We start from the raw sequence: 72,089 nt of genomic DNA, 5'->3' as shown, positions 1-72,089 counted from the left end.
ATACATGTCTGAATTTTCTGGAACAAACCATCTCGCAAACATGGCCATCTCCGGAGATCCAGAGAATTCCATTCTTTTCTATTAATAATTTTGTTGACATTTAGGCTTTTCAGATCAGAATATATAATTAAATTAGTAACTAACACTCTAATTTAATAAAATACACATTTCAAACAATATATTATATAACCCCACTTTATATTCCCTTATGATTAATTTCTATCTGTCAAATTACTCCGAGAGTATTTTTGGTTGCCTATGCACATGGCTCACTTATATATATTTACAATATTAAAATACAACTTTTTACAATTATTATATGCTAATTTCTTAAAATGCCCTCACATAAATATATTTTTATAAAATTCTCTAGTATATAACTTATTTAAAATAATCAAATACTTTTTTATATCTAATATTATGTAGTATATAACTTATAAATTATTTTCTATAAACCCTAATCGTATCAATACCCCAAAATAATATTTAAAATAAATAATTTACTTATTATTTTTTTAAATATTAATTTTCTCATACCTTATTAAATTTAATAAATCAATTTTTTTTTTTTAAATGTGTTAAATACATCCCTGTTCGCTGTCTATGTCAAAACAGAGAACAACGGAGCACAGTTCGGCTATTCTATGGTTAAACTGTCATGTCAAATGGAGCAATGGATGCGATATCAGAGAATAAAATATAACCTTAATTAAAAATATAATAGATATGGTGTTCTGTTTATTTATAGACAAAATCTAGGAATTATTTCCATTCAAAATAACTTTCATCAATATAAATTGGTAAGTTTTTTCACTTTATTATATTAGAAAGACATTTTTATAGCAATTATAGTATCAATTTTGTGTCTAACCCCAAATTATGATTTTTAGGGTACAAATTAATTTCCATATATACAAAATTCAACAAGTATGATGTCAAATTGATTCAAAATAATGAAATCTACCATCTACCATTTAACAAATCAAGTCTATTGAATAAAATGGATATATCAGTAAGTTATTAGTGTTATTATATTTGTGTTAAAGGTATAGAAATCATTATTCAATCTCTTCATGATATTGAAAAATGTCGTTGATATGAAATATGCCTCTTAGTCTGTTCTCTGCATCTATTAACACATAACTATTTAGTCCATTCTGATTTTCAATTGTATATGGACCTTCAAACATTGGTTGTAATTTCTTACAACGGTTTTCTTTAACATTACTTTTTCTAAGTGAACGAATTAACACTAGGTCTCCTTTTTGAAATGTGATTGGTTTTTTTATATTTCGATTTTGTCTTCTGATATATTTTTCAGCTTTCCTCCTAATTCGGTTATTCACTTTCTGCATTACTTGTTCTAACATATCCTGATTATATTCACTAATCCACTTTCTGTTTCCTATATGGCCAAACATTAAATATTCTGGTACTTCCTCTGTATTCAAATTATGTGTATTATTTAAAAAATACTCTACTTGTGGTATATGTTGCTGCCAAGTTTCGTGTTGATTTTGGCACAGTATCCTTAAATATTTTATAACTTCTTTAATATATCTTTCTGCAGGATTTGCCTGAGAATGTCTGATACTTGTAAAATGAATGTTGATTCCCTTTTTCTCACAAAATGTCCGAAATTTTTGGTTGTTAAAATATGTAGCATTATCTATTATGCAATTTCTAAATGGTCCTATTTCTTCGAAAAATTGATTAATATATAATTTTAATGTTTTAACATTTGTTCTAGAGCAGGGATATAGTTTAATAAATTTTGTATATAAATCAACTATCACTAGTATATGCTTTTTTCCTGTTGGACTGAGAACTAAATTTGAAATAAAATCCATGGAAACTGTATTTAGTTTTTCATATACAACATTAGATTTATATGTGTTCTGGTTTTTGAAATTCTTTTCTTTGTTTAGTTGACATATTGGGCATTGGGTAGTAATTTCTTTTGCTATACTTATGTCATTCTTTGCAAAATAATTGTCCCTAAATAGCATCCATAGCTTTCTTGAACCAATATGCATATAATTGTTATGTAAATTTTTCAATATTTTCTTTGCTAAAGTTCTAGTTATTACATATACTTCTATGCCATTTATTATTTTATAATATACTCCATCTTTCCTAAGGACTTTTTGTTTTTCACTCAAATTGATCTGATCTCTTATAATTTCTTCTTTAGAATATAATCCAGTACTTTCTACTAATTGATTTAATCCAATTTTTATTGTTCGCTGCCCTTTTTGTGATGTATTTTCTAACCTTGATAAAGCATCTGCCACTATATTGGATTTTCCAGAAATGTATTTGATTTCAAAGCAGTATTCACTAAGTATTAGACTCCACCGATGTATTCTACTGTTTCCATATTTGTTATTTAATATAGACGTTAAAGCTTGGTGATCTGTTTCTATTGTAAATTCATTACCCAACAAATAAAATCTTAATTTTGTGACACAGTGTATTATACTTGCTAGTTCTAATTCTGAAACTGAGTAACCCTTTTCATGTGGCTTTGTAATTCTTGAAATGAATTGTATTGGGTATTCGACCCCATCATGTATTTGTAATAATACCCCTGATAATCTCTCTATTGATGCATCTGTTCTTAATATGAATGGCTGTGTGTAGTCAGGATAGTATATTTTCAAATTTGACAGAAAAATGTTTTTAATTTCTTGGAATGCTAGTTCTCTTCTCTGATCCCATCTCCATTTTACACCTTTTCTCAGTAGTTCAAGTAATGGAATTTCTTTTATACTTAGATCTGGTATCATCCTTTTATAATAATTAATTATTCCAATAAATCCTCTTAAAGTTCTTAAATTGTGTGGTGTTTTATATTCCTGAATGACTTGTGTCCGTTCTGGATCCATTTCGATTCCCTTAGTGTTAAGTTTATAACCTAGATATATGACTTCTTTTTGAAAAAATGTACATTTTTCTTGATTTATTTTTAGTCCAACTTTGTCTAATCTATTTATTATAATTTTTAGGTGTTTCTCATGATCTTCAGCCGTTTTAGAAAAAATTAATATATCATCAATGTAGTGAATTACAAAATGTTCATATTGATCCAAAATATCATGAAGACATCTACATAGAGCACTGCAAGATGATTGAAGTCCAAATGGTACTACTTTGAATTGATATACTACTCCATCTATCTGAAATCCTGTATACTGTCTACTTTTTCTTTCTAGAGGTATTAACCAAAAGCTATGCTGTAAATCAATTTTAGTGAAAAATGACATTCCTGTAATTCTTCCTAATATTCCATCTATACTCATTGGTGCTTCAAATTGCTTTTCAGTAATCTTGTTAATATTCCTTGCATCCAAACATAACCTGATTTCACCTGATCTTTTTCGTACTACTACTATGGGGTTAATAAAACGTGTGTCTGCCTTCTCAATGATCCCATCTTCTAACATATTATTAATTGTTTTGTTTACTTCTTCTTTGTATTTATATGGTATTGGGTATGATTTTGTTTTAAAATCTTTTTCTTCTTTAACTTTTATACTATGGATATAATTTTGTGCAATTCTATTTTCTTTATTGACAAGTCCCTTGTGTTGCTGCAATATGGAAATGACTATTGATTTATATTCTTCAGGGCAATTTAAAACTTTTATCATATCTTCTTCTTTACAAATAAAATTATTCTTCATTATGTACTCATTATTCCTTGCTTCCAATTTTACGCACTCCGCCTCGTAGGCATCCATCTGCTTAAAATTTCCATTCCTTAAATATTCACTACAATAATTATTCTTTACATTCTTTTGGGACATCTCCCTATCATCAAAATACATTTCTTCTTCATAAACATCATTATTTTCTTTTAATAATATCCTATCAACTCTTATTCCTTCTTCTACCTCATCTTTCTGCATAAATTTAATTATTTGCCCTTCCAAAGTTACCATTTTTTCTTCAAAATCTATCTTTACTTTCTTCTTTTCCAATTCATCATTTCCCATTAATATATCAACACATAAATCCTTGACAATAAATCCTTGCATATTAATTTCTTTATTAAGAATATTAATTTTAAAATTGGCTAGTTTATCAATTTCACCCAACTTCTTATTATTTGCACCAATAATTTTAATTTTTGAAATCTTTATTATATCTGATAGTTTTAATGTATTAAAAATAAAATTCTCCGAGACTAATGTACTTTCTGAACCAGTATCTATCATAATTTTAATCATTTTATTTTTGGCCAAAGCATTTATATAAATTAAATTAATAGATTCAATAATTTTCTCTTCATCTAAAGAAATAAATTCAGAAGGTTTTTCATAATAGCAATGGCCTAACTTGTAATTCAGAAAGTTTACTGCACAAAATTTTGATTATTAGAATTGTCAGATTGTATCTGACCACTTGGATCTGATGTCCTATGTCTTTCCCTACTATGACTTCTACTCACATTTTCCTGCCTTGTACTATTTTGTTCCCTGTCTTCGCAGCTTCTATTCCTTCGAACACAATTTACCTGTCTGTTATAGTTAGGTCGCTCTGTATTTCTTCTATTATTAAAATCTTGTCTATTATTATTAGTACTGTCATTAAAATGTTGTCTATTATAATTAGTATTATTATTAAAATTTTGTCTATTATAACTAGTATTATTATTAAAGTTCTGTCTATTTGGATTACTGTTATTATTATTAAAATTTTGTAAATTATTACCATACCTAGTATTAATGTTATATGATTGTCTATATTGTTGAATATCATTTTTATTATATTGAAAGTTATTATTGTTTTTTCTGTTGTTAGTATTACTTGTCATATTGCCTCTTTGTATTCTTTGAATAAAATTAATAAAACTATCTATTGTTTGAATATTTTGTACAGTTACGGTTTGCACAACATCAGCATCAAAATGTCTAGATACATTTAAGACTGTTTCATCCTCTCTAAGTGGTGGTTCTAAATATTTTGCAACTGTTATCAATTTCAATGCATAATCTACCATATTTGATTTTAAATTTTGATTATACTTTCCAAAATATAGAATTTCTCTAAACTTTGCTTGCTCTAATTCACCCCAATAATAATTTAAAAATTTATTTTCAAATGTTTGAAAGTTATCTAAATCATTTTCAATACTAGCAAACCAAGTTGCTGCATTGTCATTTAATGTCATTCTAATATAATCTTTAATATCATTAATATTATTCACAAATCTTAATTTATGTTTTAAACTATTTATGTATACTCTAGGATGCAAATTTTTTATATTACCAGAGAATTTAATCCCAGTCTCATTTGTTAAATTTAAGTAAGGTCTCCCTATGTCTCTCATTTGTGAAATATCATCTATTCTCTGTTCCACATTTCTTATTTGATTACTATTTATTTGGATATTTTGTTGTATATCGTCTAATTTTTCTTCTGTGTTTCTCCTGTCTTCATTAATTTTTACTTCTAAGTTACATTTCTCCAACTCTATTTTCTGTTCTATATCTATTTTATTATCTTGAATATTCCTCTTTACTTCTGTCCTTTCATTGTCTATCCTTTTCTTGTAGTCATTCCGTATACTTTTTATTTCATTTGCTACTTTTTTCTCTGCAGTTTGAAGTTTTTTATCCATTTGTTTTTCTATTTGCTTTACAATTTTATTATTATTATCTTCTATTTTCTTTTCTAATTTTCTATAATTCTCTTCCAATTTCTGTTCCATTTTTTTCATGTCCTCTTTGACTTCTTTTGAATTCTCTTCCATTTTTTTTGTATTCTCTTCCATTTTTTGTTCTATTTTTTTTATGTCTTCTTTGACTTCTTTTGAATTCTCTTCCATTTTTTTCGTATTCTCTTCCATTGTCTTGTTCATCTGCATCATTAATGACATCAAAGCTGCCATATTGACATTTTCCTCTCTTTCTGGATTCATTTCTGCAGTATCTTGTGGAACTTGAACTAAACTCTCCTCTTGTATAGGTTGTGTTTCTACTTCCACATCTTCTTCATTCTTTTTGCTTCTTGTACCTTTCTTTCCTTGAGACATTTTGAGACTTTACTTGTTCAAATATAATTAAAAATAAATTCTATACTTTTTTCTTTCTACTGATAATTAATTTAATTATATGAGAGCACTTATCTTCCCAAACTAATTCTTTTAAATAGAGAGCCACCGCGTTGGGTGCCAAATTGTTATGATGTGTTTTTTGTTTGAATGATGAGCAATGAGTATTTTTAATAATATATAGGGTTTTTATCGCGGTTCTCAAAGAATTAGCTTGTAAGTACTTTTTAAAATTATCTTTATTATAACTATTATGAAACACACATATATATCTAACCTAGCCAATGTAAATTTAAAATAAACTATCTTTAAATTGATGTTCTTATAAAACTAATTAAATTCTATAGACAATGTTAAATTTAAACAAACTATCTTCAAAATTGAAATTGTTATAACACTAACTAAATTATATTAACAAAATTTTGTACCTTTCTTTCACTGAGATGCCTAAATGAACTGTTTTCCACTATATATATTCTAATCACCACTGAATGTCTTCGTACTTCTGTTATCCTTGTTTTTGTGAAATTTCTTTTTCCAATTATCAGCTTCTACCAATTTAAGATATAGTTTTCTTCACCAGCATTTATACACCACCAACCAAACCAGCAAACAGCATTTATATTTATTCTTCTTTTCAATATACCAATATCCACTTATTATAAGTTGATTTATACTAATCTCCAACCATAATATAATTTAATTTCTTCCAATATACCTTTTTTTATCTTCAATAATTATTTGTGTATAATTATAAATGTGCATTAAATTATATGCATAATTTTTAATCTTCATTTAACTCACTATATTAAACTATTGGACTATTTGTACTTGATTCACTGACTCTAACTAACTTTCATAATAAACTGCTTGACTTCTGACTAAAAACTTAAAAACTGCCAAAAACTGCCATCTTGAATCCAAATCACGGGTATTTATATGTTTTTTAATTTCTAGAACCATCTGGTAAGAGATCATGTTCCAATTTGTTCTATTATATACATGTCTGAATTTTCTGGAACAAACCATCTCGCAAACATGGCCATCTCCGGAGATCCAGAGAATTCCATTCTTTTCTATTAATAATTTTGTTGACATTTAGGCTTTTCAGATCAGAATATATAATTAAATTAGTAACTAACACTCTAATTTAATAAAATACACATTTCAAACAATATATTATATAACCCCACTTTATATTCCCTTATGATTAATTTCTATCTGTCAAATTACTCCGAGAGTATTTTTGGTTGCCTATGCACATGGCTCACTTATATATATTTACAATATTAAAATACAACTTTTTACAATTATTATATGCTAATTTCTTAAAATGCCCTCACATAAATATATTTTTATAAAATTCTCTAGTATATAACTTATTTAAAATAATCAAATACTTTTTTATATCTAATATTATGTAGTATATAACTTATAAATTATTTTCTATAAACCCTAATCGTATCAATATATATATATATATATATATATATATATATATATATATATATATATATATATATATATATATATATATATATCTATATATTGTTATGATGTATTGTTTGTGAATGATGAGCAATGAGTGTTTTTAATAATATAGGGTTTTCATCGCGGTTCTCAAAGAATTAGTTTGTAAGTACTTTTTTAAATTATCTTTATTATAACTATTATGAAACACACATATATATCTAACCTAGCCAATGTAAATTTAAAATAAACTATCTTTAAATAGAAATTCTTATGAAACTAATTAAATTCTATAGACAATGTAAAATTTAAACAAACTATCTTCAAAATTGAAATTGTTATGACACTAACTAAATTATATTAACAAAATTTTGTACCTTTCTGTCACTGAATGCCTAAATGAACTGTTTTCCACTGTATAGATTCTAATCACCACTCAATGTCTTCGTGCTTCGGTTATCCTTGTTTTTGTGAAATTACTTTTTCCAATTATTAGCTTTCACCAATTTAAAATATATTTCTTCTTAAGCATTTATAAACCACCAAGCAAACCAGCAAACAGCATTTATATTTATTCTTCTTTTCAGTATACCAATATCCAATCACCAAATATATTATATAATTTTAATTTTCAATTAATACTTCTTGCATTATCCAATCACCATTTATACATTACATAATTTTTATTCTTCAATAATATTTTCTTTATACTGTTTCTTAATCTTCATTTAACTCACTATATTGAACAATTGGACCTTCTGTCTGACTATAATTGATCTGACTTCTATTTCATGCTAACTCTAATTAACTTTCATACTAAACTGGACTCATAGTAACTGTAACTCATAACTGATTGACTAACTGAATGGCCTCTTGAATCCAAATCACCGGGTATTTATATCTTTTTCCATGTTCCAGAATCATCTGGTAAGAAATCCTATTCGATTTTGTTCTATTTCTTCTATATGGATGTTCTCGAAAAAAGTATATGTTCGATCCACAGACATAACCATTATTCCAGAATGTTCCACCGTAAACAAAGGTCAAATTCTGCATTCTGGAGAATTCCTTAATTTTCTATTGATAATTTTGTTGACATTTAGGCTTTTCAGATCAGAATATACAATTAAATTAGTAACTAACACTCTAATTTAATAAACTACACATTTTAAACAACATATTATTATAACCCCACTTTATATTCGCAACCATTCCTTAAATGTCACTTGGAGAGTATGTATATCTGGTTGCCTAATCACATGGCTCACTTAAATATATTTACAACATTATAATTATAAAAATACAACTTTTAACAATTATTATATGCTAATTTCATAAAAATGCCCTCACATAAATATATTTTTATAAAATTCTCTAGTATATAACTTGTAACTTAACCTTTTAAACACTATTTTTCTTTCTTCTATATTCTATTCATTTCAATATATATATATATATATAAATATATATATATATATATATATATATATATATATATATATATATATATATAAATATATATATATATAAATATATATATATATATATATATATATATATATATATATATATATATATATATATATATATAGATCCTACAGACATTGATGCGTCCGTACATTTATGTTTTTGCATGTAATGCTGCATCCACCGCATTGTTGCGTCAATATACGGACGCAGGATTACAATCGCTTATATTTCAAAAATGGTCGTTACCAATTTCTCCTAACTGACATCAGGGGACACTCGTAATCCAAACAAGGGATGTGGCGAATTTGCATATAGTTCTGAGTTATAGCAACAAATTTATTAAGGATTTTAAGTGACGCAACAATGGTGTTAGCATGAAATTTTTGTGTATATATTAGTTCACGTTATCTCCTGCAGGAGGCGTATGAAACAATGGAGTATAATTCATTGGTGTATATTATTTTCATTCTCTCGATTATTCTGCGTCATTTCAATTTGGCAACATTGCTAACCGTCTGAAATACCATTAAATATATAGATGTTTTGTAGTAACATGTAGGTAATAGAGTTTAAGTTGTAAATATATTATTTTTACGATATTACTTTGATGACATTTCATATTTAAGCTTTTTACTAAAATCGCATCCTTTGAAAATGTTTACAGCAACCTTCATCTAGAAGCTGTGGTACTTTACTCTTGTACTTTTGTTTTTTGTGATTTTTTAAGAATGTATATTTCCGATATATGCAAAGCTGGTCTTGCGAACAACTTTTATTTGAAAAGCCTTTCGATATTGTAAAAGAACAAATTCAGATTCGGGGTGGTTAATTAGTCTGATAACGAAAGTCGCATAACCCACCCACCTTGAAACGATGTCAGGTACGTGACGGGTCAACATCAGATTTTTTAACATTTTAATAGATAGGTGTTAGAAGTTAGCCTTTATTTTATGAGTAGAAAATTGAAAAAGGTACGATAGTTAAACAATCCCTTCGGAACAAAATTAAATACTTCCAAAATGTGTATTTTTATACAATTATTTATATTTAATTTAAACACGAATGCACAAGTTTAAATGGATGTACTTACGTTACTTAATTTAACACAAAGATTGTTTTATTGAGTTTGCTTTATACAGTATCAATTAATCTATAGGCTAAAAACTGAACCTGTCAAGAAGTCAGAGAATTTTCAATCTGCTAAAAGATGAATGGTCCATACCAAATCATGAAATCACTAAAGGGACATATCTGAAGAACAAAATGTTAGATTGGTGTAAACTCAGGATTACTACTGATGCAGTAATAATAGCACAGCCACACAAAATAAAAAGAAAAGTATCTACTACGCACTACGCTAGTGTAGGTATTCCGATGTATTTTTGTGCATATTTGTTAAATATTTACAAGTAGATCCTCAGTTACGGAAAATTTCTTTAGTGGCAAAGAAAGATTTATTGATTTGTAGCAACTGATCTAAAAATTTTCAAAAATTATTTATTGAAGAAAGCAGATGAATCTATTCAACATTTAAAGAATAATAAAAATAGTAAAATAAGCTACAAGTTATTAATGGAAATAATTTTCTGCCGTTTGATTTTATTGAATCGTGAAAGAGTTGGCGAAACGGAGCGCATGCCAATTCACGTTTATTCTGAAACAAGTACTCATCAAACATGAAGAGTTTTGAGAAGCCATAACACCTACTAAAAAAATATTGCTAACTAAATTCAAAAGAGTTGTAATTCGTGACAAAGGAAGGGGTATTCCGGTGCTCTTCAGAATTGACCTACAAGAACACACAGGTGTTTTGACAAATTGAAGAAAAAACTTTGTTGAGGATTCAAATATATATTTGTTCCCGAAAATCGGTACAAATAATCCGACGACCGGTTATAAAGTTAAGGAAAAACATGTCAAAATGAGTGGAGTAAAAAATCCTGGTGCCATTACATCAACGAGATTATACAAATATTTAGCCAGCCAAATCTTCAACATGTAGCCGAATGATATCGAACAACTAACAACTTTTATGGGTCACATTAATGACGTACATAAACAGGTGTATAGATTGCCTGATGACTTATGATACATGTGATGTAGTATAAGCAAATGATGCAGAATTAGATGGTAGTGAGTTAGTTTGTCGTTTCACGTTCGAAATGTTTCACTTCATTCCTATAGTCAACTTTGTATCTCTTTGGAGATAATACTCTTTTTAATCTAAGAGGGGATGAGAAAAGAGAAAATTTTCACGTTTATTAAAAAAAGTTTTTGAACAAAAATTGTTAACCATCTTTAGTTTCAGAGCTTACTCTTTTATTAATAATATGTAGTCTTTAGTTTAGTTTAGTTTTTTAAATTTTTGGTCTTATCAAAAATTGTTAAAAAAAAATAATCAACACAGTTAGAACTGTTTGTTACTTATAATATTTTTTGAGATATTCACCTACTTTGAAGTAATCCTTAAAACGAAAAAACTTTCAACTGCATTTTTCTCAAAAATTATCTTGTGTGATTTATATTTAACATTAGTCTGGGTATATAAATAATACGCTTTTTCGAATTTTGTTACAAAAAATGGAATTTGTTGATGTCGATACCGTTATAAGCACCATTTTCTATCATCCAAAAAAAGGAAATTAAATGTTTTTTCGTATTATACGATTTTTTCATTTCTAAAAAATTTCAAATGTAATAAATATTTATATATAATAAAAGTTATAACATTAATTATGCCTGATACATTATATTTAAGATATTTTTTAAAGTTACAAATAGTTAAAAAATATGTTTTTGAAACAGTACGATTACTTCAAAACTAATTAATATTAAAAAAAATGTTATTTATAAACAATTCAGTTCTGAATGTAGCTCATAACTTTTGTCCGCAACTTTTCTGGGTAAACACGAACGTTTCTATTCTCTCACTTTTTATTTTTGATACTTTACTGGTATTTCAAAAGTGTTTGAAATGCCAGTAAAGTATCAAAAGTGTTCAAATACACTGATAATTGTTAATAACTTTTATTAAAAAGGTTTTCCGATGCAACATAATTTACATTATATCTTTTTTGAGAAATATGAGTATTTTGGAATTTCTATAATAAAGTTATTAGTTTTGACATTATTATTAAAATATTCGTATATCATGTAATACTGAAATGTGCTTAGAAAATTATGAACATTCTGTATAGTGCCTTAGTATTTGCGACATATTTTGATTAACTTTTTGACTTTTTCTTTAATTCTTACTTTAATATCTTTAATTCTCATTTTATATTAGTGATATTCCCGTGAGTCAATAATTTTCATTAATAACACTATATCAGTTTTTCCTGATTTACAATTTCTTTTCGTTTTGTCATTATGGCTTCATTTATAAAATGATGCTACTCATTATCTAGCAGACAACCTTGAGAATATAAGATGGCATTTTCTACGCAGACATATTTTCTAACAGAGTACAGATAGTATTTAGGATGACATCAAAATGAATGATAAACTGAACCGAGGTATTTGATAATGGCAACGTTGCGGATGCAGAAACAGCTTTAGTATGAACAAAAATACCCGTTGCGGACACAGAAATGTCGGCTTGCTGTAATATGGTATATTGGGACGTTCCAACGATGGCAAAATATGTGGATGCAAAATTGCTATCGTAGTGAAAGTAAAAATCATCTTCTTTATTCTTAAAGTATATAGAAAACTGAGTTGACACTGAAGTAGCCATGGTTGCGGGATAGTCAACAACAGTCTAAAATTTAGATATATTTCAATTTTTCGAGTGGACGCACAAACATACCTATAATAAAATGATGCAGCAATGATGGTAGGATTTATATATATATATATATATATATATATATATATATATATATATATATATATATATATATATATATATATATCTTGCCCAATCCAAAAGAAATGTCCTGTGTCGGGTTTTGTTGCTGAGGCATATATTATTATTGGTCTTACACTTGCTTTATAATTTATTGACTTCATCCCAGTGTTAATGTGTGTTAATGAGTCTGTTTCGCCATATAGTAGTATTAAGGCATCCTGTCAGTCTATTTGCTTTTTGTGCTTGATCTCTCACTTCTTTTTCCATGTTTCCATAGCTGGACAGTGTAATTCCAAGGTATTTTATTTCCATTACTTGTTCAATACTAATGCCACCAATTCTACGGGTGCCATCAATTTTCATTTTACATACTCTAATGACTTCTCAGTAAGTTGTTTTATATTATACTCCAGTCACTGTGGAGGAAAAGAGGTCAATACCTCTAAATTTTTTATAACTAAATCAATTTTGCTAATAATTTGGAATTAGGCTTATCTTACCTCCTTCTTCAAAAGTTATATATGCGATAGGTAAGCTTTTTATTTTTAAGGGATGAAATCACCCCTTATAAAAAATAATGAAAAAAATTTATATTAAAACATTTTATGGATTTAAATCGTGTTAAATTAGGTAATTGAAATATTGTCAATTATATTAATGGATATTGTGTACATTTTCAACCCTTAAATAATCTTAAAAACCACCCCTTTTATTAAAAATTATTGTAAAAAATCGTTTAACAGGTTCAAACGCTTTTGTAGTGCATTTATATCATCTACAATGTAATTTTCTGCTTATATAAAATAATTTTGGTTGATTGCAACACTTCAACCCTTAAAAACTACCCCCTATGTCAAAATATATAAAAAATATCTTTTTCAATAACTTCAAAAGTTTTTAATGTACATTTATATTCAAAAATTCCTTTCTTATCAATAAAATATTTTTTGATTGGTTGCTTATTTTCAACCCTTAAAAACCACCTATATACTCACGAAACAAATTCCCCTTTGGTAAATGTCTAAATAAAAAAATCAAGTATACTCATGATGTTTTTATTGTAAAAAATTATGCATGAAAATACTTTACATTAGAAAGTATACAAAATATATTTACAAACATAAAAATTATTTACAATATATCAAATTATTCATTGTCTGAAGCGTCATTCTCGTCGTGTTCCAACTCCACCTCTTCGTCTATTGCAGGACAGTTTTGACAATTGTCGCCAGAGCATGTTCAACACGTAGCATTGCAAAATAGACCTAGTCTACGACAGCCACACGCTGAGCCGCAACCCTTTTTGCAATTGCAAAAAATCAGTTTCAATAGTTCTTCTGGTGCAGGTGAACTTTTCATTTTTATTGGTTGTAAAATATCATCACTCTTGAACCATCCCCAATCCGTTATATCAATCTCTTTGTTTCCAAGCCATATCTGAGTTTGTAAATAAACTCTTTTGATATGCTCATTCAGGGCACTTACAGTTGGTACAAGAGATGATAATTTAACTGCACTATTTTTAGTTTGGCTTTAATAAACGATTCGTATCGCATTTGTTCAATGAATGATGAATAATCTTCTACCTTATTCATTTTGTTTATGTGGTTGTCTTTGGCAAGGCCATACAGCAAAATTGTACAGTATCTTTCAGCTTCTAAAATGTCTTCGAGATCTGAAGTACTCCTGTCATTGGCACTCATTGGCGGCTTGCCCACGCAACTTCAAAGGAGTGTCGCTTCTGTGTTCGTTAGTTCTCTGAAGCAAATGTTCAGTTTAGAGGTGCCTATATTATATACATAACATATATATATATATATATATATATATATATATATATATATATATATATATATATATATATATATATATATATATATATATATATATATATATATATATATTATTTGTGTGAGTGTTAGTGTGTCTGTTACCAGTTTTTCGAATATACTTGAATAAAACATTTATATATACAGAAAATAAGTTGATACTCCAAAATATAAATAACATGCTCCAAAATTTTTTTAGAATAACTCCGTTAATTTTTAAGCTACAGTGTCCATTAAAAAAAAATATTTTAAAGGTAATTTCAAAAGCTACAAGACAAAGTAGATTCAAATATGTTAATATTCTTTCTTTTTAAATAGTAAAGGGCCAAAGTGCTGTTTACAGGTGTGTCAGCCGCTGTATCTCAAACTTTAATTGGCTATATCTCTATTATTTTTCGAGCTACAACAAAAATAAAAAAATCAAAACTTTTGTTAAGAAAAAAACTACATTTTGGTATAAAACCATTTTTCACGTATCTCTTATAGTTTTAGATTTATTTTGAAAAAATGTAAACTTTTAGATAATTAAAAAAAAGATTTTTTAATTTAAACATGATTTTTTCAAAAAATACGCATTTTAAACAGGCTAAACTTTTAAAACTTATAAATAACACTAAAATAAAATGAATTATAGAAGATATACGTTTAACTTCAATTCTGATTGAAATAGTGTTACTTATACTGCTCGTTTTTTTTTTAAACGCTAGAGTAATTCAAATCCTTTCCTTCGTATTTCGCTTTGTTTTAATCCAAATGGCTTTTAACATAGCTCATTTATATGTTTTTTCTAGCTCTTTAAAAAGTGTTGTATGAGTTTTTATAAAAAGAGATGTCCATTTTCCGATATTTGATGTTAAATGCATCGAGTATAGTATTCCAAAAATAAAAAGTCATCTTCAAACAATTATAAATCGCTTAGTATTGTACATATAAAACTTAATAAAAAAATCAATCTCTTTGTTTTTTATAAGCTTTATTTTTGTTCATTATAGATTTTTCAATAAAACGCTTTGTTTTTGAGTTATTCGTACAAAATCATTGAAAAACATGTTCTTTTTTGCGAAAAGTTTACTTTTTCAAGTGCGTATAACTCAAAAAGTATTAATTTAGCGAAAAAAATTTATGACATTTTTTGTTTAAAATTTGATTCTATATCAATTCCCAAGGTTATTTTCAGTGTACAAAGTTCAACCTCCTAGATGGGGTGCCAACCACCCCAGGGGTAGAAGCACACATCGGCACCATATAACTTATGTTTTTTGAGTAATTTACTACCCACTGTAAAAATTTCAGATAAATCGGGGCAGTTATAAAAAATTTAAAGGGAAGATGCCACAGTAACTGGACTATTATACCTGTACACGATGTTTCACTACGAAAAGCCTGTTGTTAATCTGCTAAAGTTATTTTCTGATTAATTAATTTTTGTAAAATTTTAGTTGTAAGTTATAGGGTTGTATTTAAGAAGTTTATACTTCTGTAGTTTTCTGGCTTTTTGTCCCTTTATTTGAATAGTAAAGTTAGTTTGCTCGTTTTATATTCTTCTGGTATTTTATTTTGTTTTATAATTTTATTAAATAATGTTTTTAATCGCTTTGTCATTGCTGCTCCACAATATTTCAGTAATTCGTTTGGTATTGAGAAAAACGATAAAGTCAGAAAAAGTTGCGTTCTAAGAAAAAGATCTAGTTGTGGCCACCAGTTGTGTCAAGTATATATCGTTCTTATTAAATAATGTACGATTATTCCCCTTATGGAAATTATTAAATAGTATTACAATATTTACTATTGAATACTTGAACTATACACGTTGAACACAATTTAAAGTTTAAATAAACAATACAGTGGTAACTGTAATCTTTTAACTTCTAGAGAAGATATTATCAAGTATTTTATCACTTCCAAGTTTGAAACAAGTGATGTCTAGATCCGAGAATATCGAAAGTCAGGATGATTATTTGGATCCTATTCTAAACAAGAAACATAATAGTGTTTTTAGGCGAAGATAGAAAAACTGCGGATAAAACCTTTACGTAAACAAAATATCTGCGCTTTGAATCGCCAGCACTTTGTGTCCATCCATTTTTTAGGGAATGACATTTTAGTAATGAGAATATTTTGTATCTGTTACTAACTTGGTTTTTACTGTCATCACCTTTTATAGTAAAAGTGTAACTTTTATTTTATTGTCTATCTTATGGTGCTAACAAATGAATACATGCTAAAGTTTCACCTCACTCAATGTACGAAAAAATGATTCAACTAAATTAAATTTCATAAAAGTGGCAATATTTAACAAAACAATAAAAAATATACATTATAGTGGAGCGAAAAACTTTTTTTCCTAAATTAGTCATGCCTGGTCTACCGAAAGTTGTGCATGTACAAATCAAATATTTTCAGAAAATTACAAAAATATATGTCGAGTCCTTCCACAGCCCCCACAACTTTCATTATATTTTCACTTTGAAACTGACGTGGCGGTTGAAGAACAGGCTAGATTGATTTTTTTATTAAAAGTTATTGCATTATTTATTATAATTAATATTTTCAATGGTCAGCAGTTCCTTTTTTTCTAAATAAATTTTTTTTTTCTTGAAATGTTATAAGTGATTAAGGGCCAGTATGGTAGTAGGCGTTTAATACGAGGCCGGGCCTTTATCACTGAAACTTGTTGTGAATTGCACGACAAAGTTGAACTACTAGACGCTACACAGAACACCGTTAGTCATTGCCTAGATACAGCGAAGAGTGTTACACGTTAATCAATTTTTTACTTACTTCTTTTTACTAACTTAACTTTAACTTAAAATGTCTAAAAATACAAGAAGTGCAATAGAGTGCCCCCTTTTTGGTGTACCAAAAGAGTTACAATGTTCTATTTTACCCACGTTTTGTGATGTAATAAAATACTTTTGATGAGTTTGATATAATTTGGAAAATAATGGTACTAATCGAAATCTTCTTGTGTCATAGGCTTCAGAAATTGTTGCTCAGAAGGTTGAAGATATTTGGAAATCTGCTTCAATTCCAATTGTAAGAATTGTAGCATTAACTAAAGAATACCAGAAAGGGAGAAAAGATCTGAAGCCCTATTTAAAAAGAAAAGACGTCGCTTCTTACAAATCAAAATTAGATGTGTTTAAGAAAGAGAGTTTGCGATTGTTTGACATTGCTGCATGTAAATGTGACAATTTTAATTCATGTTTGTGTTTAAAGCAAAACAAGGTAAGAAAATAAGTTTATTGTTTAGTATACATAATTGGTATTTAAACCAGTAGTTACAGGAATGTATAAACTTCAATATTGTTTTAGGTTCCAATAAAGAAACGGCCATTTCTCCAAGACCAGAGGTCCTGTCGGCAAATGAGGATTGGCTCTGTAGATTTTGAAGCTGTTTGGCAACAACAAAAACGGGAAATGAGAAGTAAGTGTGACAAAGGAAACAACATAATCGATGACGCAAAAGCTATCACATCCTCTTATAACAGACAAGTAGATGGTTTGGAAGTAGAAATTGAACCGGGATTTAACAACATCGATGGAAATAAGGTAACCCAACATAAAAAGAAAAGAAGAAATCTGCCGTTATTTCTGATGAACAAACTATATTACAACCGACCAAACGTAACACAAGGAATCTCTCTGAGTTAGCTAAAACGCTTGATAGATATGCAGTGTCAGACAGAGCAGGTGCTGCAATAGCTTTGGCAGTGTTACAAGATTACGGAATTGTCAACAATGAAGACACTCAAAATATTATTGACCGTCACAAAGTGAGACGCGCAAGAGAAAAAAATAGGACAGATCTTCAAAGATTCTCAAAATCAACAGTTTTGCTTGGTTTGTACTTCGATGGTCGTAAAGATAAAACATTGACTTTTGACGATAATAGGAAAAGAATAGTAGTAGAAGAAGACATTAGTTTAATACAAGAACCAGATTCAAAATATCTGGGCCATGTATCTCCTATCTTTAGAACGGCAGCAAATATCTTAGACGCATTTAATATTATTTTTGAAATTTCTTCGATTTCATTAGACAGTTTAGAGGTAATTGGATGTGACGAAACAAATACCAATGTAGGAAGTAAGGGCGGAATTATTTCGTTGTTGAAAAAAACAATTGGGCGGCCCTTGCAATGGTTTATTTGTTAATTGCATGCGAACGAACTTCCTTTGCGACATTTGCTGCAGCATCTTGATGGTGAATTAACTGGCCCTCAAGCATTTCGTGGACATATTGGAACGCCTTTACATAATTGCGAAAAACTTCCTATTGTGGTGTTTTCTAGGATAGAATCAGAACTATCTGATATAACATGTGATTTTGAGTTGAATTGAAAACAATTTACATCAAATATGTTGATTAATAATAACGGCAGTTGCTCCGAAGCTCTTTCCAAACGTGACCCTGGAAAACTAGTTTATTCCCGTTGGTTAACTACTGCTAACCGAATCCTTCGCTTGTATATTAGTACCGAAAATCCGACTCAGAATTTGGTTTCATTGGCAACATTTATAATTAAAGTTTACGCTTCAATGTGGTTTCGCAGTTCCAGACTTCAACTTTAAGGCTAAAAACTACTATGAACTAGTAGATTGCCAAACAATCCTATGGACTTAGCCACCCATAACTGCTCGATTGACAGATGCCCAGTTGAAAGAAATAGTACGGGACCCAGAGAAATAGGTATAGAAATAAGTATAGGACCGTAAGGGATGGTAAATTAAATATTCGTAGTTTCACAGTTCCAGACTTCAACTATAAGGCTAAAAACTACTATGAACTAGTAGATTGCCAAACATTCCTATGGACTGAGCCACCCATAACTGCTCGATTGACAGATGCCCAGTTGAAAGAAATGGTAGAGGACTCAGAGAAATCTGAAATTTCTTATATAAAAAAGTATCCTTGTCACACACAGGCCGTGGAAAGAGCTGTCAAATTGGTAACTGAAGCATCTGTTACAGTTTGTGGATATGAAAGACGAGATGGACTAATTAGAAACTAACTAGCTTCAAGAAATATTTTATTTCAAACCTGTAAATATTGTACACATACGTTAGTTTAAATTTCTTGTAGTAAAAAATAAAAAAATAATAAATACTTTGGTCTAGTTTAGTATTATAATTTATTGAGGACTGGAATTGTTGTGAGTAGTAGTGGAGGGTATCAAAAATCACTATAAAAGGGAAATTGTTGGATACAAAGGAAATGTCTTTAAAAAAATTTAACATCACTTCAAAATAAAGTATGTTCCCAATTACTAGGGTCCATGAATCATTTTTCAAAAAAGAAAACTATTAAAATAATTTTGTGGCGATGGAGGGGATACTGCCAAAACAAAATAAAAAACCTAAAAAAAAATTCTATATTCGAAATTACAACTTTCCGGAAGTCAGACGTCCTGATTTTCCTATTAAAAATTTTACATATATACCGACGCCTAGTGGCGGTGGAGGGGATGCCGAAAAAAAAACAAAAAACATGAAAAAATTCTATATTCTAAATTACACCTTTCCGTAGTCAAGCGTCCTCATTTTTCTAAAAAAAAAAATTTTTACGTATATACCGACGCACCATCCTACATGGGTTACTGGTGAAGTTCACAAAATCGTAGTCCCAAGCAAACACGTTAAACGGCAATCATTTTAAAGATATTTGAAATAATACCGACATTACTGAGGACGGTAGACGACACACTATTTTTGCATAGGGTGACTTACGTTAAATTGATTTTAGTTTATCTTGAGATAAGATTTGCATTGGTTTATTATAGTTTTGCAAATATCAATATAATTTCATTCTAATATTAATAAACGTGATACTCTTTATTTTTCTATTAAATGTTATCTTATTACTCTGACAAAAGTATTTGCAAAGTTTTTTATACGTTCTGTATCACTTAAATCTAAAAATTAGAAAGTATTAATAAAAGAATCCTTTTGTTAAGCCGCTCCTGCATTTATCTTCTTAACCATCATAAATTTTTAACAGAATATGACGGGTACATTCTATTTCTCGCCTAATACATAATCAATGAAATTAGTCCTCACAGGAGATAGTGAAAAGTATCTCTGTCCTTGTCACCTCTCAACTGACCAATGGACTATTGCAACAAAACTGTATAATACCATTTTTTTTGTAAACTTTTGTTGAAAGTGGAAGTAAAATGTTAACTCAAAGAGATACCGGAAATGTTGGATCCGATATAAAAGACTCTCTCCCCTATCACCTCTGCAGTTACTTCCTAACTATCTAGTGTATCAAATATCATGAATGCCTTAGTAAGTAAAAGTCAGAAAATTTATACAATAATACTAATAACTATAATAATTATTATCATAAAATAAATGATCATTACATAAATTGCATTACAATTAAAAATATTGACACTGAAACAGCCTTCCATTAATTAATATTTTCTAGATTTTTAATTTTCACTGATATATTTTTTTATTTTTTTTTAAACTTGTTTACATTTATTACTAAACGTATTATATTTAAATTTAAAGTAGATTTTTTTAGCATTTTTTGTCCATTTTACATTTTTGGTGTACATAGTTTTTTTATTAAAAAGCTGCCACTACAATTTATTAGTTTTAGAAATATTTATCAGTAATTATTTATAATCAATTATTTGAAATATTTGTCATTTTTTCTCCACCTTTTGAAATGCTACTATTTTCAATTGTGTTTTTATATTTACACAAATATTAATACATATACTATGGAGTCGACTGATTTGGTATTTTATTTTTCTATTATCTATTTGTCGTCAAATGTTCTATATTTTGCTCGATTATCCACCGATTTGTTAATGTTTTTATTCAATTGACGTATCTATGATACTTTTCTCTTATTTAAAATGTGTTCTAACCAACTTTTTTCAGTTATGATTTAGTGGTCACATTATGTTTCGGGAGTCGTTCCTAGCAATTCTAATAGAATTTATGGTTGGTGTGTGTATGTGTGTATATACAAGAAATCAAAAGACTTTTCTCGATGGAGAATTAGATGAATTGAGAATCTTAGCCTACCGAAAGCTATTGGACGAGGTTAGGAATAACCTTTAATTCCAACAATACACTTACAATTTACTCTTACAAAACACCAACCTTTGAATTCGTTATGTAGAGAAAATACATTAAAATAAAAGTAGAGTATTAAATTTCTTGTTAATTTGAGCTCCACCATTTTCCTACACACGTTTTGAGATTTCATCTATCGTCAAGACGAATGTTATGTTGAATTGGAAAAAAATGTGTTTTTGTTTATATTTTTATTTATGGGCCCAGAATAGCCACTAATTTCTTTTTCTAATCTCATCTCTTTTTATCTGGTATCTCTTTTGTTCCCACGGGTTAGGACCAAATGATATTAGGCAGAGTGCGCCCATACTATTCCAAAGCTACACTCCTCCACAGCTCATCAGTTCTCTGGGGAATTGCTTAGGCGACACTTTTTTCCTTGTACCATGCATTTTATAGTAATGTTAGTGTTAAACTCAATTAAGGAGCGCTGTATTTACAGATCGAGTCTTAATAAATAACCAATCTCATTAATCAGTTTCAGTCCAGATGTCAGACGATTTGCCGATTAAGCATACTGTAGGTGTTCATGACGTTTCATGACGCAGTGAGGACGTTTAAGTTGGAATAAAGTTAATATTTTTGGGTCTAACAGGATTTTAACAAAATGCTTTCACACTTTAATTTTTATTTTTAAATGCGCATCTTACGCTATGATTGAATATACTAATGAGGTCACCACTTTCCTGTAAATGACGTCATCGGTTTTTTGAAATGGAACAACATATTTTTCTCTACATTTTTTACATTTCACAACAATAGACGATTACAAAAATGTATAATACTTATATTTTAAAATAATTGGTTTGTGAATTAGAAATTTTAAATCTAAAATTTTATTGAAATATCTGGACTACTAAACATTATAGGTTTTTTTAGAGGGCTATGGTTTTTATTGATATCGTTTTTTCACATATATTTGCATGTTCACAAGACTAATGTCAAACAATAAATACTAAACTTTTATAAATAATGGTACGATTAAATGAAAAAGAAGAATTGAAATGTTGATGATATGTCGGTATGGTAACAAGTGCCGAACCCAACAAGAAGTTTGTGATTTATGGAATGATAGGGATCAAATCAATAAACTGTATCGAAAATAGAAAACACATTTAGAGAATTCGTTCACGTAAAAGATAATTATAAATTCCAATTGGTGATGACAAACAATTGAATTTGTTACTAACTGTGCAAGAAAATCCATGCATATACAGTGGACAAATCACAACTGAAAATTTACTGAGTCAGTCTATATAATGATTTTGATCGAAGGATTGAATTTATTAAAGTCATAATCGAGCAATAAAATATTGACCCACAATTTGTAGATCATGTAGTATTTTCAGATGAAGCATCATTTTATTTAAATGGAACTGTAAATAGACAAAACTGTAGGTACTGGTCAGATACCAATCCTCATTGGATGACGGAAACCCTTACTAGGTATCCTGAAAAAGGTAATGTTGGGACAGGAATTGCTAGCAAAAACATTGTGGGTTTTTTTTATTAAAGGAACTTTACAGCGTTGACAGCTCAAAAATATTTAGATATGGTACAAAATGACATTATTGCAGCTATTGTCGCGCTATATCCCGATAAACACAATCCACAAGTGCCATTGTTTCAGTAATAAGGTACGCCATCTCAGTATGCGAGGGAAGTGCGTGATGTTTTAGATAATAGTTTCCCCAACAGATGTATATGTGGGAGAGGATTTATAGAGTGGCTAGCAAGATCTCCTGATGTTATGAGTCTTGATTTTTTACTTTTGGAGGTATATTAAATCTAAAGTATCCATTAATATGCCTAAGAACATCGCACATAAGGATTAATTGGAGTATTGGAAGAATTCATAAACTGCCTTGGTTATTGCCAGGAAATCAATGGCATGCACTTTGAACATTTAATTTAATTTTTAAATATATTGTCTTAATTATTCCAGCTAATAGAAATTTATAATTGGATTATTCCAGTCCTTTCAATAAAATAAACAATAAAATAGATTCAAAATTTCTGATATAAAATTTGTCTGTAATTCACAAACCAATTATTTTGGACTATAAGTATTACATATTTTTGTAATCTTCTATTGTTGCGAAAAGTAAAAATAAAGAAAAAAATATGTTGTTCTATTTACAAAAAACCGGTGTCGCCATTTACACGAAAGTGGTGACGTCATTAGTATATTTAATTGTAACGTATAATGCGCATTTGAACATAAAAATTTATGTGTAAAAGCAGTTTGTTAAAATACTGTTAGATCCAAAAACAATAAATTTGGTTCAGACCTAAACGTCCTCACGTATGCTTCATAAACCGAAATTGTTAATTCATTGATTTGCTATTAACTAAATCCACACTAAATCACTATTAAATTTAGTCCCACCAACTAATAGATAAAAAATATTTGATTTTGTAATACAGAAATTAATTAAACATTTTTGCAAGATCACCATAGTCGAAAATAACTCGTATTATTTTTTTGCGAATATAACGAAAGTCAAGGCTCAAATTGTTGTGAAAATAAATCTTTAATACATCAATATTACCATTCACTTTGATTTTATAATTCTTGTAATTAGATGCAAGTTTTTATAAGATCCTTTTTTGTTGCTGTGAAAGTTTATTTCTGCACTTGATACGTTTAAGTTCATGGACCTAATAAATAGATTAGCTAATTTTTTATAAACGTATGTGTAGGTTTATAACAGTTTCGAATTAATTAAAGGGTCATGAGAATACGTAAATCGAAAAATACTTTAGTAATTATAATTAAAAATTCTTTTGCGTGTAAATTTTGTTAAAATTAAATTTAAAAACAATTAATCTATTATTTTCTTTTGTTTTATTAAAAATTCTATAACTTACTGTTAAACAGCTATTTGTACGTTATTTTTTAACAAATTCTATCATTATTAATTTTAGAGAGTTGTATGATATTATGTTTTTGTTTCTACAGAAAAGTATATTGTCTATTTTATATGAAATACTTCTTCTTACCTCTTCAATAAGTTTGTGTTTAAAATAAATATAGGGGAAAAGTATATTTCCCCTAAAATTAGAATCAGAATTCCTATTCTCCTAAAATCTGTTCAAAGAATTTTATAACTAATCAATAATTTTTCCATCCAGATTTTTCCAGGATTTACCAAAATTGTGAGATTGTCTAATCCTAGCCAACAATTATATTATGGTGTGTTAGGATATTATTTTTCCCTTAAAACATTTACCGTCTTCTATTTTGTAAGGATATTTTTGATTAATAAAGAGTGAGCGTTTTCCTTCAAGTAAAGTCTATTGTATCATGATAATAATAGTTTTCCAGTTCCTGTAATTTTCCACTGTTAACATCTTAATTTCGTTCGTCCACTTCTCTCAAATTATCATCTAGTAAGCCCAGTTTTATTAATCTTACCCGAAAAACGATATTCTCGAGTAAAGAGACCCTAGATTAGACTTACCTTTGGGTTATCACAAATTTTTTCATGTTGAGTTCATTATTTTCTGAGAAACTTGCGGACAAGCTTCATTAGAAATCTTTAAACGTCAATTTTTAATTCTGTAATTCTGTTTTACTTAAATTTTTAGATATATGCTTATTTTCCCTTATTGTAGATGTACCACAATTTACGTCAGATATTTTTTTGTTTGTTTTTTTTTTTTATAAAATATCCCCTACGTAGTGTATTTTATTATAATTGCAATGTGATCTTTAAATATCAATAAGTACTATTTGTTTAACTTACATTACGAACAAGAAAACTTAAAATAAAGACCTACTCACTAGCAATTCTTAGACTCTAATAACGTAATTACATACATTTTGATGTGTGTCACTACCCCAGTTATCTTTGCTTTATACTATCACTTCACCAGCTAGAAAGGCTTCTTCGGATTGAGTCTTCGTACCAAATTCACATTGTCGAGGAACTGGATGGCCTCGGGATTACTGTAATTGAGAAGTTGTTTTTCGTGACTTCCCGCAAATTTCTCGATGGTTTGATTAACAGTGTCTATCTCTAAGTCCCTATTGAGGTCACTATTTCTGTAATGCCAAGGGGTATTAACGATGTTCATCAGCACTATTCTAATAACGTTGGATTATGTCTCTATTGGTTTTGCTGGCACAACTCCACAGCTGGATGTTATATGTCCATACGGGTTTAAGAATTTGTGTGTACAGAAGAATTTTATCGCAGATTGATATAGTGAAATATCTTCCCAATAACCAATAACTTTTCTTGTACCTTATAAAGGGCAATTCTTGTTTCTTCTTTACGTGGGGCTGTCTTTTCTCTTGTCAAATACATTTGTACACTATCTATGGTACTACTGTATTGTAATATTTGGATTTTTTTATGTAATTGTTGACCGGTGTGTAAGTTTTCCTCAGCAAATTCTTCTAAAAACACTCTTATATATTTTCGTGACTTTTGTCTAACTTCGTTAGTTGTATGTTAAGACTACACCGTATTATTCTTATGCACTTCCCTATTTATTTAAAAATTCGTAAAATTCATTTAAATATTTTTCTTTGGGATTTATCTTTTTCTTTGGTAGTATTCTACCTTTTTCCCTTATGTATTGATTTGTTAGTCTGTCGGTCATGTTACTCAAGTAATACGTTTTTGTTATTTTCTATTAAGTGCGTGAGTCGTATGTTAAAGTTAAAGTTTTATGTAGGCTTAGCCCTTTGTACTCCTTGATATATTTGAGAATTTATAACATAGAACTACTAGTTTCTCTATCGACAAGTGCTACCAGGTGCACAAATTCGTTAACTAATTTGATGAGACGCCATATGATTTATCGTTGATGCTTATATATTTTGTTTTATTAGTATTGTTCTAAAGCTATTATGGCATCTTAATGAAATTACTATATTAATTGGGAAAAAGCCACAATTTAAGTTTATTTTTGACGTTTCGATTTCTACTTCGGAAATTGTTCTCAAAATACGAAACATTTATAAATTAAAATCCACAAGGAAACTAATTTCCTGTAGCTGGCTGTATACCATGTATCACAAAAAAATTATTTAAAAATTCCTTTTATAAAGGTATAATATTTAAAACCCTATCGGGCTAGATAACAGAACGTTTTCGGAATTAATATTCCATCATCAGTGCTATCTAGATGTACATGTTAAAAGCCACAAAACACATGGGGAAAAACCTTTTAAATGTTGTTAAATTAACTTTGAATTACATTATTTAACTTTATAACTATGATGTTTAAGTTACAACAGGAATAGATAACCATTGTTTTTGTTACTTGGTGAAAAATTCATCGAATAAATTAATTTTGTCTGACTCATTCATATCGACAATTCAGACATATATTAAAAATCTTAAAGTAGATGGCTTTAAAATAATATTGCAAATATTTTGTTAATCAATTCATCGACCATGTGACTTCAATAGTGACAACTGCATGATGTCAAATTATCTCTAATGAAATTATAATTTTAAATTGTCACTTTAGATATATACACTTAGATTATCTGGGTGGTGTATAATTGTGAAAAAAGTTTTACACAGGATTTTTGCCCATTTTTTTTCCTATTCACTACAATGAACATATTGAGACTTTTTTACAACGTTTTGCTGCAACCTCACACAACGAAACATATAACGAAATCGTTAAAAAGAGTACACTGTGGCTTTTAATATTCAGGTGCTAACTCAATGAACCACCTTTTCGACATAATAGATATATTTCTCTATGACGTTTTGACGTGCAAGAATAAGTATGTGCAGTTGTTCTGTTTCTTATAAATATACAGATATATTTTGTTTGTATTTATATATTTCAATACTACTTTACAACTCTCATAAACTTCGTTTAAGTAAAATTTTAATGTGCGTTCGTATCCTAATGTATGAAATTAACAAATATCGATAATAAAACGAACCAAAAATATAGTCACATTTAGTCACAAATTAATAATAAAATATAATTTTGCCATGTTTTTGATAGTTTCATAATGTTTTATGATCAGTATAATCGTTTATTTAAGGAGACAACTATATACCGACTATTAATATAAGTGGGGAAATTGTATAAGTTCGATTTGTATTACATTTATATAAAAGTTTTTCCTCTTTGTGCATGGTTTATAAAGAAACTTTACAGCAAAAAATGTTTATAAAATAAATGATAACCATCACTTAAACAAGAAACAAAAAACCTAAAACGAAAGAGCTTACAACATTTCATTTCCTGCTCTACTTCCTAGTTGTCACAAGTTTTTCGAGAATGTAATTATATAATTTAAAAAGATCCTTAATATAAATAATTGTATAACTGTTGTTGCATAATATTGATAAATTGAAGATTTAAATTCATTCAACCGCGAACATACATACATTGAATTATAACCAGTTTTGTGCAAATGGAGTATAGTTATATATATATTTATATATATATATATATATATATATATATATATATATATATATATATATTTGTATATAAATATATTTTTTATGGGTTGGAGTCAATAAAATGGATATTGATAAACTATTCTTTATGTCAAGCTTTCAATTGTGTTTACAATCTTTATCAAGAGCTTATAAAAAATACAAAAAATCTTACAAAGTGAAACTAGAAAAATAAAAATTTTAACTCACCAAATAAAATTAGCTTTGTTAGTAAATCTAAACTGCTAAACATCTTAAAAAGTATTTAAAAAAATATCTAATGAATGTTTCTCTAAATTTAGTAATTTTGAAAGCATACGAAAATGGTTGCGTTTCGATTTAATTTGAGTGTCTTACCTCTCCCTAACATGTGTTTCTGGGTCTACCCTTCATCAGAGAGAGTTTGTAAGAAGACTCAAACCAAATCAAAACGCACCGAATACTCTGGCAAATATAGAAAAAATTCACATTTAACTTAATTTTGAAAACTTTTTAACAAAAATAATTGAATTTATAAATAAGTTAGAATAGCGACCAATTACAAATAAGCTTCAATGTCATGAATGCCAACTTACAACTTTCATTTTTGACAATTATATTGCCAAAAATAAAGTTTTGTGTACAAAATTCTCTTTTATTTAGTAATAAAAAAGAAGATTTATTCATCATTGATAGATGTCTAAACAATGTGACAAGTATATGGAATAATAAATTAAAATGTGATATTTTAATGAATAAACTATGGAGAAATAATATAATTATAAATTTTGCTTAGATTTTAAATTTCTGATCTTTTATTTAAATTATTATCACTTCTGCTAATACAAACCATTTCTAAAAAAGTACTTTTGAATTTATTACTTTCATTACATAAAATTTTAATGTTATCAAAATCTAGAATATGGTCTTTGTCGATTACATGCTCTGCTAAAGCACAAGATGGTTTTTTAAATGTACAGTCACTTTTGTGAGAAATATTACGTTTTGACATATTCCTTCCGGTCTCACTAACATGCACAGCTTCACACTGAGTACAACTAACGCTGTATACTACATTTGTTTGATCTAATTTATCTATAGGATACTTAGTTTTGGAATATAAAGATGAAATAGTTTTGATGTTTTTTGTTGCTATTTTTATATTGTCGATAACCTTTAGTGTTTGTATTAATTTAGGTGTTAATTATTATTAATTATTATTAGGTGTTGTAAATATACATGTAAATGGTGTTAAAAAAGTTATTTATATTAAATAATTTAAAAAAAGCATCCTATGTAGCATATCTGGAGGATAAGAGTTCTCAATTAAAATATTTTTTAACAACTGCAGATCTACTTGTAGATAATCTGGATAGGAAAACCTTAAAACACGTTCTTTTAATCCTGTTATAAGGTTCATTTTCATCTTATTTGGATGATGTGAGTAATAGCTTATAAATCTATTACTACATATGGGCTTTCTGAACCATCTAGTTTTCAACACATTGTCTGTAGTTCTTATAATTCTCATATCAAGGAATGGTAGAGAATTATCTACCTCTTCCTCATCTGTAAACTGTATATGTTAATTATGATTGTTGAAAATGTTAACTGTTTCATGAATTTTGTGTTTAGGAAGTGCCAAAACTAAATCATCTACATATCTTTTAATAAAAGGAATGAAAAAGTGCAATTGTTGATACAATCACTAATAACATCATCCATGACATAGCTACTTAGAATGGGTGAAAGACTAGAGGAATAGGACTACTAAAAATTTGTTTATAAAAGACACTATTAAATAAAAAATTATTAGAATCAAAAACAAAGTTGATAAGTGTTTTGAAATGTGATAAGTCAATATTAGTATGTTGCGAAATCTCATTCCAATATTTTTCAACACTACTTATGATTAAATCTAAAGGTAAATTGGTAAAAAGAGATGTTACATCAAAACTAACCAAAACATAATTTAGTGGTCATTGGAAATTATTAATAAAAGAACTAAAATGAAATGAATCTTTAATATAAATATTGTTGTTTAAATTATAGGCATTAGTTAAGATGTCTGTGAGGAGTTGGGTTATTGGTCCATTAGGAGGGCATAAAGATGAAACTATTGGTCTCATAGATAAAGTTGGTTTATGTATTTTAGTTAGAGCATAAAATCGTGGAGCAATATAATTATATTTTGAGTTCTTTGGCTTTTTTAATTTTATTTTTATTATTTTATTATTTTCTTACTTTTATGTATTTATATATATATATATATATATATATATATATATATATATATATATATAAATATGTATATATATATATATATATGTATATAAATATATATATATATATATATATATATATATATATAGATTTTTAAGAAAATACTATAACAGCGGTTATAATACCATCATTTCATGGGTTTAAACAATTTATTAACGTTCTATGCAGTACTGTCTTTAAATTATTTAATTTTCTGGAATATAATGTATAAAATAGTTGGTAACTGGGTGAAATTTAATATATGAAAATATTAACTTTTACTTTTACGGTGGTATTACTGCAGAAAAAAAAAATACTAAAATATTGTTTCTTTTCAGACCACTTTTATTGCAATTTGCTGTTTATCAGTAACAGCAAAGGCAAGACCAGGTATTGGGCAAACAAAGTTAGAAGGAATTCCGGATCTGCAAACTTTTGGTGGAATCACCTACCCCAAATATGACATACTTCATCTTGGTGAATATTCCAAAGGATTTATACCCGGAGACACCATTCATGAAAGCAAACATGAAACAATTACTGTACCAAAACCTTACCCCGTAAAAATTCCAGTCCCTCAACCCTATCCAGTTCACATTTCCAAACCTTATCCTGTTGTAGAGACCAAGTACGTCAAAGTACCATATGCAGTGCCCCACGAAATTGTCAAACATGTTCCCGTTCCCGTAGAAGTGCCAAAACCATACCCGGTGTCGGTGCATGAACATGGTGACTCTTATGGAGCAGGATCGTCACACAACTATGGAGTACAAAATGTTGGAGAAAATTATGGTATGTTTGTTTAATCTTAAATAAAATATTCGTGTGATGATATGTATCTTTAATATAAAAAAGAATTTATTCTGTTGAATATTTAATTAATGTTATGACTATATTATGTGATGACGTCATCACGACGTCGTGAGGATGCCATCCATTTATTTTTTATATAGAAAATAGACATAATATTCCTGTTAGGTAGCATTTAAGACAAAACACCAAGACGTCGTGATACTTTATACATCAGTTTTTTAAAAGAAAATCTATATTTATTCTGTCAAAAAATTACTTGGACAGTATCAAGAAAATATATATCATTTTTAAGAGCATGCGCAAAGTGTTGGTTATGTAAATAAAAACAGTTTTAATAAGATGCTTAAATTAAGGTCCCGTCACTACTTAGCAATAAGTCAAGCTTTGTTTAAATTCACGCAGCTAGTATTCTTCAAGATTTTCAGGTCGAATGTCATATACCTCTGCACGAATTCTTTTCTTCAGTTCGTCGATATTTTCGAATCGAGTGACATATACTTTTGATTTTATATATCCCCACAAAAAATCCAGCGAAGCAAGGTCTGGCGACCTAGCTGGTCAATCTATGAAGCCCATACTCCAAATCAATTTTAAAAATATGTCGTTCAAATAATCTACATATATATATATATATATATATATATATATATATATATATATATATATATATATATATATATATATATATATATATATAATACAATAATATATAAATTGACTCAATATTTGCTTAAACTGTCTTTTTACTCATTTAAGGAACTTCCGAACAAGTCTCAAACTATGAAACACAGGAACCCAATCACGAGGAAGGTGGTTTAAACGGGCATCAAGAAAACAGTTTAACAGAAGGTAATCCAGGATGGGTACCAGTTAATCAACACGAAGAGTAATAGTAACGTAATTATTATTTGTTTTATTTTCTAGACTGATCAAACGTATTTTTTTGTTGAATAAAATTGTTGTTTATAATATGCTGTTTTCTTTAATTTCAATTTACATGTTTTTCTCTTTTACCAGATGGGTCAATAAAAATGTTTTATATTTAAAATAAAAAATTATTTTTATTAAATATTTCATTGAGACTAAATCAATAACGAATTAGGTTTTATAATTTGTGTGATACAGATGACGCTAAAAGTAACAGTTGTCTTAGAGAAATACGGTAAGTAAATTAATCCACGTACATTTTTTATTTTTTATAATAACTAAATATTCTTTTATGTTTTCCAATAAACTGAACTTTTTCCTATAAATTCAATACGTGTATATATTTATACATATATTTAGATGAATTTGTTACAACTTGACTCAGATAATGAGATATGAGACTTAACCATTTATTCACCGTCGACTTACCCAGTTATTCACCTTAATTGTATTAATGAAAATAAGCCAATCTATGTATTTTATTTTTTGGTTTAATGACTTAAAACATAAAAAAAAGGATATTTCTTCATTTAAAATTCAACAAAAACAGTTGTACAGTTTAAAAAACATTTCTTATTCTGAATTATTTTGTGTATCTTGGTCAGGATCCAATTCTTCCAGGTCAGGATCATTGGCGACATCGTTTTCGTTTTCGACAGGTCTTAATAAAATGAATGGAATGAAGGATTTAATAAAGGCAATAAAGACAATAAGTCTTTTTTCTTTTCTGTTGCTATCAGCAGTGATTCCTTGTTAATGTTGGGTAAACTAAATAATATATTTGAAAGTCCTCTACGAGCAAAACTTATTGTTTTGAAGCAATCTTCTTTTAATGAGCACTTAACTGAAATTTGACCACCGCTCTGAGCATATTGAAGCCATTGGACAGGTTTCCACAGAAACCGTTCGCCATCATTATCAATTTTTTTAACGAAAAGCCCATGTCTCGTCACAAGGTACCTCTTTCAACACCATTACAATTTCAAAGGGATTTTTCTGTTTAGCAATTCTGTTTCGTTTCTTCGCCCTTTCAATAACGGAGTGGTCAGTATCACACTCCATATGCGTGTGGCTACTAACCAAAAATTTGTGGTTGATCTTTAGGTTTGCTTTTTGATTAACAAAATTAAGAAACATTATTGCAACGACGTTATTTTTATTCTGACCACCAGACGTATGGGAATGAAATGTTACTTCCGTTTTTTCAGAAGACAAGTGTGTTAAGAAATGATTAAGATATGAGGCGATTTGATTGGCTCCCTTGCCAGATATGGTTTCATCCCACAAGTAGCAAGTTGCTTTGTCTGTTACCATGTCATGCACCGTAGAGTTAAAGCTCCACAGCTGCCTCTTGTAAATAGAAACTGAGGTTGTAAGGTAAGGGGTAGGCAGACACTGTTGCAAGTCAAATGCATAAACTCCTTTCGATTGATTTTCTTTCGCAATTGATATATCTCGACTTTTCTGTTCATAAGCAAATTGAGCCATGTTATGATGTTCGTTTCTTTCCGCTATTAATTGGGTTTTAGATTCTCCTGAAGACAATTTAATTTGTACATTAAAATTGTCACATTTGTGACATGTGTCTTGTTTTAGTTTTTAGAAGCTAAACCCAAATCACGAAAGATTTTAGTGTAAACGGTTAGGCAAACAGAAGAAGCTCGTCCTTCCTTATACAAATCAATCATTTTTGAAATAGTCAAATTGGACGGTGAAAATTTTTTATTAGTTGGATTTCGGCAATAGTGGCTATCGTAAGTTGGGAATGACAAAATATGGGACTTGACATCCTGCAAATCTTTTAAGCTCCATTTACTTGGAGGCGAGGCCATACCTCGTTGATCTCTTTGTATTATACCACTTGCCTAATTGGTCTTTTTTTTTATTACTAATTGGACAAAACCTTTTGTTTCGCCCAATATTTTTTTAGAAACAACCTCTACATACTTTTACTTTTTGTTTATCAATTATAAAATAACACGAGCAACTGCATGCCCTGTCTTTTTTTTTGGATTAATAATATTTTTTTAGTCTTTTTATCATTTATTTCTATAGAACCAAAGTAACTGGCCCTCTTGTTTCTACTTCCTAAATTCCAATAGTTTTCGAAGCAATTTTTTTTATCATTTTCTATTATCCTGTCATTTAATGTTATTTTACATGATTTTAAAGTACCCATTTTTTTTCAGAAATTATTTTTCCTTTTTCGGTTACATATGATTTTCCTAAATTTTTTAATTTTTTGCATTCAGCTCTCTGACGTCTGGATCTCCCTTTTTTATTAATATTAGTTCTTACCTCAACAACTTTAGTATTACATGAATTGCTTCCATTGTTGTCTTCGTGGGACAGATTTGTTTTTTTTTGCCGCTTAGTGTTGAAGGTTCCTTCATCGGACGAGCTTGAATATCCAGGCTGTGGTAAATAAATCGGATCAGCAATGCTGTCATCTGAACTAAATTCTTCCGCACATCAACTGCAAAGATATTATTAGCTGATGTTGTAATTACGACATCCACATCTGGAACAAAGAACTGTACTAAAAAGGTTTTGCACAAATCTAAATAAGTACCTTACCTTAGGTTAAATCGCTACTGGTATTGTCCTTTAGTTTGTTTGAATCAAAAACAGGCAGCACAATCTTTTTTGGCAAAGCTGTTTCTTTTAATTCTCTTAAAACTATTGACTGGAAATGCACCTTTTAAACACAATGCAGAAATACTATGAAGAACTAATGTTGTCAGTCACAGACTGAAAATAAAATGAATGTAAATTTTGAACTTAACCTCGATAATAATATCGTTATATGCGCGTGTACTTCCCCGAATAGTGTCTTTTAATAATTAAATAAATGTACATGAAACGCATGTATAACGACTAGTGTATAAACTACGCTGTACCTCATCCAAAAGTATCTGCATTATATCCTACATTAGTCAGAAAATGTCGTGATGTAATAACTGATGTGCTGTATAGTTAACCAGTCATGCACAGTGGACCAAAAAAGGTCAACTCGAGTTAACTTGTTAAGCACAGAAATCGATTATTGGTCATAACTGGTCAGGTCAATTTAACCATTTATTTCCCAAGACATTATTTTATATTTGGTAAGTCGACTTAATCTAAATAGTACATAAATTTCAAAGATGGCGAAAAACACACATACGTATAACTTTGGCTAGAGTCAGCTCACAACTTACCTACTTATTTACAACATCGGAGAAGTCATTCTGTCCTCATTTGTGTACTTAACCGATTTTGGCTAAAAATCGACTTAACCACTTATTCACTTTACCAATAGATTTATTAATCACAATTTACAAAGGACGTATCATCATCATCAACTAGCCTCTAACGTCCACTGCTGGACATAGGCCTCTCGCATGCTTTTCCACTTATTCCGATTTTGGGCCATCTGAATCCAATTTGTAGTCACTCTTTTTATGTCATCTGTTCATCTCGTTGGGGGTCAACCTCTATTTCTGTTAGCTTGTATTCGGGGTCTCCATTCCAAAATTCTTTTTGTCCACCGGTCATCAACTGATCTTGCTACATGAACTGCCCAGTTCCACTTTAGTGTTGTTATCCTTTCAATAACGTCTGCTACTCCTGATCTCTCTATTGTCCATTCCGCAACTTGTAGTTTACTTACTGTTGTTCTTGTGAGTGTTAGGGTTTCTGCGCCGTAGGTCATCACTGGCAAAATACACTGAATACACTTTTTTTTTAGACACATTGGAATGTTAGACCTAAAAATATCCTTCATCTTTATAAATGCAGCTCAAGCAAGGTTTATTCTTCTTTTCAGCTCGATTGTTTGGTTGTCTCGACTTATTCTGATCTCATGACCCAAGTATTTATAGGAGTCAACTGGCTCAATATCTTTGTCTTCTACTGAGATGTTTTTGTTGTGGACGTATGGTACCTTGATTAATGTACAAAAATAAGTATCAATCATGTCTTGATTTTTTAACATAGTAACAGATTTATTTAATTTTACGTTCTGGTTTTCCAACTCAGTTGGCTTGTGTAATTTTAGCTTGATCCAGATGTAGTCGCCATTTAGAGTAAGGGCTTAGTATATTTCTTTCTGCATAATTCCATAATAATCGACACTATGTCGGTTAAGTTCGTCTATTGAAGTAGTGAATTTTTTAAGCCTTAGCTTGCATTTTTCAGAAGACGCAGTTATATGTTTTTGATATGTTGGGAGGGTGTAATATAAGCTTAAGTTCAAGCAGTGGCGGATCTAGACACTTGCCTTGGAAGGAAAACTTAACCACTTTCAATGAAACGCCAACCAAAAGATATAATAAAAAAATAAACCCAAACTTCACAAAAGACATAAATAATAGGTTTTCTTTAATTTTGGACCTTCTGGAAGGGAAAATTCCCCTATTCCCGCTCCGTGTATCTGCCCTGAGTTCAATTTTGTGGGGTTGCCACCCTTGTCAGCCGGCCGCCAACAGAAAAAGCAGTGCAAAGGGTGTTCGTGCTGCGTCTTGTAAACTAGCAACTCTACAGAACATTTTATACGATATTATTTGTAAAAAAATTAATTGTCTATAAATTTATTTTTATTTATCGTAACTATTTATCGTAAAATGGAAAATAAAAAAGTTATAAATAAAAATAAATAAATATGTTTGAACAAAAAAAAATATTCTTTTGGGTCTTATAATTTTTTTCTGTTTTTTTTTCTGGTCAATTTACAATAAAATTACATTAGAGCAATATTAGAGAAAGTTTTTCAACGAATAATTTTTCATTAGAAATTAACCCTACAATGCGCAATTTTTTTCGAGTAGAAAAATTTTTTCCTTACTAAATTCATCTATAGAGAATCTATAATTAATAAAAAAATAACAAAAAAAACTATGTCAGATGAAAATCTTTATACAGAGAAAAGTTCACATGTATCAGACTTGCTACATGATGTAAATATGAAAAAAAAAAATCAATACTTCAGAAAATAAATGACGTGTCTTATCATAAACAGTCAAATGATCAAATACGTCTAGACGAACATCTTTAGGCGGTATAAAAGAAGTATAGATTTTCGCTTCTTTTCTTGAATACTTTTTTTAAGATCGCTTGGTCGTCTAACATCTACCCGAAATTTTGCGAAAGATAAATGGTTGCCTCCGGTACTTTTTGTGACTTTCCTGTATAACAGCCAGGCATTCATTTTGGTCATATTAATCAAATGAAAAACAGTTCGTAAATACTATTTTTTACAGCGCATTTTGATTTTATATCTCCCTATCAATCCATTTAGTAATTCGGCGCCTGCATGTGTCTATTACACCCTTTTACTAAATTAGGACATTCTATTTCAGTTAATTTCTTTTCTTTTCTGTAAAAGCGTTTTAACTGCGATAAAGGTAATTTTTCTATGAAATAAGACACATGCGTCACTATTTTATTGTCTCTCCACACTACTCATGAAATTTCTACCCCATCAATCAACATCGGTCACATATTCTTGAGAAACGCCTCGATCGTTCTTCACCAACTCTTTATCACTAGGAAATTTATGTTTGGGAATTCGCCCTCTTCGAATTGTTCCTAAAGGAAGAATTTTATTTTATGCGAGATAAGTAACTAGAGATGTTGAGGTGTAGTAATTATCAAAATATATTCTATAATTCAAACTTTCTCGTAGCGATTGAGACTTTATTATGTAAAGTCTGTAGTGATCTTTTGATATTTTACACTGTTCTGTGATATGATTTTTGGGATGTTCTAAATTATAAATCTCAAGTTCTAATTGGAAATAGAATTTCAGTATTTTTGAAGAGCTAAAATTTTGTTATTCCTTATCAGCCAATGCATTTATGATTCTGAAAGAAGCTTATATTATAATCTTCCGAAAAACGAATATATAGAATAGAATAGCATTATCAGGTATACATTTATTATTTAAGTTGTTTACGAACCATCGAAAAAATCGCTAGTTTTTGTTTTCTTTATAATCAGCAAAGGGGCGGACACACGGGAGGGAGAAACGGGAAAACTTCTCCCCAACAAGATCCAAAACTAAACAAACAAAATTGTTGAAGTTGAAATATAAAATTATATTAGCTGAACTAAATCCCCCGGATTTTTATGTTAAAAAACTTTAATATCACATTTGGAATTCTTCCGTATTTCTATTTCTCCATATTTTATTATTTAAGTTATTTTAAGGCTGAAGGAGTTAATAAACTAAACAGTACAATATAATGTATCTTTTCTTGGTTTATTTTCAATTCTGCTTTATAGTAAAAAGAGTCCTAGATATGTCACTTGAGATGTTTTAAAGTTTCATGTTTTTGTTTGGCTATATTATTATTGAATGCTCAACAAAAGTTAAACAGTAATGTTCATTTTGAAAAATTATTTCTTTTATCTTTATCTTTCGTTTTCTAATTATTGCTTCTAATATTATAATTTGAATTATTTTCCATGTTGCTCTCGTGTCTGACATTATTTTTTAATAATCATCATCATCATCATGCAATCTCTTCTGTCCACTACTGGACGTAGGTGTCTCCCATTTTTCGCCATTCTTCACGGTTCTGTGCTTTTTGTTGCCATTTCTTGGATATTCGTCTAATGTCGTCCATCCAGCGTGTTGGTAGTCGTCCTCTGCTGCGTTTGTCTTCTCGTGGGCGCCAGTCAATTAGTTTTCTGGTCCATCTTGTGTCTTTCAGTCTCGCTATGTGACCTGCCCAATTCCATTTCAGCTTGGCTATACGTTCGACAACATCACTGATACCTGTTCTTTTCCTTGAGTCTTGATTCCTTATTTTGTCTTTTTTTGTCAAGCCGAGAATTGATTTTTTCATGCGCCTTTGTGCCACTCGCATTTATAGTGCTGTAATTTTTGTGAGCGTGAGAGTTTCTGCTCCGTATGTCATAATTTTTTAATAATATAATTGTTTTAATCTTTTTTATTATTCTTAGTTTTTGCAGTACTTGGCATATTTGATGACAAACATTGCTTATAAAGGCCTATCTTCGTATTAGGTCCTTTGATATTATTTTATTGCGAATAGGTATTTGGTTCGTAACCCTTTATTCCTGAAACCCGATTGTCATTTTTATATTTTTTTCTTTACGTTTTTGTTTAGTTTTTTTTCTAATTTACTAAAATATTTTTCATGCTTTTAAGAATGTTCAAGTTCTTTAATACAAAAATAGCTTTGTTTATTAAACAGTAGTAGAAAATTCATCAAACGAACCAGAATAAACACGAGAAACCACCAGGAATGTCTAGGAGCACAAGTAAAGACAACAGTACCTAAACAATACATTATAGAATCATTTTAAATTCTTATAAGAGGTATTATGAAATTCAAGTTATATGAATATGGATATAAATATGTTAGATCAAGAAATATCTAGATTTATTTTAGGTAAATTTAAATATTTAGATTGTTTATTTATTTTAATAATGACTTTATTTGAATTTGAAAATTTAAGAAAAAAATATTTTCTGGTTATTTATAACACAATTTCCATAAAAATGTAAAACTTTTGACTTAACAGTATTTTATATCAAACAAATTTTTATTTTTTAAAACGGTTAAATTAGTTTATTTCAATTACTACCAAGATGTACCCCTTTGTTTATCTTATATAAATAAATATATACAGTACCTCAGGCAAACCTAAGTTAGTTCGCATATTGCGATATAACAATTTTAGAAATCAATAAATGCTATTCTTATTGCAAATTAGCAGTCAATAATAGACTTTAAAACTACCGATCGGAGAAATAAATAACTAATAAAGAATCAAAGGTGCGCCTTTCCAGGTAGTAACCTTTATCTTCTGGTTTATGGTTTCACTACGCCCACCTGTTGGCAAATGAAAACACTAATAATAACGAGGACTATAACGAATTGCATAATTTTGCAAATTATATAGAGCAAGGAGTTTGTCTTGGATAATGATTATGGTATGGAAATGAAATTAACTATTAAAAGGAAGTTAAGCAATCATTTAAATGCTTGTATTGAGATTTTCTTTGGTATTTGTGCCACGGAATCATAAATAACTAATATAAAACAAATTATTTACAAATACTCCGTTTAAATGTACTACTTTTATTGGAGAAAAATATTGCTTAGTAAGATAGTAAAACTTATTGATAGCCATTAATATAGAATAACCGATTCTTGTCAATCTTAGTTAGTCCGTCCACGCTCAATAATTCTACAGAAGAATTACTTCTACTTAACACTCACGCATATTACGCGGTTAGATTCATTTAGGATTATTAAGTGGACTAAAATGGATATAGAAAATCTTAAGCAAAAAGTACAAATATATCTCACAAGACACAAAAACATGATCCTCGTACTGTAGTAACAAGAACAATATTACCGGGATATTTAAGAAAAAAAGGACTTATGAATATTGGTCAGCAATTAGAAAAATAGTTTGCTAATTTAAGAACTTATTTTTTTTCCTTAGGCAATACAACGTCCTTTTTGCTCTATATTTCTGAGTATCATGTATTTTAACTTATCTGTTTTATTTATATACTCTTGATTATAACACCTCTAAATTATTTTCTTGTTATTGTTAGTATTACGCAAGTATTAGTATTAGTGTTAGTATTTAGCGAGTGCAGCAAAAGTCAACCATTCATATTTATTATTGTAGATTCATCTGATAGTTTTTTTTCTGATTTTTCTGACAGTGCTTTTCATGATAAAACTAAAAAGCACCATGGATAAATGCTCTCCTTCTCTGAGACTTGTCTTGATTTCGTGTATTGTTTAGTGTCATTCTCATTAATTTAACTAGCTCAGTGTTTCGTACATTTTATTTCTCTTAATAGCATCATCTGTCTTAAAATTTATGCATATTGTGTAAAGGATTGTCTTATGCTTATAACAGTTCGTGGGGATCACTTGATATTCGCCTAGATTAATACTAGGCTAGCTTGTTTTTTGAAAATTTTTTAGTCTCTTTCTTAACATAATAGATAATATCTTACAACAGGTATCCAACACATCGATACTTCTTTAATAATCACATACAATCAATTCCGCTTTATGTATATAGATCATAATAAAGCTTTGTTTAATTTCTTGGACATATTTTTCTCTATCCATATCCTCTTGATAAGGTTACACAATTCTCAACCTCTTCTTTACTTTTATTATTGGTACTTTTATATTAAGTATATATTAAGAACTTAATATAGATATACAGGAGGTTCGGAAAATACTTGAAAACGTGAATAACAGAAAATCAGCAGGTAAAGACGGGATACCAAACGAATTACTGAAATATTGTGGAGCAACAATGACAGAAAAATTACCAACAATAATTAATAAAATTATAAAACACACTAAAATACGAGAAGAATGGAGAACGAGCGAACAATACAATTAGTATTATTTAAAAAGGAGATAAAAAACAGCCAGAAAACTACAGAGGTATAAACTTTTTAAATACTACACACCAGTGAACAAGCACAATTGCTTATAAAGCGAAATCAGAAGAAGAAGATTATTGGTACTTATATTATTAGATAATATTCTTCTCTAAGGGAATTTTCATTATCTTGTGTATTTTGTCCTTTGTCCATTTAAGAGTTCCCTAAAATGTTTTTCCTTTATAGCTATTACTATTTTTTTACTCTTTAGTCTTCTTTTTATATGTATATAATTTTTTCTTCTTTATTCTTTGTATCGTTTTTTCAGGATACCATTGTTAATTACTGTTATTGTAAATTAAGTTTCCCTTTTCTTTAGCTATTTTAAGGGACTTCCTATCAAAACGTTTCTTCTATCTTTTATTTTGGTGCCCTCATGCTCCTTACGTTTCTTACACGTGCATCGTTTATGCATTTTTTTTTTCACCAATACGTGATCAATCTGGTTGATCGTCCTTTCATCCGGAAACAGCAACCTTTATATACGAGTATATATTTTCGTTCTAGATAAACACTCCTTACCACCATACCATCACTGACTAATCGCTGGGCATTATCATTTCTTATTTTATGCGGACAGATTTAAAGGACATATATTTCCCTTTTTAGCAACTACAAAACCTGTTTTTAGCATTATATACTTCCCTTGACTTAAATAAAGCAAATCCTTCGATTACCGTTATTTAATTTTGCGTTTGTTTTGTTTCTTGTAGGTACAATTTATCTATTTCGGATTTCTTTAACTCATGAATTAGTTCTCTTATGGCATTTTCATGAAATGTTTCTTTAACCTTCCAGTGTACTTACTTGTACGTTTTCTCGTATTGACCACTTTCGGCACTTTTTTTATCTTTATTTTTATTACTTGCCTTGTATAGATTTTCCAGCTCATTATAACCAATATTAATTAATTTGTTCATAGCTTGGTTCGTTTTCTTATTTTTATCAGTTTTTTATTGTTTTTTTTTTCTAATTTTCCTCTCGTCCGCTCTTTGTCTTATGATTTGAAATATCCTTTTTTTTGGTTTAAATTATTGTGGTTTATATAAACTTAAGGTTCGTCAATTTTAAAAGTTTGTGTTTGTTCTGCATTATTATAATTTTTTTATCAACGATTTCTATTACCGACAGACATGTGTAAACTCTGCTACTTTCGGAACCGCGTTAATTTTATTTGAATGCCGAGCTCTCGTTTTATGGCAGACGGGTAGCTATCAATGGCAGCCGAATTTTTTAATTTCCTTTTTTAATTCTTAACGATCCTTTATGCCCATCCTTAACAACAATATTTTTCTTCACTTTTTTCCATTTTGGCCAATAATCGGTTTTCTGTATTTCTCGTAATTTTATCCGCATATGTCCATTTTCTTTAGCAACTCTCTCATAGCTCATCTTTTATTTTTAATTATATTGTTTAAGTGTTCTGATGTCTTCTCTAAACGTTTCAGCTCTTTCCAGAGTTCCAGTGTTTCGTGTCTCATATATTTTATTTCATTTTTTATGCCAGTCCTTATGTACTGCATAAGGTTCATCAATTTATTTAATTTTGTATCGTATCTTTTTTTTGTGCTGGTAATCGTATCGTTTCAGTCACATCTCATTTTCGTTATTACTATTTAGCCTTTTGTGCCATTCATCGAAACAGACCTGAGTCAACTTCTTACAGGACTAATTTATATCAGTGATTATATAGTATCAGTGAATACTTAGAATTACTTAGTGACTTAAAATTGTAATTTGCTTTATCCTCATTAACCTCGAGTTTAATTCTCCCATCAAATTTTCCCTAGCATATGTGAGGGAAATGAGAAGCGACGGGAAGTCCTATATCTTACTGTATCTTCCTACTATCTGTATTTGTAGTTTACTGTAAAAAAGTAACTTGTAGTGAGATAGCATTTTTTTGCTAGATTTTTAGGTAACTAGTATTGTAACTGTTCTTTGATGTGTTTTAGTACGTAGCAGTTAGGATAGCAATACCTTTTTAATGTGTTATGCCGTTTAAACAGCAGCGGCATTAATTTTAGTAAATAACTAGATAAATATTAGTTTTAATTAACAGTTAATAATGTTTACTCAAACACTTATTAATTATCCTTGTATCAACGTGTAAGTAATATTATTTAATTACAATTAATTTGAATTTCATATGTAATATTGCACACATATAATATTGGCATAATTGCTATATATTTTGTACCAGGCAGCACCCTAATACGGGTTATTATATTTTCAGCATTTAGTTTACCATGTACGGTTGACCTGAAGATGCATAGCAAATTATAGTATGTGAAACCGGTCATTGGTGGTAGAATAAATTGATTGTCTTATTCTTATTTCTTCTATCTATTTTGAAATAGACTTACACAGGCAACATATTTAATATTTAGTTAATAATATAGTAAATAAGTAGAGTAATAAAGTACAGTAAATAAAACAAAAAATAAAGAAACGAATTGTTTAACTTATATGAATGATCATATAAAAAAGGCTATAAAAGAGGAAACAGTAGAAGCTGAAGTGTTTTGTATAAAACTTAATGAGGTCGCTGGTTAATATTTACTTTAAAATAACGAAAATTACAATATGTGTAAATGCATATGTAAAATAAAAAATATTGTAACAATTGGCAGATTTAATAACTTATTGTCAATTCTATATGAGCTTTATTTACCTTTTATGAATGCGGCGTCTGTCGCTAGTGCTTAAGCTCGTGGTGATATCTGTTCGCGACGACAAGTTTTTGCAGAGTCGCGATCATACTAAACAAAATACGTATGTCAAGTCGACTAGGGTGGTTCCTTTGTTATTAGAACATCTGTACATAGAAATAAATTAAGCTTAAAATGTCATTTTAAACTTTCTACTCAAAGAACGGGTACATTTCCTTGAGGAGTCTGAAGTGTTTTGGGTTGATAAATAGTTTCCCAAAAACATGTTGCTTTTCAGACAAGTGAATTCTCAGAACTTGACAATATGAATCAGCCAATTTGAGTTCGAGAATTTAAAAGATGTGGAACTAAAGCCATATTATAATTAGCTAATATAGTATAATTCAATAAAAGATTTAAAACTAAATAAGGTCATATTCTGAATAATAAAAATAAAATATTTAAATAAGTCTTGTTTCCAAACATTGCAAATTATTGTATGCGAAACCGGTCGTTGGTGGTAGAATAAAAGGATTGTCTTATTCTTATTTCTTTTATCTATTTTGAAATGGACTCACACAGGCAACATACTTAAGATTTAGTTAATAATATAGTAAATAAGAGTAAAATAGAGTAAAAGAGTACAGTAAATAAAGCAGAAAATTAAAAAACACATTGTTGAACTTAGATAAATGATCATGTAAAAAATATATACAAAAAGAGGAAACAGTAGAAGCTTAAGAAAACAATATCCAAAAACAAACAAACCTTATTGGTGGGACCAGAAAATTGTAGAAAAGATCAAGAAAAAGAAGAAACTGTATAATTGTAAAAGTAAGACAAACAAACAAAAATACGATATAAAGAGTAAAATAAAGACGTAAAAGAAGAAGTAATCACAAAAAATAAGTCTGGGAAAAAGTGCGAATATAAGACAACCATCTAGGAGGCACAAAGAATTTAGAAGCATGAAGAGTTATACAAACTGTTAGAACAACAAATAAAAACAACGTTAGATTAAATATGATACTTATGCGACGAAACATGAATAAAGCACTTAGAAGATCTGCTGACTGAAAAAAGAGAACAAATAGAAATAACAGAAAAACTAGAACAGGCGAGAGATGCAGTTAAAGATATTAAATATGAAAAAATCTCCATTCTTAGGTAAAATATACCCAGAGCTAATAAAATCTGGTTCACAAAGACTTAATAAAATGCTTTGCAGATTATTTTAAAGATGTATTAAACGAATATTCCGAAACGGCGAAAAAGTTGCAAAAGAATGCAGACAGTACTGCATCTCTTCAGTACATAAGAAAGGCACAAAAACTAATACTGCAAATTACGGGGAATAACAGTAATATCAACAATAGGTAGATTATACTCCACAATATTAAGAAACTTGTTGGAAGTATACATTAAAGACAAACAACCTGAATTATGAGCAGGGTTCAGAGTTGAACAATTCACCATAGGTAATTTATTTACGTTGAAAATCGTCGTAGAAAAAAAAAACAACAGAGAAATAAATAAACTTATGTAGAATAGATAGACTTGGAAAAATCCTATAATCGCATGCCGATTTCACAGTTGTAAAGGGAAACAACGAATTTAAAAGTAAATCCAGTTTTTATTAACACTACTCAACAATATTATGAGGGGAATTCCACAGGAATTAAAATAGGAACAGAGATTTCTTTTTTGTTTAAAATAACTAATGTATTGAGACAAGAATGCCATTTATCACCTACCATTTAAGATTTATCTATACAGATCCCTACAGAAATAGATGAGAAAATTCCGAGGCATAAGAATAACGGTGATAGAACAGAAGTTTTTTACATTTTTTTTTGCTGATGACCAAATAGTGACCGCGGAAGCTAAAGATGATCTCAGATATTATATTAAGGAGATTAAAAGAAGAATTTTCATGAATATCATCATGAATGAAATCATGAATATGGCAAAATATAAATATCCAAGTTATTTAAGAATATGTAAGTTTTTTGTAATCAATTTCTTCTACTATGGTTATTATGATTCGTACTTTGGTCGTTACGTATTTTTTCCACTTTTTTTCCAGGTTTTTAATTTAATAAAACTTTGCCGGAAATTTATTTTATATAGCAATAAGCGACATTCGTCGAAAATCTTTTTTTAATGACAATAAGCGATGTTCTAGAGATTTATTTAGTTACCATTTTTTGTATCCATATATAATTTCTTTCTTCTTTTGATACCAAATACTCTACGTATATGCACGTTATATGGTATATCGCACCAATTTTCTTCAACTATGAACAATGAATGTTACTTACGACCAAGTTTTCTCTGTCATTAAATTTTGCCAATTAAGATGGTATTAAAAAGCTTTTATTTTTCATTTCTTAGGATATGATTTAAGACAACACATTTTAAAAGCTTCTAGAAATATTACTATAAATGGTTAGGTCTCATTTACGGATATCAGGATGAACCATATATAGTATTTTGAAGAACCAGATTTAAAGGTTAAAGGAATTTCGGTCCAGAGGAGGTATTAAATTTATTGAAGGCAGGTAGAGTAGATCTGCCTATTATATAAAACGAATATTTTAATGACAGTCGACGACAATATAGCTTCTTTCTAAAGATACGTACTTTTGAATAGGGATGGGAAAAACCTACCGGTTTTAACCGAAAACCGGTTTTTTTACTTCGCAATGACCGGTTTTATCGGTTGTTTTTTTGTCCCGGTTATAACCGGTTTCTTATTTTTAAAGTAAAAACCGGTTATTAGGTTTATATGGTGATTAGGATTAGGTTAGATATTATTTTGGATCCCAATCATAATTATTATTCTCAGGTAATTATTCCAAACAAAACCATAATTCAAATTTTATTTTATTTTATAAATACAGAAGCAAACTAAAAGTGCAAACTTGTAACCTATTGGATTAAAAAAACCGAAAACCGGTTTTTGGAAAAACCGGTTTTTTTGACCGGTTATAACCGCCAGGTTAAACCGTAAGCAAAAAAAATCTCTAAGTTTAATACTGTTGTTGAACAACAGTATTAAATTTAGAGATCCTATAACCTCTTATTCTCTTATTATGCTTTTTTATATTTTCTTTTTTGTGTGGCCATTATAGTTTATTGTTATGAGTATATATGTGTAGCTTCTCCAAACAATGATTACATATTTTTTCTGTAGGATCAGGTAAGGTTAACCTTATGTAAGAGGTTAAGAAAAGTACAAGCAGGAGATTTGGTAGAGAAAATAAATGAGTTAAAGTGAATACAGAAGAAATATAGGAATGAGATAAGAAGATCTAAGAGAGAAAGGTGGAGTTACCTGCTTCAGGATCTCGAAAGGGATATCTGGGGGCTGGGCGTCAAGATTGTCTGTACCGAATTAATAGGAAAAAAAAACCCACCCACTGCCTGAGGAGAAGAAACTCCGTTTAATAAGGGAACTCTTTCCTCAGGTGAAGGATAGGCGTGAAAGGGTTACTGGTTTTGTACAGGCAGAACCTTTTACTGAGTTGAAACTCGGCGAGGCTGTTGGACGGATGAAGATCCTAAAAGGCACCTGGTATAGATGAAGTCATGCTGGAGACAGTAAGACTCGCCGCTGCACTAAGATACCTGCATGTTTTCCTGAGATTGCCAAATAAACTGTACGAGTAGCTTATGAAAGGCCGCCTTGAGCGAGAGCTGGAAGAATAGCATGCACTGAGCGACCGCCAATATAGTTTTAGGGCCAAAAGGTCCACCATAAATGCGGTCACAGAAGTATTCTCTTTAATCACACAGGATACAAACAGTCAACAATTATGTCTCCGCTGAGAGAATTGGGCGTTAGTGAGTATTTGGTCAACGTACTTGACAGATACTTTACTAACAGGCCATAAAAGAAAAAGATACCAGCATAAGTTTGTGCAGGGTGTTCCGCAGGGTTCAGTACTGGGTCTCATCCTGTGGAATGTCCTGTAAGACGGGGTGATGAGGCTACACATACCAAGGGGATGCACTCTTGTAGCTTATGCCGATGATCTCGCACTAGTTGCGAAGGCGAGTCAGAAACCGGACATGGCTGATGCGGCTAACACATCTCTGCATCGTATTAGTAGGTGGATCAATGATAATGATCAGAAAAGTTGTAACAGTTATTTTGCATACCACATAGGGTATTACTATAGGGGGTTAAAAATTAGGGATATAAATTAAGGGGCTAGAGATATGGTAAGCAAAACAAACCGTAACGTTTGCGAACGCCAACTTTGGGTTTGTTTGGAGAGCTGAGTCGTAGATAAGTGTATCACAAGGGGACTGGAATGGGATAACTACAAAAAGTGAATCAAAAGGGGTACTTACATGGATCTCCTGGAAAAACACAACACAAGAAGGTTCCTAAGATATTTAAAATGGACGCCGCTTACAAGAATTTTCCTGTTAGGTAGAAAGGTAAGCTTTTCTTTTCTAAAAAATACAAATAAGGGGTTAGAATTTTTTTAAAAGGAAATAATAACTTGGTTCAGGAAAAAAATACATATTTATTTCTATCTCACCACAAACAGTTACAAATATAAATATTAATATTAAAATACAAAACAACTTACAATGTTGCTGTCGGTTTATAAATCTAGATGTTAAGGCGACATTTTGTAGCGGAAATAAATTAATACAAATGAAAAATAACTTTTTAAATGAAACTATGCATGGAGGTTAACCTTTTTTAAAAACAAAACAAAAACGAATTTTAAATTTATGGTTAGGTATGTACCAATTGTCAAGAAAATAATAGTTACTGTCATATGTCAATACTAAATTTTAAAACTTTATATGGATAATTAATATGACAGTTAGCTACTCCCTAATATTTATAATTTTACTTATTACAATTTTTCAACTTGCTCTGAAAGCAATTTTATTGATGTAAAATGTCTATTTTTACTTTTTAAAAAAATTAACTAAGAAAAGTACCTGATTTTCACCAAATGCTGATATTTCCTTTAAAATTTCTGGGGTTGGAACTGGACCCAAAACTTACTGCAACATAAACAAATGCATCTCATAAACAGTGAAAATAGTCTGGGATGACCGGGGACATCAAAATGAGGATGGAAGCTGGGCACTGGAACGCAATCTTTAAAACTTGGCTTATAGAACACTCAAGCCTTTGCTTGGAAAAATGTCGACATCTTTTAAACACGTTGGGAACTTCGTCTTACAAATCTCTCAGATGAGACACAGCACGAAAAGAAAACAGTGATTACTGTGACAAAAATTGACACATTACATTCGAGTATAATTCACTTCTTTACAAACAAATTTGCCGGTTCTTCAGACCACCCACGCCGCGTCTTATTTCTCTAAAATCTCAAACCCAACTTTTCTAACTGTACAATTAACTGCCACCATACACATTTCCATGACAAAAACGAAAAACGAGAAGCCATTACAAATTTAAAAAAAAAATCCGTACTCGAAACAATGAAGTAACCACTTCGGTGATCTATTGCACAGTGATAATCTTTAAAAATCATTCGCCTAACTCGGTATAAACAAAGCATATAAACGGAAATATTTCTGTTTATTTGACGCGCAAAATATCCTAAAGCGGCATCTCGATCAAAAGAATACCGAAGAAATACGCATCTGTTATATATAAACAATTTTTAAAATGTGTTTATTATCAACTCCAGCGATGCAATAGGATTGAAATAATATTTCGGTGTTTTAACATATACGATAGGAAATAGAAATACATTAAAAATATTCTTTGGTGTTTTAATGTATACAAGATTTCAATACATACGAAAGAAAATAAAAATGCTCCAAACTAAGGTGTTAGTTATCAAAGGGAGCTGGGACAAATCCTCTGTTCGCTTTATAGTGGAAGGTGTGGAGGTTGCACCGGTTAAATCGGTTAAGTATCTCAGAGTCTGGTTGTCGTACGGAGTGAGGTTCGGAGTACACATCCAAAATACGGTAAGGAAAGCGAACCGAAATATGGAGGCGTTGATACATATAATGCCAAATATTGGAGGCCCAGGTCCCACCAAAAGCAGGGTGCTTAATGAAGTTTTTCAGTCGATGGTAAAATGGAATTTTCTAGTCGGCGGTAACCTACGTGGCTCCCGTGTGGTGTAATAATACCCCAAGCGGATAAAGAGACAGATAAAAATGCAAGGTAGACGAAGGAGCTTATTCCCGATTTGAGGCTGTAATGAGAATATAAATTCAGGAAACTAGACTACTCTCTGACGCAGTTTCTGACCGGACATTGTAGTTTTGTATTAGACATTGTGCTGCTTCACAAATAGAATAGGAAAATTAACTTAGGCAGACTGTTCTGTTAATGGGGTACATAACGCTCCCTCCAACATTTTTAACTGCCAAAGATGGACAAATGAGAGGGGAGACTTCGAGGGGCAAATGGGTTTATGGTATATGGTATGTGGTATAATTATTTGTAAGTTTTTAGTATTTCATTTTAGTTGTTATCATCCTTGCAGTTATTCTTTTATTACTAGGTGTGCTAGTAATAAGCTATTTTCTAATTTAATTTTTGTCATGCCTTGCTTATACAGTTGCTTTACTTCTACCATGATTGTATTATTAATTAGAGAGTTGTCCACAAATTACCATAGTTTCGTATACTTATGTTAGGTCAATAAATATACGGAGAATAGTTTGGTTCATACCTTTGCTCATTTAGTTGTTATATTAAAAATGTAATTGTGATTTGATGTCACTTTTGATAAATCACATGCTACATGAGACACATAAACATTTAAGGTCGAAAATTATTTTGAACTTCCATTACATTAGTATAAATAGTACATTGCAAAATATAATCGGTTTACAATCAGTTATCAGTAGTGAGTAGTAGTCTTCAGTTCGGCTCTAGCAGTCGAACAGGACGAACGCGAGTCAGCGAAGTGTGCTTAGGTGGGGACAACTGACCTATTGTCAACGGAGCTTTTTAGCTCCCGGTGGGTAAGACACCGAGTGTGGCATAGGCATTTGTTTTACATATTAGCGAAAAGCGGATGCGAGGTTGTTATTAAGTTAAACCTCGAGGGGTTGCCTTTATAGGCTCCTCGTAGGAGACTTTTAATAGCTTCGCGTCTGCGAATATACGGGTTCACCTCAGTGGGTCGACAGGTATGACACTGTAAGGCTTAGTTTTTTGAATCTAAGTCGGACAGAAACGGCCCCTGCCTCTGAGGTGAGAGAAACATCAAGAGGATCCCTCCCTGAGAAATCAGGGAGAGAACTACCGAGAGGTTGCTGGGACGACACCCAGGAAAACCGTCAGGCAGCGGCTTGGCGGGAAGACAAAAACAGAGTCTTCTCAGTAGCAAACTCCATTTAGTCTCTTGAACTTATGTTCACCGCCTTACGGCAAAATGACTGATTCACCCCCCCAAAATGGTGTTGTCACGCAGGTGACTACACGCGAAGTAGAAGATGATGACAGGCCCCAGTCACCCACCCCCTCAGTAGCTACAGCCATAGAACTTTATAATAATTTTACCGCGAATTTAAACAACCCAACGGATAATCTCCCATCATCATCTGACGACGACTCCTATTCGCCCGAGTCCGAGGATGAAAAAATCAGTGAAGACGATACAGATGACACAATATCGTTAGATGCCAAGACCAACGAAGCACTGAACGCCGAGTCGGACGAACCTCTGAACGCCCAGTCGGACGTAGCATTAAACGCCGAAGCCCCGCCCCCACAGGATGAAAACAACGTTGAGATGGAAGCTCCATCGAAACAACTAAAAAGACAGCGTGCCCCTGAATCCGACGAAGACGAAGAAGAACGAAAAAAGGCCAAGGAAATGGAAGCCATAGAAAGGGCTAACGAATTAAGTAGGTCAATCAATGCACTGACCGAACACATGAAAGAAATGAAGAAGGAAATGAGAGCCAGAGAAGAAAAACTTCTTACTCAATTAAATGAGTTAAGAAGAGAAAACCAAGAAAAAGATCGGGAAGTCAAAAGACTAACCGATAAGATCCTAGAGTTAATGGATGCATTAACTCAGCAAAGAAATGAGACAAAACTCCAAAGAGAGAACGCAGATATCATCCAGGAACCACCACCACCAAAAGAAAAAACCGTCAAGTCGAATTCGAAGAAAAAATCGAATTCTAAAAAAGCAACAAACAAAGAAGTCATACCCATCATACCTAGTGATGACGGTATGGAAATTGAAGCAGAAGAAGACTGGCACACCATCGGCATCGAATGGAAAACCGTCGAGAAAAAACACAAACAAAGCGCAGCGGAGAAGTAAACTCAGCTTATCCAAAAGCGTAAAGAAGAAGAGATGGACAAGACCATCAAAGCAAGGCAAGAGAAGAGACAAGCTCTTGAAAACAAAAAAGTTTCAACAACAAAGGAGTCGCAACCTCCTACAAAAAAAGTTGACACAAAGAAAAAGTAGGCGCAAACTCCTAATAAAAAAGTTGACGACAAGGAGTCACAAACTTCTAACAAAAAAGTTGCAGATGAAGCGACCCCCGAGATCACTCCTGAAGTAGCAGTCTCTAGCAGCCTAAACCACCGGCGATAATTTTAAAAACTGTCAACGAGCACCAGAAGATACTGCAGCAAGCTGCAGCCATGAAAATAATCTCGGCAAATAAATTTGCCAGATCAGGAAGATCTATTGTTATACAAACAAAGACCAGAGAGGACTACCTAAAACTGGTAAGACTCCTAGAAACATACAGCCCAGCTGTAGACTTTATCGCGTATCCTATCGATACCGATAAAATGAAGCGAGTGATAATAAGAGGATTATCGGCAAAAACCGAGACCAACCTTATACTTAATGAAATTATAAGCAAATGAGTAGAGGCTACTAAGGTCATAAACATGATCTCTAAAAAGCCAGACAAGAAACCCCTCCCAATGTTTTTGGTTACAATCAAAGCAGAAGAGGACGCAAAAATAAAAAACATTTCTGACCTATGTTACATGAGGATCAGCATAGAGGACGAAATGAAGACAAGACATGAAACAATACAATGTTTCAATTGTCAAGGTTTCTACCACAGCTCAAAATCCTGCCACTGTGGGTCGAAATGCGTGAAGTGCGGAGAAAATCACCTTAGTAGCGAATGCGAAAAGGACAGGGAAACGGACCCAAAATGCGCTAACTGTAAACAAGCGCATACAGCGAACTATCGCGGATGCCCAAGAGCTCCCAAGAAGAAAGCCGCCCCACAACAACAAAGGGCAAGGCCCATTAACACCAGCAACACCAATAAAGGTGTTAGCTACGCTCTGGCTACTAAACAGCCTGAAAGCGTGACAACAGAAAAAACAGCCACAAACGAAGCAGCAGAACTAATCGCCAAATTCAACGCTGATCTAAATGCCAAAATGGCACATGTCTCCAACATGTTAGATCAAATGCAACAGGTAATGACAGCCATAGGAAACATAGGTCAGAAATGTTAGTATACCAAACGGAAGATCTTCGCATTGGGTCATGGAACTCCGGCGGATTATCTAAAAAAATCAACCTTCTGGATGAAATGATAAATAGATTAGAGCTCAATATCGTAGCCCTACAAGAAACCAAATTAGTGGAAAGGAAGAAAACAAAATTTCCCGGCTACGATATCTACAGGACGGATCACAGAGCGCTATCAGGTGGAACAGCCATACTTGTGAAAAAAGAAATCGAACATGAACACATCCCAACACCAGATGGACTGATCACAATGGAAGCCACACTCATAAGACTAAAAGCCAACAACGACTTACTAAAAATAGTGTCTGCATATGTCAGACCTAACGAACCGATCCTAGATGAAGATTTGAGCCTAATATTAAACTCAGAAGAGCCAACCATAATAATAGGAGACCTTAATGCGAGATCTCCCAATTGGCACGACAGGACGACCAACAGCAACGGACGACGACTATGCAGCCATCTCGAAAACATACCAAATACGTACGTGATCGGACCAACAGAGCCGACATGTTTTCACGGACAACTTCCTACTTACCTAGACATTGCAATCCTACACAACGTGGGTCAACAATACGAGATACACTCTCTAAACGAAGGCGATTCGACACACAACTTAATCGTCCTGACCCTGGGCGCAATAGAAACAAACTATTTGCAGCCCCACAACAGAAAAAAGACAAGTTGGCCAAACTACAAAAGAATCGTGAGCGAAAACATCGGTAATATCCCCACAATCAACAACATAACAGAACTAGAGGACAGCGTAATAAAACTAGAAGAAACAATTATCAACGCTATCGATGCCAGCTCCAAAACCGAAACTATAACTAGACAAAAAGGAAGATTAGGGGCATAAGTATAGAACTTAAAAACTTAATCAAACAGAAAAATCGGAAAAGAAGAAGAGCCTACCGCACTAGAACGGTAGAAGACAAACGGATTGCAAATGAGCTAGATAGGGAATTGAAAAAACAACTTCAAAATCATCGAAATGAAAGCTGGGACTCCTATATCGAAGAGTTAAATCCAAACAAATCTGCGTTCTGGAAACTATCAAAAATCCTACGAAAGGACAAAAAACCCATACCCCCTCTACACGAAGTAAACGGGATTGTCCACACAGAAATCGAGAAAGCAGAAGTCCTAAAAGACGAAATAGAAAGGGCGTGTAGAAACAACGAACACCCCAACGAAGATATAGACTTCGAAGAAGAGGTAGAGAGGACAGCAAGAAGACTAAAAGGGACAAAAGGCAGAATAGGGATACTTCATACATCTCCCGAAGAAATAAAAGAACTCATAAAGCAGACCAACGCCAAAAAAGCCCCTGGTCCAGACAACATCACAAACAGGGCGCTGAAAAACCTACCTACAAAAGCTATTGTTTATATTACCAACATCATAAACAATATGCTGAAACTAAGATATTTTCCAGACAGATGGAAGGAAGCTCACATAATCATGATTGCTAAGCCAGGGAAAAATGGCACATTTCCTCAAAATTACAGACCAATCAGCTTACTATCATCAATAAGCAAGATTGCGGAAAGAGTAATTCTAAAAAGACTGAACGAAGAGTCTCAAGCATTACACACCATTCCAGAAGCTCAATTCGGTTTCAGAAGTGAACATTCCTGTGAATTACAGGTATTAAGACTCACAGAATTCATAACCAAAGGTTTTAACGAAAAGGCATACACAGCAACCGCATTTCTGGACGTCAGTAAAGCATTTGACAGAGCCTGGCACAAGGGACTCATTTATAAAATGAATTCATTGGGGTACACCGAAGCGATGACATGTCTCCTTGCGTCATACCTTGCTAACAGAAGGTTCCGGATTCGAATAGGGGCAACCCTGTCTGAAGTCGGAGCCCTGGAACCGGGTGTGCCTCAGGGCGCCGTGCTGTCGCCATACCTGTATACCATCTATACGGCCGACACGCCAACAGAACCTGGATCTCTGTTGAGTCTTTACGCAGACGACACAGCAATAGCGGTCAGCTGGAGAAACCCGGATCATGCAGCTAATCACCTGCAAAGAGCACTAAATAGATTCCAACGATGGTGCATAGAATGGAAAATAGCCTTAAACCCAGACAAAACCCAGGCTGTAATGTTTAGTCATAGAAGAAGTGTACCAAACCGTAAAATCACGATAGACAACACCCCAGTAGAATGGAGTAACCAGGCAGGATGCCTAGGAGTGTTACTTGACAAAAAGCTAACATTCACAGAACATGTCAACCAACAGGTATACAAAGCCAAAGCGCTGAAAAGTCAGCTCTCAACGCTCATAGGCAGAAGAAGCAAACTAAGATTTAAAACCAAAATCAGGGTTGCAAACAGCATCATCATGCCAGTCTTAACGTACGCCTCATTAGCATGGGGACACACCTGCAAGTCAAACAGAATGAAGATTCAGAGATCTCAAAATCAAATCATACGAGACGCCTTAAAAATACCAAATACGTACCACTAAGGTACGTATTCAGAGACTCAGGACAAACCAGGATCCTACGGACACTAGACGAAAGAGCATATGATATATTCAATGGACTAACAAACCACCCTAGTAGAATGCTAAGAGAGCTGACGAACTACAACGAAAACATCAGGACGGTACACAGAAGACCAAAGCAGCAAATAGCAAGATATAGGGAGATCCCAAACGAATAACAAAGGATGTAATGGTGCATAGTCGTCAAAACCTCAAGATGAAGAAAGATAGAACACCGACCAAAAAAACTCTGGCGAGAGGGTACGCTTTTTCTTTTAGGTTTTAGGTTTTTAGGTTTTTTAGGTAGATATAAGCACAATATACACCGGGTGAGTGAGAGCAGTATACACTTGGGAATGCTCACCCCACCACACGCACACAAATAAGATTAAGGAAAAAAAAGGAAAGAATTGTTGCCCAGGCATATTATAGTTCCGAAGCTCCAAGGAAGTCCACAAAAAACAAAAAAAAATAACAACAAAAAAACTAAAAAACAAAAAAAAAAACAAAAAACGGTCTCTATCTAAATCACTTTGGATTCATCCAATTTTTTAAATCTTTTTCACTGTACATTTTTGTAACTTCAATTTCAACAAAGACCAAATATGGAGGGCCCATCAGGCTCTATATACACCGTTTCAACGGACTAGGCCCCTGAACAGTGTAGTTAAGCCGACTCTGTACGCGGCATCTACGCGCCGACTCGTGGCAAAGTGTCATGTCAACGCAGAGAGACAGAATCAAGATGGCGAACAAGAACTGACAGATTTTACGTTTTTTAGTTTTTACATATAAGTTTTAAGTTGTAATATGTATTTTTAAAATAATAAAAACCAAATATACAGTCCACTTAAGTCGTACGGATTTATCATACCCAACTACGGCTATCCACACAAAACATGGTCCTTCGAGCCGGATTAAATGGATTTGACACACAATTGGCGCCATTTTCCGGAAAAAACACATTGTAGAAGTTATAAAGGAAATATATTATCACACATTGGGAATCGAAGGAAGTCGATATTCACACATACACAATTATAGAAGTAAAAGCAAAATTCATGATTTAGGGCAAAGGTAACCAGAAACCAACATACATACATAAAAACACCACGTGAGTACACAGTATCCTTTTTAAACAAATCATATCCATACCTATTATTAAAACAAATTTACATGATCAGTCTGTGTCAGTTTCTTGTTCCTTTATTATTAAGTTATTAAAACATCTCTGGGTCATATACTACTTGTGATAGATAGTATAAAAAGGTAATAAATTCAATAACAACCATGGCAGAACTCACAAATTTAAAAAAAAAGAGGAGCACAATTAAAGCTCAAATGACACGATTTCAAACATTTTTAAATAATTATTCAGATGCTAGTGCATCACAGCTACCAAGTAGAATTGAAAAATGTAGAGAGTGGTGGAGAGATTTTGATATTGTACAAGAAAACATTGAAAAATTTGCATCTGGTGAGGGCATTGATATTGACTCAGATTTTGATTCACAGGTAAATGAAAGATTAGATTTTCAGGATTTATATTTTGAATTAATTGGCATAGCAGAAGGGTTTTTGAATAAAACTGACTCTGTTTCAAACCAATCAGATACACAATCTGATACAATGAAAGCCTCATCAAAAAATGTAAAACTACCTCCTTTAGAGGTACCAACATTTAACGGTTCATTTCATAGTTGGTTAGAGTTTAGGGATGGGTTTACAAGTTTAATAATCAATAATTCAGAATTAACTGATGTAGACAAACTACACTATTTAAAAAAATCATTAGTTGATAGGGCAGTTGGGGCATTGGATGAGTTACTAACTACAAACACAAATTTTCATTTTGCATGGCATTTATTAGGTGAAACATATGAACGCAAAAAGTTAATAGCACGCAGTCACATTGATAAGTTAAATGAATATCCACATATAAATAATGAAACCTCATTCGAATTAAAAAAATTCTCTACTTCAATTAAAAAAGACTTAAAGGCATTAAAGACATTGGGTTATTCAGTAGAACAATGGGATGTTATTTTAATTTGTATATTAGAAAAAAAATTGGATAAAAACACAAAAAGGGAATGGCAAAAAATAGGGCCACTTAATGAGTTTCTGACAATCACAGATTTTTTATCATTCTTAGATCAAAAAATACACAGTTTAGAAAACTCAGAAGATGATAAAGATAAACCCAAGTCATCCTCTGAGACAAAACGTAAGTATGAAAAAGTTCCTTTTTCAAAAACATTTTTAGCATCACACAAACAGTGTCATCTTTGTGGACAGTCACATTATCTTTATGGGTGCAAATCATTTCACAAATTATCTATCTCATTAAGACGAGCGGAAGTTGACAAAGTCAAGGGTTGTTGGAATTGTTTACGGGAAGGTCATACAGCTCAAAATTGTACAATGCGGGGTTGCAAAATTTGTGGTAGGTAACATAGTACACTTCTACATTTAGATTCACATTCATCAGGGTACAATGAACACAACTGGGAACTAAATACACAAGGCAAAGATAGAATACATCCACAGGGTCAACATTCATCACATTCATCATGGCACAATGAACACAATTGGGAACGAAATACACAAGGTAAAGATAGAACACATCCACATGGTCAAAATTCAGTTCAACTTCAAGGTTCACAACCACTAATACCATGGACACCTAATCAAACTCAGGGTATACATTCACAGGGACAATTTACACATTCTCGAATACTAGAGCCAAATAAGCAAGGGCAAGTTACACATATTCAGGCACATGAGGTACACTTACAGGGACAAAACACAAATTTTAAGGGGCAACATGATTTAGGTGATGGGGTACCTCACTCAGTGTATTTGGGACAGGTTAAGACTAAGGACTATAGCACTATAGAAGATAGGGTACAAGTTAGCAAATGCAATCATACCAATTTAATTCATACAAAATCAGAGATTCTGCTTTCAACAGCATTAGTTTATATGCAAGACAATCTTGGAAACTTTCATGAATGCAGAGCCTTATTAGATTGTGGGTCTCAATCAAACTTTATTTGCAAATCATTGTTAGAAAAACTCAACATCCCAACGGAAAAGGTAGACATTCCAGTAGCAGGTATCAATCAAGGCATTACAAAAATTACTCGGGCCATGAAAGGTATAATACAATCTAAAACATGTAGTTATAAAGTAAGTGCATTTATGTTAGTTATAGATAAGATATCTGACAATTTACCAGCTTTTAATCTTAACTTAGAAATGATTGACATACCAAAAAACATTATGTTAGCTGATAGCTCTTTTGGAGTTTCAAAACCTGTTGAATTATTGTTGGGTTCATCTATATTTTGGCAATTACTATGTGTAGGACAAATAAGACTGGGAAAAGACAAACCTATACTTCAGAAAACCAAATTGGGATGGGTGGTATCAGGGCCTGTGAGAACAATTGACAAAGGGGTACATTTTTCGGGTATGGTTTCATGTGACTTTTCTGCACTCAGCTTGAATGAACAGATGGAACAATTTTGGAAAATTGAAGAATTGGATATACATAAAAAATCCTTATCAGTAGAGGATAAATATTGCCAGGAACTGTTCAACTCAACCACAACTAAGGATTTACATGGACGTTATATAGTACAATTACCACTTAGAGAAGATATTACAAAACTGGGGGATTCTTACAGCACAGCAATGAAGAGATTTCAAAACTTGGAGAAGAAACTGAGCAACAATTTGAGTTTGCGAGAGCAGTATCACAAATTCATGGAAGAATATTTGGCATTAGGACACATGACAAAAATAGATGACTGGGAGCTACAGATACAAGGAGATATACCAAAATATTATATACCACATCATGGGATACTAAAGACATCATCTACTACTACCAAGCTTAGGGTAGTCTTCGATGGGTCTGCTAAAACAGACAATAATTTGTCATTGAATGATGTATTAATGGTGGGACCAAGGCTTCAGGAAGATTTATTACACATCTTGCTACGGTTTAGAAAACATAAAGTTGTCATTGCTTCTGATATTGAAAAGATGTATCGGCAAGTTCTTATTTCTTCAAAACAAAGGAATTTACAAAGAATTTTTTGGAGATTTTCATCGGACCAACCTATAAGCACATACAAATTAAACACAATAACTTATGGTTTAGCACCATCAGCCTTTCTCGCAATAAGATGTATACAACAAGCAGCATATGAACATATGTCAAATTTACAAGAAGCTTGTCAAACTATTTTGAGGGATTTTTATGCAGATGATCTATTATCAGGAGGGGACACAATTGAAGAGGTTAGGAAGTTAAAACAGGACATCAGTTTCATTTTGAGCTCAGCAGGATTTTAGCTCAGAAAATGGGTCTCAAATAAACCAGAAGTATTTGAAGGGGATTTACAAAATAATCAACAAGTTGAGCATTATTTGTCTGAAGACATCACTAGTAAAACTTTGGGGTTGTACTGGAATACTCAATTGGACATCTTGCAGTACAATATTAATTTTAATATACAATCTCAGACAACCAAAAGGTCAGTATTATCAATGATTTCTCAAATATTTGACCCTCTGGGTCTTGTGGGACCAGTCATAATCACGGCTAAGGTAATTATGCAATCATTATGGAAGCTCAAATTGGATTGGAATGAGTCATTACCTCAGGATCTTCACACCGCTTGGAACAAATTTAAGGAAACAATTTCAGATTTACACCAAACACAAATTCCAAGACACGTGTTATGCTTACAACCAAAGAACATTGAACTTCACTGCTTCAGTGATGCATCGGAAATTGCATATGGGGTAGCAATTTATGTACGGTTAATAAGTCATGATGGGTTATATCATGTGCATCTACTATGTGCTAAATCAAGAGTAGCTCCGTTAAAGACAATCTCATTACCAAGGTTAGAGTTATGTGGGGCGTTACTCAGCGCAAAACTTGCCAGGGAAGTTATACATACAATGGACATAAGATTTAATAAAGTGCATTTTTGGACAGATTCGACAATTACATTACATTGGATAAAGGGCGAGGCTTCAAAATGGAAAACATTTGTGTCACATCGGGTTTCGGAGATTCAAAATTTGACTAAAACATATGAGTGGCATCACATCCACTCCAAAGAAAATCCAGCGGACATCATATCCAGGGGGATGGAACCAAAATTACTTAAAGATTCTTCACTTTGGTGGAATGGTCCAAAATGGCTAATGGAAGATAAGGAGAAATGGCCTTATTTTAATATAAATGACTTAAGTACTTTGGAAGTGCCAGATAAAAGGCCAGTTAAATTTTTATTAATTGTTACAACATTGCATACAATTTGGGATAGATTTTCAAGTCTTAACAAGTTACAAAAAACCACAGCTTATATTCTGCGATTTATAAACAATTGTAGATTGCCAATAGGTGAACGTAAATGGGGTATACTTACTGTTGATGAAAGGGAGGGCGCACTAAGAATTCTAATCAAAATGGCTCAATTGGAAACATTTGGTTCAGACATTTTGTCAATAAAAAGATTGGGCTCACTATGTAAGACAAGCAGTCTCATCTCATTAAACCCTTTTTTAGATTCAGAAGGTATTTTAAGAGTTGGTGGACGTTTACAAAATTCAGATTTACCATTTTCACAAAAACATCCAATTATCTTACCAAAAAATCATGTGCTCACACGACTTATCGTTACTTCATATAATCTTAAACATTTACATATGGGACAACAAACTTTATTATCTATTTTACGGCTAAAATTTTGGATTCTTTCAGGGCGTAATACAATCAGACATATTCTGCACAAGTGCATAACATGTTTTAGGGCAAGGCCAGTTACGATAAATAATCTAATGGGTCAATTACCTAGATCACGAGTAGTAGCATCCAGACCTTTCCTTAATTGCGGTATTGATTATGGTGGTCCCTTTCAGTTAAAAACAAGCAACCTAAGAAACTGTAAAATTGTTAAGAGTTACATTTGTATATTCACTTGCTTTACTACTAGGGCAACTCATATTGAATTGGTTTATGAGTTAACTACAGAGTCATTCTTAAACTGTTTCAAACGTTTTGTTGCTAGAAGGGGTCTCTGTCAAAACTTGTACTCTGATAATGCTACAAATTTTGTGGGGGCAAACAATCATTTGAAGGAACTGTACTCATTTATAAGTGATACAAATATCAAGTCAAAGTTTCTCCAGCATTTTGCTGATCACCAAATCAATTGGAAATTCATACCTCCCCACTCTCCTCATTTTGGCGGGGTATGGGAGTCAACTATTAAGTCTGTAAAATATCATTTAAAAAGGGTATTGGGGGAAAACAAATACACATATGATGAGATGTATACTCTCCTGACACAGGTTGAATCATGTTTAAACTCACGACCTCTCTTACCATTATCCAATGATCTACTTGACCTTGGTGTACTCACGCCAGGACATTTTTTAATTGGAGATTCCTTAATGGCTGTACCACAAGAGGATCTCACAGATGTCCATACAAACAAACTCAAGCGATATCATCATCTTACGCAAGTTATTCAACATTTTTGGGCTAGATGGTCGCGAGAATATTTGTCATCTCTTCAGCAACATACAAAATGGAAAGCAGCAAGTCCTAATATCCAAAGGGGCTCGATGGTTATTCTCAAAGATGACAAACTTCCTCCAATGAAATGGGAACTAGGAAGAGTAGTCGATGTGTATACGGGCAGCGATGGGATAGTGCGCGTTGTGTGTGTTCGTACTGCTCACGGTACATTCAAAAGAGCATGCGCGAAACTATGTGTTTTACCGATTAGTGACAATTAGCTCGCCCGGTTATATAGTTGTTGACTATTTCGGTCTGTTGAAAGGCATGTGTTACTTCAGCCTTTCAAGGGGGGCGGCATGAACAGTGTAGTTAAGCCGACTCTGTACGCGGCATCTACGCGCCGACTCGTGGCAAGGTGTCATGTCAACGCAGAGAGACAGAATCAAGATGGCGAACAAGAACTGACAGATTTTACGTTTTTTAGTTTTTACATATAAGTTTTAAGTTGTAATATGTATTTTTAAAATAATAAAAACCAAATATACAGTCCACTTAAGTCGTACGGATTTATCTTACCCAACTACGGCTATCCACACAAAACAGCCCCTAAGGCAGATCAGATGAACCGAGCAGATCCGAGCACTGAGGTCTTGTGCGGCATACAAGGGCTCAGTGGCCGGACCCTACTCGGATGCTCGGCCGGCGAGGAGAACAAAATTTATTTTGCCAAATCGGCGGCCGAGTGACCGAGCACACACTCTTTTCCGAACATAGAGTCGTCAGCCAAGGCTGGGGGCTCTATGGTCGGAACACACGCTTTTTTCTTTTGTTTTAGGGACTCAAGTCCCGAAGTCATGATAGAGTAACTTCAATAGAGTCAGTAATGTAAATAGGGAGAAAAGCCTAGATGTGGCTACCCCTACAGTTAGGTGGCATAACCACAGTCATTAAAAACAGAGGGTGTTCCATTAGCCAGGACACCTTAAGTAACTTTCATTCACTCAGATCATAAGCCTCCTCACTAAGTCACACGATGAGGAGGGGTGGAGGAAAAACCTGGGGGTCAGATAGGTACCACTTCGACTAGCGAAGTGTGACCGGTTTGATCTTCGGACATGTGGATCCCATTCTTAGATTGGTATACACATGTTCCTAGGGGCAGGGTTGATCACTGCGTGTGTGTGTGTGTGTAATCGGTTTACAGAATTATTCTTGACGATTTTATTAGCAGTTTGACTTTGAATTTCAATATCTTAAACTTTACTTTTAAGAGGCTGTGTATTTTCTTTTATCGCCTTATCACATTCTTTATTCCAAATTAGAACTGGGATATAATTTTTGATTATATTTGCCTCACCAATATCTAGTCAAAGTTCTGGACTGATTAAAGTCCAGATTTAAATTATGAGATCTTAATGGAGTCCCCTAAGAAAACCGAAGACTTGATTGGGGATAACAGAAAGTAATATATTTAAGAATATTCTCCCAACACAATATTAAATTTGGTTGTCGAATCGGCATCTATGAACTTTTGTTGTAATTTTTGGTACAAATGTGCTATTTTATGATTTTTGTTGAATAGTGATGACTGGTGATTGTAAATATATATATATATATATATATATATATATATATATATATATATATATATATATATATATATATATATATATATATAAATTAAGTTAGGTCAGTAAATTAAATAAAAAATTTTTACAAAAATATTTTTATTAAGGTAGAAAAAAGTGTATAAATAAATTTATATTACAAGTAAAAGATGAGGAGAAAACAACGGTGCAACAAAATAAAGATGAAAATTAAAACAATGAAATAGAAACAACAGTCACTTTTTTAATGTTTGGTTTAATAATGGTGGCTGTGCAGGTCTAGCCCACCTCCAAAACCATGCAAACCACCATCAAAACCGCCTCCAAATCCATGATCGTCATGGCCGTGGATAAGAACTGGGACTTTCTTCTCTACGATTACGGGTACCTTAACTGGGTATGGCACTGGCTTGTGAACTGGGTATGGTACTGGTTTTGGGTAAGGTACTGGGTGAGGTACTGGCACAGGTACTTTGTATGGTACTTTAACAGGATATGGTACTTTCTTAATTACTGGGTATGGTACTGGTTTCTCTATGTGAACTGGATATGGTTTAGGTACATGTACTGGATATGGACGATCTACTGGTACAGGTACTTTGACTGGCACTGGAACTGGTACTTTCCTTTCAATATGTACGGGATATGGTGCTGGAACAGGTACTTTAACTTCTTTGGTGATGGTAATGTGCTTGATATGACCATCGTCTAATCCACCATACCCTCCGTCAAAACCACCATGTCCACCCAAATCCAAACCATGCCCAAGTTCAAGACCTCCTCCTAGAGAGTCGTGTCCCCCACCGTAACCAAGATCAAAAAGACCACGTTTTTCCTGTTTCTTTTCGACTACTGAAGAAACCTTATCATCCTTGGCTTCAGCCTTAGAGTCGGTTCCAGGGTGGGCGGAAACCAACAAAAGACCCGCCAAAAGGACCAATCCACAGTACTAAAATAAAATAAATAATTTTAAAATTGGTAAAAAATTATTTTCCTTGTGAAAATAATAATTTAGCCTAGGCCTACACAAATTTATTAATTTTACGTTATAATTTCTGAACTAAATGTTAACAGACAAATTTGAATTAAAAAAGTGATTCTCTTACTAATTATAGTGTGAAAATATTTTGTGCGTTTCAAAATCCTATTATAGTTTAACGTCAGTGGAAGAATAAACAATTTAATTGGGCAATGAGGAAAGCCAGAGAAAAGTTTTTATTACTACTGTGTTAATAAATATTATTTATCTGTTTATGTGTAGTGTTCATTGTGTTAATAAGCATACTTGCCAATCATAGCCAATATTATTGTGTAACTTAAAAATAATAAATTGTGCGCATACGACATGTTTATTAACAAAATAAAACTGCATCAATTAAAACAAAGATTCAGATTTTTATTTTTGAAGTTGTAGTGTCCTTTATAGATTCGTATTTAGGTACAATTGGAAAGTTTTCAATAAAAATGAGTAAATTTACACTCCCAATATTCATAATTATTCTTTCTTTTTTCAATGAAATAAGTATGCACCAGTAAGTTCAGTTACTATTAATAGTGAGAGGTAGGAATTTTTGTGTTATATGTTTCCGACAATGACTGTGCTAAAATATTACAAAGGTAAGCGAACGGACTATAGTAGAATGTATTATTCTAGATATTAAATATGTATTATTTATAAAATGCCAAATGGAGCATAAAGATAAAAAACGAAATGAATCATAATAGAAGAGTTTATAAAAAACATATATTTTTTTGTAAAGCGTGTTTACATCTAAAACAAAAAGAAATAAATAAAAAGAATAGTAAAGCACATAGTATTTTGGTAGTAATATCCCCAGTCTACGGAGCAGTGATACCAAAACTTATATTTAATATTGTCAACTTAGATCAAACTGCCGTAAATCAGAGAGAAATAATCCAAATAAAGGGAGATTGAGGTTAAGAAAAAAAAATCTAAATCACATGGAAACTAATTTAGTTCAGAAAAATTAAAATAACATTTAAGGTCTAATACAATGAGATCCAGTTTATGCGACAATTTTTATTTTAACACTTAGATTAATTAATTTGAAGTAATATAACAGGAGCAGAACAACAACAATGTTCTAGGCCGGGAAGATTATGCACCGACGCTATATTTATAAAAAGGCCAGTACAAGAGAAATTATTTTAGAAAACCGGTATATTTTCGTTTCGTGGTCAATTGGATCGGATAGGTTGATTACCTGAGTCCTCTATTGTTTAACCTAAGCTTGGATGAAATAGTAAAAAGTAAGAACTAAAATAAAGGATAAATAGGATACTAAAGATAGGATAAAGGCTACCAAATGGGAGAAAAATAACTTAAAATAATCTGCTATGTAGACGACGCAACACTAATCTCTTAAAATAAAGATTATTTACCACGTATGATGCATTAATTTAGTGTGGCCACCAGGAAATTTAACACGTTAATTACTCCAAAACAGACAAACTGCATGGTTATAACAGAAAATCTACTAAGATATAAATTAGAGGTGGGGGGTCAGATAATAAAACGAGTGATGGAGTTTACATATTTAGGCATCACACTATGTAGCCTTGGAAATCTCGAAAGAAAAGTGGAAAGTCGAGTGAATAGCATTGAAGTTAAGTGAACATAGGTCCTCATATTTCATGAATAAACCAATATGGAGAAATAAAATGATCGAAAAAGAAAAGAAAACTAGAATTTACAAAACAGTCATCAGACCAATAATAATATACGCAGCAGAAACACGAACTCGCACATACATAGAGGACAAAAAGATTTCTGATCATCTGGTTAGACCATCTAGAGGTAAATAAGCCATACATATTTATATAGATTGTACTGGAACGTATTGGGCTTTAGGCTTACACTAAAGTGTTTTAAGTCGATTATTAATTATTATTATAAATTATGTGTTAGTATGGTGAGTGAGTTTAATTTTGTCTAAGATAAAGTCTAAAGAGTTCTTAAATTTCATGTGTTGTTTATCAACTGTTACAGGAAAAGAATAAATTTCATTAAGATGATTTAAATCTGTTTTTTGTTCATATTGTTATGTTTGTGCTATGAAAGCCATCTCTAGAAACAGTCTTTTTTTTAATTAAATTCTCTTTCTAGAATTTAACGGAAACGGATTTATAATCCATATGGTATCCTTCATTTACTACATGTAGTAAACATATATATATATATATATATATATATATATATATATATATATATATATATATATATAAAAGAAGTACTTGTGACTCGTTTGGAAAAAATATATAATTTTATACATCCAAAAATTTATATATATATATATATATATATATATATATATATATATATATATATATATATATAATGTTTCAGGACAACTTAATAAGTAGGGTCGCTCAATAAAACAAAGTTTTAACTTTTAATTATAAATCTAAGAGTGTCGTGTATTTATCTATTTATACTTGACCGAAGAAAATTAGAAGGCTAGTCTTAATGCACAGTGAAACTTATCGTGTTAAAAATTCAGTTATTAGCACTTTTACAATATCTTTTGTTAGAGATAAATAATAAACAACTATCGACCATTTACAATTGTAGCCGACTGTATTAAATATTTTACACTTTTCGTAAAGGCAACACAAAAGGAAGTATTTAAGAGCTCAAAATACTTGACAACTGCTGCATAATGTCTACTAACAGCGTAAATTAAGGATAAAATCAATGGAGTTTGTCTTTGAAAATAGTGGTTTTCGCGATAGTGGCAATTAACGGATGTAATCGATGTAATTGTTTGTCCCTTTAAGAACCAAATGAGTATAAATATATTATTAATTTTAGATATTGCAGTATGTATGCAATAATAAATGGTATTAATTACTTACAAATATCATTTTAGGAATTAAAAATAAAGAGAATACAAAGCTGAACAAATGTCACCATGCTTAGCCCTAAATTATCTGACTTTATTGCGGCTTTTGCTAAGTAGAAAGGGAGAGGATATGACTAAAGATAACAAATACTTTTTAAATAGCAATTTAACAAGACTGCGACCTAAACCAAGAAAAAACGTGAGAAAAAACAGCATTCTAGTTATACCAGAAATTTTATTTCCAATGTTGTGTTTAACAGTGTTACAGTTTATCAAAAACAAAGCAATAAACATATGTTAAAACAAAAACAAAGGACAAATGAAAATCTGCGATATATTTAATGAACAGAACTTCAAAAATTTTCAAATTTTCTAGAATATATTTGTTTTTACCGACAATGTTATTGACTAACATCGATGCACCATAAGAAATAAACAAAGAATCACTGTTCACTTACTTGGAGGCTCATCATTGCACACATACGAGGTTCGAGCGACTGTTGTTTCTACCCTTTACTCGATGCGTATATATAACAGCAAGATATATGTCAAAAGTTTTTGCTTTCTTAACGTCCCCACCTCTAAGAACATATTGTGGATGCATACTCATACAATAATAAAATCTATTTTACAATATTGTAATATTTTGATACACTCCAACAACCAAATAACTACAGGCGCGTGCACAGAAAATGTTGCCGTAGGGGAAACAGTCAATGTTTCACAATAATTATTAAATTAAGGTTTACGAAAAGAAAATTATTCCAAATTCAGAAATTAAAAAGCAAAAAATGTTTGTAAAACATATTTGAAATAGATATAGACTCATTTATTTGTGTTTCTTGATTATTTTTATTTTTCCTGTAAAATTAATTTGATTAATTTTTTTGAAGAAAATATAATTATAATTAAGATTTTTTTAAAAAGTTATATTAAAGTTATATAAATTTCTTTAACAGTGGGTAATAACATTAACGATCTTAGCGTGTTTGTGCGAAATGTCAAACATGTTATGTATTGAGAAAATAATTTAATTTGACTGGTATACTCATGTAATTCTTATTTTTATTTTTTATTCAATTTCCTTTTTTTATTTGCCTTTAAAATTTATCAATATCCCTATGTATTGAAGAACCCAGCATAATTATTAAACCTGTACGTATAACTTACATATCTATTACGACCTATGTGTTATTATAGAAAAAAATTGACGAGTTAAAGAGGGTTAGAAACCCAGACCTATGCCTGAAAAGGTTTAAGAATATAACTCGACGAAAAGGACCTATTTTCACAAGTTCAGGAAAGTTTTTCTTGAGTATGAACCTGATTATTCCATGTGTATGAACGTGAAGTTAGGTACCAAATTTTAGATTCTAGGACTTTGCTTTAAAAAAATACATGATAACACCATAAGACCAAGAAGAATCTATGTACTAGTTAAAAACTCTACTTCTACTTCAAGAAAACTATGTAGGATTAAGTTTTAAGATTTTAGGACTTTTATTTCAAGACACTTAGACAGAAAAACGGACGTACAGCCAATGATATGATCTCAATAAAGATCTCTAAAGTGGTTAATAATTACACCATACTAAGTTATAAAAAAATCTGTTTATGAAAAATAAAAGAGGTAAATAAACAACATATTGCCGATCTAAACAGCAATTTTTTTATCTCTCTAAAAAATGTTGTGACGCTAATTCGACATCCTTAAGTACAAGTCTAAAGTACAACTTTAACCTTCTCAATTTTTTTTCATCATTTATACTTATCCGTTAGTAGCATGGTGCAGTCGTTCGAGGTATGGTTCTGTCTATCTTGTGTGCTCTTTTTCACCATTCAACGATTTGCTTTGTCCATTGTGGAATAATAATTAAAGACTACCGATGGACAAAGCAAATTAATCAAGCTATACAAGATTTATATTTAAAAGAAGTTTAACATAAACAAAGCGGAATAAATGAGTATTGTTAATTTCTGTTAATTTATTGTTGATTTCTATCTTAGGATTACTAGTTTTATGAGAGATATCACGTCTTTTTTACCTGATATTAATTTTGATTGTTATAGATTTTATCGTTGTGTTAGTAATATACAAAGATGTAAAATTATAAAGGAACGTAAAAAATACAGAATTAAGTCGCGAAAGTTAATGAAAGTGAATGTCATCCTCAATTATAAATTACTAATGACTGTAGCATGGATTTCTGCCTTAAAGATAGTTGGGGCGTTTCCAAGAGATTTCGATAGCCTGAAATTGAGCCTAGTAACTTCCACACCTGCCCTTTCATCTATCTTAGATGCATCCATATTCCATACGAGTAAACCATCTTCCAGTTTCGTATAAACTTCTTTACCCATTGGGTAGTTTTTTTTGACCAATTCAAACGGTGTTTCAAAGTCAAATTTAATTGGTATGACATCTGTGAGCTTGTCGTTAGAATTCAATGGAATTTCTTTTAAGATTTTAGGGTGGTCAACTAGATCTCCAGGCCTTATTATTTCTATCTATCGCAGTTTTAAGGCTGTAGTTGCTGCTTCCCTCCTTATGCAGAACTGCAAGAGATACCCTTATATATATATATATATATATATATATATATATATATATATATATATATATATATAAGGGTATGCCCTATGCAGAGTGCAACTCCTGCTACACTGGCCAGACCAGCCGCTCTCTTCAAGGTCGACTAACGTCCCACAAAAGTGACATTAGGATTTCTAAACCATCTTGTGCCATTGCTTGAAATGTGCCAAATTCTAAAACAGCCAGCGTCCCTAAATAAAAGAACTGACGTCGACAACCTGAGCCAGATATAACTCTCTCAACATGGATAACAAATAAAAAAACCCTTACAAGACATTAACTTCATTCCTATTCTTCTTTCCTTTTTTTTTAAAGAAGAAAAAATGAATCCTTTTTTAAAAAGAGGGCGGTACATTTTCGTTTTTCAATTCCCTTGATAATCGTACCTCCCTGCATTCCAAATAAACACATGTACGAAAACAAGCCACATGTGAAATTATGACATCCTACAACGGATAGAAAACCTCTACTATTCAACTATTGAATATAATTTAAATATATATGTATATCTTCAGGACTATTTCGAGCTCCGGTCAATATAAAGTTAGAATTGCCATGCTAGTAGCCAACGTCCGTAACGGTTAGGCACAACAAGAAGAAGATAAAAATTATGATAAATAGTACAAAATTAGTGAGATGTACAATGGAGATACTAAATTATGTTTCCACTTATTAGACAGAGATCAAAATCATATTTCTCATAGGCTGCCGATTGAAACCGGAGTGTTTCCGATCGAATTTATCACTATTTAAAATATCCTCCTGCGTTGGCTGGCGTATGATAATTATCATTTTTTACGATAATTTTAATGTTGTCCGCAATGTATGATAGTACGTATACCATAATACTAAAAATAATACTAAAATATACGATTATTTCAGCTAATAAAATCTCTTTAAACTTTTATCTCGATTTTCTCGTGTAACATATACATTTTGAAATAAAAACAAACATTTCTCGGGCGCTAAATTTCAAAACCTTACAGCAACGTAAGTAAAATAAATTTAAAACTAATGGATGAATTGGAATGGACATTTTTTAACCTATTTTTGGAATGGGTTTTGCCCACATTTGTGGATTTAAATATATTTTTTTAAGCGATAAAGTACCTATAACAAATTTGTAAGGAGAAATTATCACAGTGTTTAAAGATCTATTGCTTACTTACACGGACCCACGACATGTGAGATAAACTAATGTTGAAACAATTGATCCTCA

General features: G+C 31.3%; 3 protein-coding genes across 3 annotated transcripts; 2 read left to right on the top strand and 1 right to left on the bottom strand.

The window, feature by feature from the left end:
• Positions 1 to 20,893: 20,893 nt before the first annotated feature.
• On the top strand, positions 20,894 to 32,221 carry LOC140438317 (uncharacterized). The gene is made up of 3 exons (XM_072527997.1): positions 20,894 to 20,967; positions 30,776 to 31,229; positions 32,007 to 32,221. The coding sequence occupies exons 1-3, from the start codon at positions 20,956 to 20,958 to the stop codon at positions 32,138 to 32,140; spliced, it is 600 nt and encodes a 199-aa protein (XP_072384098.1). The 5' UTR covers positions 20,894 to 20,955; the 3' UTR covers positions 32,141 to 32,221.
• A 21,595-nt stretch (positions 32,222 to 53,816) lies between these two features.
• LOC140438822 (uncharacterized) lies at positions 53,817 to 63,085 on the top strand. Its single transcript, XM_072528466.1, has 4 exons — positions 53,817 to 54,105; positions 55,194 to 55,481; positions 58,749 to 60,568; positions 60,623 to 63,085. Exons 1-4 carry the CDS (start codon positions 53,817 to 53,819, stop codon positions 63,083 to 63,085), a joined length of 4,860 nt encoding a protein of 1,619 aa, XP_072384567.1.
• A 1,432-nt stretch (positions 63,086 to 64,517) lies between these two features.
• LOC140439794 (uncharacterized) lies at positions 64,518 to 68,866 on the bottom strand. The gene is made up of 2 exons (XM_072529933.1): positions 68,736 to 68,866; positions 64,518 to 65,363 (listed from the first exon to the last, which is right to left on the bottom strand). Exons 1-2 carry the CDS (start codon positions 68,757 to 68,759, stop codon positions 64,671 to 64,673), a joined length of 717 nt encoding a protein of 238 aa, XP_072386034.1. The 5' UTR covers positions 68,760 to 68,866; the 3' UTR covers positions 64,518 to 64,670.
• Positions 68,867 to 72,089: the final 3,223 nt, after the last annotated feature.

Source organism: Diabrotica undecimpunctata, chromosome 4 (genome assembly GCF_040954645.1).
Source record: "Diabrotica undecimpunctata isolate CICGRU chromosome 4, icDiaUnde3, whole genome shotgun sequence".
Taxonomy (NCBI): domain Eukaryota; kingdom Metazoa; phylum Arthropoda; class Insecta; order Coleoptera; family Chrysomelidae; genus Diabrotica; species Diabrotica undecimpunctata.
This window is presented reverse-complemented; position numbering and strand designations above follow the sequence as displayed.

What these genes read in the sequence shown, in the direction of transcription:
- LOC140438822 (XM_072528466.1), top strand. Translation starts at nt 53,817, where the DNA reads ATGATAAATAGATTAGAGCTCAATATCGTAGCCCTACAAGAAACCAAA. An exon ending in AACCGCATTTCTGGACGTCA is followed by an intron (nt 55,482 to 58,748) that starts GTAAAGCATTTG and finishes CACATTCATCAG; the next exon opens with GGTACAATGAACACAACTGG. An exon ending in GAGGGGACACAATTGAAGAG is followed by an intron (nt 60,569 to 60,622) that starts GTTAGGAAGTTA and finishes GCAGGATTTTAG; the next exon opens with CTCAGAAAATGGGTCTCAAA.
- LOC140439794 (XM_072529933.1), bottom strand. Translation starts at nt 68,759, where the DNA reads ATGTGTGCAATGATGAGCCTCCAA. An exon ending in GTGCAATGATGAGCCTCCAA is followed by an intron (nt 65,364 to 68,735) that starts GTAAGTGAACAG and finishes ATTTTATTTTAG; the next exon opens with TACTGTGGATTGGTCCTTTT.
- LOC140438317 (XM_072527997.1), top strand. An exon ending in AAATGTTGGAGAAAATTATG is followed by an intron (nt 31,230 to 32,006) that starts GTATGTTTGTTT and finishes TACTCATTTAAG; the next exon opens with GAACTTCCGAACAAGTCTCA.